At 42.9% G+C, this 71,718-nt stretch overlaps 6 protein-coding genes across 6 annotated transcripts; all 6 read left to right on the top strand.

Moving 5' to 3' along the window:
- Positions 1-164: 164 nt before the first annotated feature.
- On the top strand, positions 165-1,320 carry LOC119566703 (interferon beta-like). The gene has a single exon (XM_037903098.2). The coding sequence runs from the start codon at positions 691-693 to the stop codon at positions 1,264-1,266; it is 576 nt and encodes a 191-aa protein (XP_037759026.1). The 5' UTR covers positions 165-690; the 3' UTR covers positions 1,267-1,320.
- A 20,118-nt stretch (positions 1,321-21,438) lies between these two features.
- Positions 21,439-22,712, top strand: LOC119566702 (interferon beta-like). Its single transcript, XM_037903097.2, has 2 exons — positions 21,439-22,024; positions 22,669-22,712. The coding sequence occupies exons 1-2, from the start codon at positions 21,451-21,453 to the stop codon at positions 22,710-22,712; spliced, it is 618 nt and encodes a 205-aa protein (XP_037759025.1). The 5' UTR covers positions 21,439-21,450.
- Positions 22,713-28,566: 5,854 nt separating this feature from the next.
- On the top strand, positions 28,567-29,142 carry LOC119566701 (interferon beta-like). Its single transcript, XM_037903096.1, has one exon. The coding sequence runs from the start codon at positions 28,567-28,569 to the stop codon at positions 29,140-29,142; it is 576 nt and encodes a 191-aa protein (XP_037759024.1).
- A 12,270-nt stretch (positions 29,143-41,412) lies between these two features.
- LOC119566700 (interferon beta-like) lies at positions 41,413-42,754 on the top strand. The gene has a single exon (XM_037903095.1). It carries the CDS (start codon positions 42,179-42,181, stop codon positions 42,752-42,754), a length of 576 nt encoding a protein of 191 aa, XP_037759023.1. The 5' UTR covers positions 41,413-42,178.
- Positions 42,755-48,808: 6,054 nt separating this feature from the next.
- Positions 48,809-50,053, top strand: LOC119566699 (interferon beta-like). Its single transcript, XM_037903094.2, has 2 exons — positions 48,809-49,394; positions 50,010-50,053. The coding sequence occupies exons 1-2, from the start codon at positions 48,821-48,823 to the stop codon at positions 50,051-50,053; spliced, it is 618 nt and encodes a 205-aa protein (XP_037759022.1). The 5' UTR covers positions 48,809-48,820.
- A 20,267-nt stretch (positions 50,054-70,320) lies between these two features.
- LOC119566698 (interferon tau-like) lies at positions 70,321-70,865 on the top strand. Its single transcript, XM_037903093.1, has one exon. It carries the CDS (start codon positions 70,365-70,367, stop codon positions 70,863-70,865), a length of 501 nt encoding a protein of 166 aa, XP_037759021.1. The 5' UTR covers positions 70,321-70,364.
- Positions 70,866-71,718: the final 853 nt, after the last annotated feature.

The raw sequence follows: 71,718 nt of genomic DNA, 5'->3' as shown, positions 1-71,718 counted from the left end.
TTTTCTGGCGTCTACATATTAAGTGTGCTTTTCAGGTTGCATGACTGAAGTTGAAATTTACCATTATTTTTGGGAGGCCTAATATAGGTGCTGCCATACCCCCTGGCTTGAAGTGGTTTCCTTCATATTCACGATTTACAGTTTGGTTCAATGGCTCTCAACAGCCCCACTACACAAACTGTTCCAGCTCCCTGGAGGCCAACGCTTTCCTCCCACTTCCTCCAGGCCTCAAAACTTTAAATATACCTAAACTAGTTTTGTCTGTCAAATGCAGAAAGTGATGAATGAGAAAAGTGTAGGGTTTGATGAATTGGCAGTCTTCTCATTACCACTTCTGAAGTGTGGATGATCTTATTAAATTAGATCTTTAAATTAAGGCATCATGAAAAGCCTGTATGTATGTGGATCCAGCATAAGTGAAAGGGGTTTGGTCACTTTCACAACAATACAAAAAGGAGGAAGCGTGGTAAAAGAATCTAGAAAGCAGTGAATTATACAGAAAGAAAAAGACTGAACCCTCCAGGAGGGAAAAACCTTTAAAAAAAAAAAACAGAAAATGATGAAACAAAAATTCTGCAGCCAATTATTTAAAATCAGAGACATGAAGGAAAGACACAGCAGTCTACATAGGACCTTCAACAAACTCCAGGCTCAAGGTTCACACAAAGAAAAGAAGTGGAAGACATCGGCATGACCACCAGGTGTTTGCTGCACATTTGCCTCATACTGCTCTTCTCCACTGAAATCTCATCTCAGCTCTGTACCATGCTTCACTTCCAGCAGAACAAAGTGAACAAAGAGAGCTTGGAGCTTCTGGAGAAAGTGAGCGGAAATCTCCCCTCACAATGCATAAATGAAAGGGCAGCTTTCAAACCCACCCAGGATGTCCTCCAACTCCCAGTGTCCCAGAAGGAGAATGCCAAGGTGGCAATTCAAGAGATCCTCCAAGAGATCTTCAACATCTTTAGCAAAAACCTCACCCAAAGTGCCTGGGATGCCACTTCCATAGTCAGGTTCCAAAATGGCCTTTACCAGCAAATTCAGCGGCTGGAGGCATGTTTGAGAGCACAGATGGAGAAGGGCTTAACCAACCCAGAAAGTCAGGACCTCCAGATCACCAGTCGGAGAGTGAAAAAATACTTTCAGGAGATAGATGCTTTCCTGAAAGAAAAGCAATACAGCCTGTGTGCCTGGGAGATCATTCGCATGGAAATACCCAGATGTTTTGTGCTGGTTGAAAAAATCACTCGAAAACTTCGTAACTAAGGTACAGTACAAAACTTTTCCCTGGAGTAAATCAATTCACATTAAGGTCATTTATACAGCTGAACAGAGATAACAGATATTTTATAACTCTGCTTATATAGGGCCTGATCTTTCTTCTATAGGATCGGTGGCCAAATCGCAACTGATTTCCATGGCAGCAGCTTTAGGCTCCTCCTGTCCTGTCCTGGAAATGGATTTTCAGTGACATGGATTTATTTTTTGGTGTTTCTACTATTATTTATTTTTGCACATCTTCATAATCTCTCACATATCAGTACTGTTGTGCAGTAGGGAATTGGCAGACCACGCAACGACGTCCACATATGTGGAATTCTTCGGCACCTCACCAGCACTTTGTGGTGTGGGAGGGAAGGAAGTATTATTATCTGATGACCAAAGTACTGTGACTTTGACATACGTAGTGTGTTTCTACAATTATCAGCATGGCTATTAATTAATTTGTCCTCATGAGAACTATTTCTAGTATTCCAAGGTTTGAGAAGCTTCCTAAAGACTTTTTAAAAAAATATGAACGTACTAAAAGACTTGCGAGCTTACGTGTGGAAAAGATATTGTCATTTAATTTCTTGAGATCAATTCAATGAAGATTATATTTTTTCCCTTTGTGTTTCAACTATTTCCGATTTCATTTCAGCTCCGGATGTTGCAACTAATGAGGTGAAGACAGACAGATACAGTGGAATCCCTCCTCTCTGCAGATTCTTCCCACAGTGACATCTAACACTCCATAGTGCTTGACGTATTATGCCGTACATTCACTCTCATGAAATTCCAACTGCACAAATTTCATTTCATGTGATAATATTCTGTTCATTTACTCAGTGTTTAAAATGAAAATGAAGGATATCGATGCAAAAAAGTTACAAGACAATTAAGAATTTTAAAAGAAAGGGTTGGACCTTAAACATTGTTGACATTGTGTTTGATATATTGTTCTATTATCTCTTCTTTGATCCAATCTCACCTCTGAACTGTAACATGCAGTATAACCACAGTATAACAGCATAACACATGTGAACTGGAACAGCTTCCAAACAAGCTCCCTGAGGCGGGAGTTCCATTCAGAGATTCCAACGTAGACTCATCAGCCAGCTGGGCATCTGGAGATAGGTTTGGTTGTAATGATGGAAAGCGGGACTCTTTTACCACGAAGGAAGGAAGGACCTTCACCTCACCAGGATGAAGGTGAAGAGATACCAGTTATTTCCTCTAGCAGACAAGCAGTTCAGCATCAGCGCTGGCAAGAGAATCCAAGCGGAATTATGCAGTTTTCAACTACAGGACAAAGTTATAAAGAAGTTTAGAAATTAAAAATACCAACCTTTTTCGAAGGACTAACTGAAATCAATGAACATTTTAGACATGATTTACAATGAAATGCAGTGGAATTTTAAAAACTGTTGCGACTACTTATTCTATTTGTGCATTGTGGAAATAGTTTCAGGGCATTTTATGATATTTGTAACAGGATATTTATATCAATCTATTATTTATTGCTCTTGTTTATATTTTATCATAGATTAATTGGAATAAATTATTATTTTATACAAAATGGCAACAGAGTGGTAGTGATTTGGTCAAAAAAAATTCCAACCAAACACTCTATTATTGTTCAGCCTTAAAACCCCAAGTCCAGAAAGTACTTATGCACGTGACTTATAGTATGTGACCCATCCTACTGGTGTTCATGCTTCCAGTTGGGAACATACTTAGATACACGGATGAATCAGTGTGCAAGTTTACTGTACTTCCATAGGAAAAAAGGAGGTATGGAGTGATAATTAATCTTTCCACGGTAACAAACCACGCACCACACCTGATCTCTGCCTCTTTTTCCTCTGCTACTTTTTCCTTGGTTGTTTTCCCCGAGCAGATAACTTCTTGTTGTGGATGTTTGGTGGAGTAGATGTGCTGGAAGAGGCCAAACTACTGCCGGGAGGGGTGGGAGAGGGGAGAAGAGGGTACCAATCAAGACAGTATATACCCTCAAACACACACCAGTTAAGTTACCATTTAATTAGCTTGCTCATAACTCCATCAATCAGGTTTGTGTGCCTTCACATACCACCTCCCCACAATACATTTACAAGCATCACCCCCGCCCATTAAGTGTGGGCTTCCATGAATGCTCATCATTTGTGTGTCCCACACACACATTCGGTTCCATCATTTTTGTGTGAGCACAGCACAGACAAAATTCATTCTTGAGTGCACACCACAAACAAAATTACATGTGAGTAATGAGAGCGGGAATAGGGCACTAGAATGAGGATTATCAAAGCTTCTCTGTCACCTCTAAAATGCAGCCCCCAGTTTGGGGGTGTCAAGCTTCCTTCCCCACTCTGAACTCTAGGGTACAGATGTGGGGACCTGCATGAAAGACCCCCTAAGCTTATTCTTACCAGCTTGGGTTAAAATCTTCCTCAAGGTACAAACAGGGAAAGAGCCCACTTGGAGAGCCCTTCCCCCAAAATATCCCCCCAAGCCCTACACCCGCTTTCCTGGGGAAGGCTTGATAAAAATCCTCACCAATTTGCATAGGTGAACACAGACTCAAACCCTTGGATCTTAAGAACAATGAAAAAGCAATCAGGATCTTAAAAGAAGAATTTTAATGAAAGAAACAGTAAAAGAATCACCTCTGTAAAATCAGGATGGTAAATACCTTACAGGGTCATCAGATTCAAAACATAGAGAATCTCTCTAGGGAAAACCTTAAGTTACAAAAATATACATTCCATTCAGCACAGCTTATTTACCGGCCATTTAAACAAAAGGAAATCTAATGCATTTCTACCTAGATTGCTTCCTAACTTTTAACAGGATTTCTGAAGAGCATTCCTGATCTGTTCCCGGCAAAAGCATCACACCCACACACACACACACACACACACACACACACACACAGACAGACAGACAGACCCTTTGTTCCCCCCCCGACACTCCAGCTTTGAAAGTAACTTGTCTCCTCGTTGGTCATTTTGGTCAGGTGCCAGCAAGGTTATCCTAGCTTCTTAACCCTTTACAGGTGAAAGGGTTTTGCCTCTGGCCAGGAGGGATTTTATAGTTCTGTATACAGAAAGGTGTTACCCTTCCCTTTATATTTATGACAGGGGGAATACATCAGTCAGTTACTATCCAGGAACAATACTGAATTCTTCTGAAAAAGTCTATGCCCCAAACCTATTCTGTGCGAGAGAGCAACTATTCCCATTCATGCCAGCAGACCTTAAATTAAAAAAGGGGCCATGCTGAGTGGAGAATTCAGTTGAGCTCTTTGACAATATCACTTGTATCATAAGGAGCAGCCAATGCCTGTGGGAAAGCGCAGCTCACATTTCTTAAAAGAGAGGAAAACTGTGTAAATATCGCCCACTGAAGTTCTCCCACTTCCTTCCACTCAGGGGCAAGAAGAAGAAGGGGCGGGTTCGTCCGTAGACTTCCTCATGGAAGTGGCTGTCATTCCATCTCCACATTCAGCAGATTCTATGGTTTCTGCACTGATCAAAAAGGTCTCTCCAGACACAGATCTGCAGCATCTGTCTCAGCTCTGCTCCCATTAGATTCCCTGCCCCAGTCCTTTCAGTGCCAAAGAGTATTTTCAGAACTACGATCCACCTACACAAAACTTGGTGGAGAGGTGGACCCTCACCAGATCTGATGCCACCAGCAGGTTTATCACTATAATTTCACTCCCCCTCCAGGAAAGAGCTGAGAAAGGAAAAGGAAAAAAAATAGAAATCAGCTGTTGTCACCAGCTAAGTAAAAACCCTGTGCACAAATCTCATAAGACACCAAAAATACAGCCCTGTTCTTAAAAAAGGTAAATATTAAAAACAAAAAAGAGAGAGAGAGAGAAAGCTAATTGCGTCTTTCTAGACATTTCCTGATCTACGTAGATATCTGGGGTTTCAAATGAGTAGTTTCTAGGTATGATACTGATGATATTTCATACCTGGCCCCAGGCTTCTGACAGCAGAGCTGCTGCCTTCTCGAACTCTCCAGTTGGGAGGACAGACAGACAGAGAAAGGGAGAGTTTGTCCTCCATTTTAAGAAGTTCCAGCATGGTGAGCACTCACTTCCTTTCACTTATGCTTTGCAGAGAGACTTTTTACCCCTTTACATGTAAAGCAAGTAGAGAACAGTTGCTACAATGGATTTTACATCTAACTGGCTGTCCATAAAAGGGAGCTACCTCCCCACCTTCATTTAGCACAACAGCTTCACAAAACTTGTGGCCACCGGCCCCCCTCTGGCCTTGCGACCACCAGTTAAGCCGTAGGCTCCTCCGCCTCCTGTAATTTCACCTCTTGGAGACTCCAGCACGCCAGTCTCTCGCTAATCCCCCTTTGTTTTGCTGCTCTCCAGTCAGTTACTGCAGGATTCTCTGTCCACGTGGTGCACTTTGATTCCAGTTGTCACGGAGTCACAGGGCACATCACCTGCATGACTACACAGTCAAGTAATTGAAAACAATCACCCCACCAGATATGAAATTGTTCTTTTGTGAAAGGAGTTGTGATGAAAAGCGTTGCCACGTTGTCAGAAGTTCAGAGGAATAAAGGCCAAGATGAGCTTGTCTTTTAGCCAAAAAGCTCCCCAAGGTTGGAAAGCCCCTCAAGGGAAATTAGGATTAAAGGGGTTTATTTCATGGCCCTTACTGGTTATCTAGCACAGTTTTGGTCTAACAGGGAGATGAAGCTGTCCATAAAAGGAAAAGTACAGGCAAGCTTGACACAGACCAAGAGAGAGGAAAAGGAGGAGAAATGATGTGGGAAATATGCCATGAATTTTGTTGTGGTGCCATAATTCTTAGATGAAAAGTAGGAGTAAGGGAAATCTAGAAGATAATTATTTAGACCTGGTTGGAAGATCTGTTATTTTCTAAAAGCTATTTATGGACTGGACAGCCCAACAGCATTTGGCATTTTATAAAACCTCTAGCTTTGTGAAACAGTTTTTATGGTGGTGGCAGTGTTACCCGGGGTTCTTTCAACCCAAAGCTCTTGGTAACTTTTACTGTGTGTGAGCTGCTGTCAGGAAATAAATCAGGGGAGACACGGCTGTCCGAACGATAGATGGGCTGGCACAAACAGAACAAGACAAGAGTGCTTTCACTTAAAGCTAAACTTTACTCAGTCTCAACCAGGTTAGTAAAACACCCCCAACCCTTGATAATTATCCAAGCTGAGTGTGGCTCTCGAGTGACACAGCGGCAGCACATCTGCCGCTGGAGAACACAAAATACATCCAGAGGGAGAGTCCCGTCCTGAAGAGTCCCACTACCTCAAACTTTTCCCCCTTATTTTACACATTATAAAACAATGACATGTTCCTTAAAGAAAACTTGTTAAGCAAGCGGTTTCAGTGGTCAAGCAAGAGGTTTTCTTCTGATTATTGATTACCCAGGTGTGGGTTTTTCCCAGAGTTTGCAGCCTTGAGGTCCTATTCAACATTTCTGAGGGCACATCCTGCTCTTCTAAAATGCATGTGTCAGCAACTTCAACACGATTCTTATCAGGAAGGACACGGGGTTGAGCTGCTCTTTCTATGGCACCCAAATGCCCCACCCCTCCAGCCTTGGTCAAGCTGAGGCTGCTGCATGGCCACTTTACGGCCTGCTGACATGACACACATGCAATAAGCAATCGTGGTTTAAGGCGCTTTCCTGGTTTGCCAAAATCTCCCCATACAGCAGGACAATAAACATAACAGTGTCTAGTAGAATGGAGAAAACATCCTCCCCAAAACAAAAACGGTGGAACAGTAAACTGGGTGCCTTGTATAAATATACAGGGATGAACATGAAGAAAAAAGACACTAAAAATTGGGAAAAGAAACTACCACAGGAAAAATATCTCTCACTTTCCGTGTTTTTTTACAGGTGGGATATGAATTTGCTCCATGGTTAAGAATCAAAAACAGATCCCAAAATCAGTAGGTGTGCTTCTTCCAGGTTCAGGTGTAAAGTAGCCAAAATCTCATGAGTGGGTCTAAAAATGGGATTTTTTTTTCATGAAGAGTCGGCGCCGGCCCTGGCCTTGCTGACCTTCTTGGTTTTCTGTAGATGCCAACAGACTTGGCAACAACAGTCTATTTGGATGATCTACATCTGCTTTTTCTGTCCTAGACTTTTCCCAGTTTAGTCATTACTGACAGGGAGTTTACAGAAAGCCTCTGAAGATAGTATGTAAAAGTGAAGAGTTAAAATGGCCTGCTTGAAGAGAGGTTACATCAAGTTGCTTCGATGCTTTGGCTAGGCCAATATTTTTCTTGCCCATTCTGTCAAAGTAAAGTGTCTACACTTGATATGCTAAACTCTAGTGGTTTCATAAGAGCAATTTTCCCCCTCAACAGGTCATCCAAGTTTGGGAAATATAGAAAACCCATGATGCTACTTCTTTGTATAAAAGTGTAATATACCACCACTTTCAATTCTGTGTGGCACGTTATCAAAATGCAATAAAATATGGGATCATATCTGGGTTAGCCTCACTCCGTATCGGTTTTGCAATTTTGACATTCAACTGGTTTACCTTGGTGCTTCAGAACAGCTAGCGTGCACTCTGCTTGATCTTTGCTTTAGAGTTTGGCAAGGAAAAGTGGTCAGACAAAAGGATAAAATAAGATGGCATGGATATGGAATTGACAATTCTGCCATTAGTCAAGCAGGCATCATTTTGTTCATGACCATGCATATACATTGTACTTCTGCGCGGAAGATGACGACTATGTATTACCTTGGAATGCACTAGTTGGTGCATAGCTTTGCCCCCTTCTTAGGGAACCACATTTCCTTGGGCAATGTAGTAGCGTGGGGTACCTGGACTGCACCTTTTAACATTATCTTGAGCGCTAGATATATAACCTGTACTTGGGGAAAGGATCACTACACCTTATTCTGGCCCTGTATCTGCCTAGTCCTGAGAACTCCCAAGTTATTACTTTTTTTTTAGGTGGAGCACTTGGTTTCCATTGTTATTTGTCATTAAATTACCCTCATTTCCAAAGGATCCAGGATTGTTCATTCTAATCCAATGTGTTCAAATAAATTCAGAAAATGTGGTAGAAGGCTGTAAATAAAGATTAAGAACAAATCAATACACAGGCTTTCTCCCCCTTAAGCTTGAGGACATGCTACGCATTGTACGTTTTAAGGTCATCTACTGCTGCTTATCTACCACATGTCACCACTGCTTATGACATTAGAAACAACTCGCTAAGGAAGTTATGAGGTCACAGAAAGGGGAAGATTATGATATGCAAATATCCTTAGCAAGGAAATGAGGCAAGAAATACAGAACACATGGGGCGAAATGGTGCCACCTCTCAACAAAGCTCAAAAATCCGGGTTTGGGTGGACTATTTTGCCCCTTAGCCTGCTGGGTTGGCATGGAATAGCTGCACTCGTGCTCTAGTGGTAGAGACAAATGGGTTCCTATACACCTCATACTTTGGTTGTCACCTACTGCAGCACAGACCTGTCTAGTGGCGACACCCACAGCCCTCCATTCTGTTGCTAAGAAAAGCATGAAAGAGTCCAAGGGGCGTAGCGACCTCCCAGCACACCCTGCTCTCAGCACAGTACAGCTATTCTGCTTGTATTCTGCTTTGGACATAAACAGAGGGGAGGGTAGCACGTGTGACTTAATATAGTGGCTGATTAGTTTCTAAAATGTTTGGGAGGTTTTCTGCTCTAGGAGGTGCCGGCTTTCATTCTGTTACACAGCAAAACTGAGCAAAATGGAAGGACATGTCGTCTGACCTTATGAGATCTTGCCCAAGAAAAGCAAGTATGTCTTAGACCACTTCACCTGTTTACATTATAGAGACAGTCTCCCTTTGTACAGCTTCTAGCAGATCTATACCCTGGTCGTATACCCTGAGACGCAGGACTGAGGGCAATCGGCCTGGGACGTACGTCTGTAACCACAACACAGTTTCAGCGTGTATATTTTCCTCACATCATGTGCCTGACCCGTTTAAAGCATTTTGCTCAATTTTACATAAGGTGGTCATATTTTGACAAAAGGAAATATGCTCTGACAGTCACAATGTGGCATGTACAATATAAAGTGATGCTTCATGGCCAATGCAATGTTAGAACAAATACACACATGTGGCACTCAGTTATGGCTCTAAGAGTGGGAGGGGGAGCTGCACTGCCTGAGTGGTGGAGGCTAAAGGCATTCCTAGTCTTGGGAGCATACTCTCACAGTGCCCCTCAAGTGACAATTGCTGCATCTACAGACCAACAATAATACATGTTCTCTTTGGTGCAGGCCGACACACACTTGCCTGGAGGGTTACGGCCACCCCACCCCGCCCACCACTACTGCATGCGCATAAAAGGGGTCTGTCTATGGTCATGCTCTTCACCCACCGGCCACACATGACCCCTTTCAGCGGCTGATGGATACCAAGAGTGCCTTGCTTGCACTCAGGCCATGTCTACACCCTGGGCACTACAGCAGCATAGTTATGGTGTTGTAACTATGCTGTTGTAAGTGTGTAGTGTAGACAGACTACAGCAACAGAAGGGGTTTTCCATTGCTGTAGGAACTCCATCTCGGAGCAATGGTACTTTGGTGGACAGAAGGAGTTGTGTATACTATTGGGTGAATACATATCACAATCACAATGAGAGTCCATGAATATGTTGCATGTCTTCTGCGAGGGTTGCTCCCCAGCCAGGCTCTCCCCTATTATCAGCCCTTCAGTGGCTTGGTGTGGTGGCTGTAGATGTAGCTGGAAGAGAGAGGAAGAGCATGGCAAACATCTCTCCCTTTTATCATGTTATTTCTTCCCTCTTGGCTTTGTCCCCCGCCCACCACTTCAAAGTCAGGTGAGCATTACCCCATCGCAGTCCCAAACTGTCCACAGGAACGGGGGGCGGTGACTCACTGGAGAGTCTAACAGATTCTTTTCTTGCTACCTAGGCCAGCATCCTTTGTTCCTGTGAGGCTGGGCTGGGTTTCTCCCGTACATGCCCTGATGAGACGTGAACTGCCTCTCTGTTCTTGGAGAGTTTTTGCTTTGGCTTATTTTAAGCCATGAAGACACATTTTCAGCCTCACAACTCTAGACATGGAATTAGAACCTATAACATTACTATAACACTGCAGTAACAACAATTACTATCACATCACTATGACCACAATGCTCAGTGCATCTTGAGTCTTCCAAAGACACCCGACACAACAAACTTTGCAATCATATTATAAGGATGAAAATGGAGGTGTAGGCTGTTCCCACGAGGTATAGAACGTCTCACCATGAAACTCTTCCATTTCTTCTGGGAGGATTAGATCTTCAGTGGCTGGACACATCTTTATGAAATTTGTGGCCAAAGGTGGTGGTGGCCCTGCCCTTGCGGCCCTGCAAGTCAGTATGTACACCTTTCCTATGGGTGTCTTCTTACGGAAAGGACCCAGAATATCCACAGCTAAATGCTGAAACAGAACCTCAATTTTGGGGAGTGGCTGAAGAGGGGCCTTGACCTGGTCACATTGCACCTGGGAGCCATACAAACTCTTCTTCAAAGTCTAACTTCTTCACTACCCCTATCGTGCAGAGGAGAACTGCCTGACAATCATTCTATCACATTGTTTTGAAGCTGTGCTACGTGGAAGAAGCTTTTAATCTACTTAAGAGCCATTTAGTGTTATCCATCATCTATGACTTTAGGTAATCCTGTGGGAAAGCCAACCACAGGTGGATGAAAGGGAGAAAAACACCACCAATACATCCCCACTTAAGCTCCCCCTTTTCATTCCACTAGCAGGCAGGAGGAAATGATTTCTGTGATGAAAGCTGGGGAAACTGATGACACGATGGCTTCTGCATAGAACACAAAATCTTTCCAAACAGTGCACCTGAGTGTCTGCATCACTTTCAGGGCTTTGTCAGACCTCCCTTCCGATCCCTATCAGCGTGGTTCCATTACAGTCACCCTGTCAGGGCTGCCCCAGGCTAAAACAATGCCTGCTGGGGGTGTGTAACTTCAATAAGAGCGACCAAAAGCATGGTCTCATTCATATCCTGGGTTTGCAGTTTTGTTCATTTGCTTTCAGTACCCTGCAACATCTTCCCCTGGGATTTCACCCGGATGTGGAATACAGATGCCCAACAACCCTGGAAAGTCATGGGAGAATGGGGAGCAGAGCCCATTACAACCTGGGGGCTGCGGTAAGTCTGCTTTCTCTGCTTTGCAGGGTGTCTTTCAAAAATTTAAAGCTAAAAATCTCAAATTTCTTATAAAAGTGCAGGAAAACTTGGGAGACTCTAACTAAAATTAATATGGACAAAAATGTTTTCATGCTTTCTTCATGTGATTTTTCTTTTTTAATTTCAGTGAAAATGGTTTTCTTCTTGAATTAAAACAGATTTCCCTGCCATGATGGAGACTCCACACCAACAGTGCTAGGGCTTGAGATCCAGAAAATGAAACGTGTCCACAGGAAGTGAAGAGAATTAAACAAACAAGAAGAATTTCCCTGCCCAAGCCCAAGGGAAGGCCAATATTAAAAGAGAAGGAACCAGCAAAAATGGTGAACACTGAATTTCATTTTTTAAAAAAATATTTGAATTCTTTCATTCCAGGACACACTTGGTAAAAAACACATTATGTGACTTCTCTGCATAAGCTCCTTCTGACCACTTTCTAAATCATAGTCATCCACGTGGGTATCTCTCTAGCATGCGTTACTATAGAATCATAGAATCATAGAATATCAGGGTTGGGAGGGACCTCAGGAGGTCATCTAGTCCAACCCCCTGCTCAAAGCAGGACCAATCCCCAATTAAATCATCCCAGCCAGGGCTTTGTCAAACCTGACCTTAAAAACTTCTAAGGAAGGAGATTCTACCACCTCCCTAGGTAACGCATTCCAGTGTTTCACCACCCTCCTAGTGAAAAAGTTTTTCCTAATATCCAACCTAAACCTCCTCCACTGCAACTTGAGACCATTACTCCTTGTCCTGTCCTGTTCTACCACTGAGAATAGTCTAGAACCATCCTCTTTGGAACCACCTCTCAGCTAGTTGAAAGCAGCTATCAAATCCCCCCTCATTCTTCTCTTCTGCAGACTAAACAATCCCGGTTCCCTCAGCCTCTCCTCATAAGTCATGTGTTCCAGACCCCTAATCATTTTTGTTGACCTTCGCTGGACTCTCTCCAATTTATCCACATCCTTCTTGTAGTGCAGGGCCCAAAACTGGACACAGTACTCCAGATGAGGCCTCACCAATGTCGAATAGAGGGGAACAATCACGTCCCTCGATCTGCTGGCTATGCCCCTACTTATACATCCCAAAATGCCATTGGCCTTCTTGGCAACAAGGGCACACTGTTGACTCATATCCAGCTTCTCGTCCACTGTCACCCCAGGTCCTTTTCCACAGAACTGCTGCCTAGCCATTCGATCCCTAGTCTGTAGCGGTGCATTGGGTTCTTCCGTCCTAAGTGCAGGACCCTGCACTTATCCTTGTTGAACCTCATCAGATTTCTTTTGGTCCAATCCTCCAATTTGTCTAGGTTCCTCTGTATCCTATCCCTGCCCTCCAGCGTATCTACCACTCCTCCTAGTTTAGTATCATTTGCAAATTTGCTGAGAGTGCAATCCACACCATCCTCCAGATCATTTATGAAGATATTGAACAAAACCGGCCCCAGGACCGACCCTTAGGGCACTCCACTTGATACCGGCTGCCAACTAGACATGGAGCCATTGATCACGACCTGTTGAGCCCGACAATCTAGCCAACTTTCTACCCACCTTATAGTGCATTCATCCAGCCCATACTTCTTTAACTTGCTGACAAGAATACTGTGGGAGACCGTGTCAAAAGCTTTGCTAAAGTCAAAAAACAATACATCCACTGCGTTCCCTTCATCCACAGAACCAGTAATCTCATCATAGAAGGCGATTAGATTAGTCAGGCATGACCTTCCCTTGGTGCATCCATGCTGACTGTTCCTGATCACTTTCCTCTCGTGTAAGTGCTTCTGGATTGATTCCTTGAGGACCTGCTCCATGATTTTTCCGGGGACTGAGGTGAGGATGACTGGCCTGTAGTTCCCAGGATCTTCCTTTTCCCCTTTTTTAAAGATTGGCACTACATTAGCCTTTTTCCAGTCACCCGGGACTTCCCCCATTCACCATGAGTTTTCAAAGGTAATGGCCAATGGCTCTGCAATCACAGCCGCCAATTCCTTTAGCACTCTCGGATGCAACGCGTTTATTAATTGCTCATCCTGTTTTATGAATTCTTCTCAATTTTTTACTCCTGTCAGCTACTTGGAGTGATCAACAGGACATGATTTTCACACCTTTCAGCTTCATCTATTCCTGAGTTCCACTGTGTATATTAAGACCTGGAAATAACAATGAGTTAAGGTGTCATTTTCTCAGAGCACTCTCTCTCTTATGGTTTCACAGAAGGAAGATGCCATTAGTTTGTGCTGTCTAGATTTTAAATGTGCCTTCAAAACAGAGGAAATCATTAAAGTTGAGATTTGCCAAATATTTTTCGGAGACCTACCCCTTTCCGCCGACATTTACTTCTTCAATGCCTAGCGAACTTTAAATATTCCTAAACAATTTCTGTCTCTCAAATGAAGGAGGTAATGAATGGCAAGTGCACTGTCTGACCAATTGGAGGTCTTTTCTGTACCACTGTGGAATTGTGGCTGACCTTCTTCAATTACAGAAATTAAAATATGACAAAATGCCTGTATGTCAGGGGTGGTCACTTTCACGCACACACAAAAAGAAAGAGAGAAAGAAAGAAAGAAAGAAAGAAAGAAAGAAAGAAAGAAAGAAAGAAAGAAAGAAAGAAAGAAAGAAAGAAAAAGGAAATGTGGTAAAAGAACTAGAAAACAGCAAGAAGAACAGAAAGAAAAATTCTGAAACCTTCAAGAAGGAAAATCTTGTAAACAGAAAATGATCAAAGAAACATTCTCCAACCAAATACTTAAATTCAGAGACAAAAAGGAAAGACACAGCAGTCTACCTAGGACCCTCAACGAACTCCAGGCTCAAGGTTCCACACAAAGCAAAGGAGCGTATAGACATCATCATGACCACCAGGTTTTTGCTGCACATTTGCCTCATACTGCTCTTCTCCACTGAAATCTCATCTCGGCTCTGTACCATGCTTCACTTCCAGCAGAACAAAGTGAACAAAGAGAGCTTAGAGCTTCTGCAGAAAAGGAGCGGAAATTTCCCCTCACAATGCATAAATGAAAGGGCAGCTTTCAAGCCCACCCAGGATATTGTCCAACTTTCAGTGGCCCAGAAGGAGAATGCCAAGGTGGTAATTCAAGAGATCCTCCAAGAGATCTTCAACATCTTTAGCAAAAACCTCACCCAAAGTGCCTGGGATGCCACTTCCATAGTCAGGTTCCAAAATGGCCTTTACCAGCAAATTCAGCAGCTGGAGGCATGTTTGAGAGCATAGATGGAGAAGGAATTAACCAACTCGGAAAGTCAGGACCTCCAGATCACCAGTCGGAGTGTGAAACAATACTTTCAGGGGATAGATGCTTTCTTGAAAGAAAAGGATTACAGCCTGTGTGCCTGGGAGATCATTCGCATGGAAATACCCAGATGTTTTGTATTGATTGACAAACTCACTCGACGGCTGAGTAACTAAGGTAGAGTACAAATCTTTTCCTTGGAGTAAATGAATTAAACATTAGTGTCAATTATACAGTTGAACAGAGATAGCGGATATCTTATAACTCTGCTTAGATAGGGCCTGATCCTTCTTCTACAGGGTCAGTGGCCAAATCGCAACTGATTTCCTTGGCAGCAGCTTCAGGCTCTTCCTGTCCTGTCCTGGAAATGGATTTGCAATGACATGGATTTATTTTTTCAACTCTCATTTTGGTTTGCGATTCTTCATAATCTCCCACATATCAGGTGATCTTATGTATTGCATAATTGGCAGACCATGCAACAAAGTACATATATTTGGAATCCTTAGCCACCTCACCAGTACTTTGCTCATCAAATAATGATACCCCCAAAATACTCTGACTTCTATACATGTAGTATGTTTCTGTTATCGAGCATGGTTGCTATTTATTAATCTGTCCTCATCCTATACCACAGCTTGAGAAGTTTCCTAGAGACATTTATAAGAAATATGAACATAAAGTAAGACTCGTAAGATTATGAGGTGTAGAAAAGATTGACATTCATAAATTTTCTATTGTATTTTTTTCTTTGTGTTTCAACCAAATCTCATTTCACTCCAGCTGAGGTTGCAGCAACTACAGAGGTTAAAACAGTTGGACGAAATTGTACCGTGCGGTGGATTCCCTCCCCTCTGCTGATCCTTCCCACAGTGATGTCTAAGACTTCTAAGACTACATACTACTTGACCTTGTATTGTGCAATACGCTCACTCAAAATTAAAATTGTAAATGAAAGATATCGATGCAAAAAAGTTACAAGAAAATTAAGAAAGGGTTAGAACTTAAACATTGTTGACATTATGTGTTTGCTCTATCGTTCAACTCTTCTCTGATCAAATCTCATCTCAGAATCGTAACATGCAGCTTAACCACAGTACAACAGCATAACAAATGTGAACTGGAAAAACTTTCCAACAAAAAAGATGTGCATAATTTTCCTCTAATGTCGAAACGAAGAGAGACGTTTCAGGTGGCCCCAAGAGGTTTTCAAGCCTTGAGAGTCCCTGAAGGGGAATGCCAAGGTGCCAATCCAGAAAATCTTCCAACATATTTCCTGCCTCTTTGGCAAGAATCTCTCCGAAACAACCTGAGGTGGGAATTCCATTCAGAGATTCCAACGCAGATTCATCAGCACATTGGGCATCTGGAGACTTTTGGCTGCAGCGATGGAAAATGGGACTCTCTGACCAGGAAGAAAGGACCAACAGTTTCCCAGGATGAACGGGAAGAGATACCAATTCTTTCATAAAAGACAAGCACTTCAGCCTCTCTGCTACCAGGAGAATCCCTGTGGAATTATGGGGTTTTCTAATGTCAGACAAACTCACAAAAAAGTTTAGAAATTTAAATATCAACATTTTTAGAAGTTCTAACTGAAATCAAGTAATAATTTTTACATGATTTAAAATCTGATGCAGTGGAACTTTAAAAGGTGGTGTTACTATATCTTCTGAAAATATTTTCAGATCGGTTTAGGATATTTGTAACAGGGCATTTATGTCAATCTATTATTTATTTATGGTTCTTATTTATGTATTTATCATCGATATTTGTTACTTACCAATAAATAATTATTTTATATAAAATGGCAACCTATACCAGTAATGATTTGAATAAAATACCGATTGAACCAAAAAGAAAGAAAAGGAGAATCAAAAAACCCTGTAATTGTTCAGCCTGAAAACCCCAATTCCAGAAAGTACTTATGCATGTGCCTAACTTAAAATAGGTGAGCCATCCCACTCATGTTAGTGCTTCCAGTTGGGAACATGCTTAAATACATTGATGAATCAGTGTCCCAATTCGCACTAATTCCATTTTAAAAATAATCCTTACAGAATGATAATTAGCCTTTCCATTCAAACAGACCACAGACCACACCTGAATTCTCCCACCTTTTACCATTCTACTTTGTACCAGGTTACTTGTCCCCCCAAAAACTTGTCAATTTGGGTGTTTGGTGTAGTAGGCAGTTGTGTTGGAAGAGGCTAGATTGGTGCCCTTTCCCCCACTAAGCAAGAGTGCATGCACCCCTTAACACACACCAATTACATGTGAATAATGAGAGCAGGAATGGGGCATCCTGTATTAGAATTATCAAAGTTTCTCTTTGTCACCTCTAAAACGCATTTCCCCATTGGGTGGAATGCGTCAGTCAGTCACTGCCCACGAAAACTATGGAATTCTTCTGAAAAAGTCTAACAACCCCAAACCCATTCAGCTCTGGGGGAAAACTATTCCCCTTCATTCCATCACACCTTTAATAAAAGAAGGGGAATGCTGAACGCAATGTTCAGCTGAGCTCTGACAATATCACCCCTATCATAAGGAGCAGCCATGCCTGTGGGAAAGCCCAGCTCACACTTCTTAAAAGAGAGGAAAAAAATGTTAATATCTCTCTCTGAGATTCTCCCACAGAATTCCACTCAGGGGCAGGAAGAAGGAGGGGTGGGTTTGTCCGTAGACTTCCTCATGGAAGTGGGTGTTGTTCCATCTCCACACTCAGCAGATTCTATGGTTTCTGCACCGATCAAAAAGGTCTCTCCAGACACAGAGGTCTGCAGCATCTCTCTCAGCTCTGGTCCCATTAGATTCTCTGCCCCCGTCTTTTCAGTGCCAAGTAGTATTTCCCAGGGCTGCTCCAGGCTGCATGCAGTTGCCCCAGACAACCTTTTAAAGTGTCATTTTTGGGCAGCTGGGATTAGGGTGACCAGATGTCCCGATTTTATCGGGACAGTCCCCATATTTGGAGCTTTGTCGTATCTAATAGGTGCCTATTACCCCTCATCCCCTGCCCCGATTTTTCACACTTGCTGTCTGGTCACCCTAGCTGGGATATCAGCTGGGAAGTCTCCGATGCTTGGCTTGGGCTTCCTCAGCGAGGGGAAATATACAATCCGTGCCTGGATGGTGTGGTGCTCTGTCACCCTCTACTGGCACCTCAACCATTTAGAGATTGAGGAGTCTGCTACAACCCTGGCTTAAGACGCATTATCACATGTTCACACAGTCAAGGCTCATACACTAAGGTTCAAATGTCCAAGGTTCAATCCTGCCTGCTGACAACTTCAGCCTGTCGGCGTTACAAGTGGGGGCTCATCCAACATGTCAACTGGGTAGTCTTTGAAGCTCAGAATGTGCTTTAACATGTCCTCTCCCAGAAATATACCCAGAGGTGTTTACCTCTTCCAGGGGCCATGTAGTACGTGTAGAGTATAATACGGAGACACTTTGCACAGGATTCTAACACACTATTTCTCTTTAATTAATCACTCGGAAAATACAGAAAATGGACCAAAAATTGTCAACCCTATTCGCAGTTCCCTGCCTCAGTTTCCTCAACAGACCAGGCCATTCTGTGAGCCTTTATCAGAATCACTTGGGGTCATCCAACATCCTTCTGTTGCAATGCATCACTTATATGCACAAGAACAGAGCATTCTCCTCCAGCTCACATAACCTGGCCTTGGCCAGTTCATCCCCTTCCTTCCTCTTGCCCAAATGTCCTATGGGTCTTCCCCCTGTGATTTCTTTTAGAACCTTTTGGTTTTGTCATCTGTCTCTTTGTTGACCTTCGGTAATTTTCCACTCCTAACCCCCATTCTCCTTAACACCAACTTCACCAAACTAGTTTCCCAACTGGTTTCCCATTGTCCTCAGCCTAGTGAGTACCTTCTCGAGGTCCTGTCCAACCAGATGGATACACATAGAAAGAGGTTTCCTATGATGATGAAATTTCATGACAACAACTTCATAATATCACTTTAAAATTAACAAGTCTTACAGAGACTTCTCCCTTTCCCCCCGGCCTCCGCCTGACACACACACAAACAAATCAAGCCATATGAATCAGGCTTGTGTACACTCAAGTCAGCAATTCTATCCCCCAGTTTTCTGACCAGCTGGTGCCACCCCTCCACACCCTCCAAATCAGTAGTGTGTGCTCCTTGCCACCAACAACCAGTTTGGTGTACAGAATGGATTAAACTTTCAGTTATAACATCAACACTGCCTAAAAATTACCTAAACTCAACATTTAAAATTATAGTAATAAACCTGCCGGTGGCATCAGATGTAGTGAGGATCCTCCTCTCTACCAAGTTTGGTGTAGGTGGATAGTAGTTCTGAAGAACTATCAGTCAACAGTACCGCTGCCAACCACATAATTCAGCCACAGCCTGAACATTTGAGACTGATTAAACATTTATGAAAAATGTTTGGCCCTTTGTAAACATTTTCTGAAATATTTGTACGTGTGAGTTTTGTTGGAAAAGAATATCTCTGTAGTCAGAAAGTATAAGAAACACTCATATAAATACATATTTTAAAGAGACTTTTTCCAGAAAAGTTCCTGCAGCCATCTGGAAAGCAGTTTTGAATTTGAAGGCAACCATCCCAGGAACAGACACAATAGCATTGACTCAGGTGAATCATCACACAGAACAAGCAGCAAATTATGAACAGCAAAGGGAAAAGATGTGGTGACAAGGTCCTGAGCAATCAGAACGGAATGTGTATAAATCATTTGTCAAATCATTTAAAATAAACACATTGGCAAATTCTGAATTTCTTTGCAGATTATTTGCAAACAGGAAATTGGGCTAAACTAATCTCTTATTTCATATTCAAATTAAGCTGGCTGACACAGAAAAAAAAATTCCAATAAAATTTCCTGCTATTTTCACTGAAATTTAAATGGACAGGATTTAATCAAATTCGAGCAAATATTTCAACCAGCTCAGTCTCCATCTAACCTTTCCCAGAAAACAGGCTCATTACTGATGAAAATATGCTGAAAGACTATGTGTCTTTCCTCCCATAGCTTTCTTAATTTAACAGGAAAAGCTTAAATTCAGATTATTTAATTTCTCTCCTTCACATAACTATTATCTCCTGAAGCTTCAACTTGCCAGGAAATGCACACGCAGAACTCCCAGTGGAGTAAATGCAAAATGGGGGTGCAGCGCCTCTGGTATGATTGGGTCCCTTATGTGGTATACTTATGTACAATAAACTGCATTCTTTAAAGTGACATTTCCAAATCGTTTAGGCAAAACTCTAGATTATGATTTTAAAAAGTGCTCGAGGTGATGGGAGAGGGAGATGTAAAAGAAGTGACAGGAACAGAAATATGTTCATATTTTCTTCTTTTCCTTCTTTCAAATTAATATGAAAACATTCCTTTTCAATTTTTGGGTTGAAAACCATTCCCCTTCACTGATGGAAACTCCAACATGACAGCCTAGTGCTATGGTATGAAAAACAGAAAGTGAAACTTGCTACAGAAAGAAGGCTGCAAACTTCACTCATCAGCCCACTTGAATTTCAATGTCCAAGCTCAGTGAAATGCACATTGAAAAAAGAATAAAGCTTGAATGGTGAAAAGGCAAACACATTTGAAAGTGACATTCATTTATGTCAGTCGCTCTAGCATATTTATTACCAGCCACACAATCTTTTTGGACAACTCCCTTCCATGTCACTACACTACATCACAGGGAACTACTCAGAAGTGCCCAAGAAGACAGCATGTTCACACCCTTCAACTGTACCTGTTCCTTGGGCTTTTCACAACTGGTATCAGGTTCTTAAGTAAACCTCACAGTTTCTCAGTGCTCTCTGTCCATCCTCTGGTATTGGCCTACACACATGGTTTTTCATCTCTCATATTTCAAATGGCCAGGAAATTGCGAGAGATTAATAGAGACTTCTCTGCCCCAATCTCCCACAGGAATTCTTTCCAGGCTTATCAAATATTAAGAGGTCCCTATAGTATTACTCCCTCTCAAAGGCTGGAAGGAAGGAATGAGACAGCCAGAGCATAGCAGACTTTTCTGATTTTGAGTGCCACACCAGAAAGGGAAAGTTTTCCACCTGCTGGCAAAGTGAAGGAACAGCAGCTTTACACATCACTTCACTGCTGTTATTTGCAGAGTCTAGCAAAAAGAAGCTCTGCAGTAGTTCCCCCCATCTGCCAAAATTCATTGGTATCACTTAAAAGCATGGATAGTCTTGCTGATGTGACAGACATTCAGACCTGCCTAGCAGTGCTAACTACAGGAACTTGGGAGCAGACAGACAGGTCCCTACTCTAACCTGTAACTGGATGACACTGTTCATCATCATATTCTTCTTACTCTTTACATTTTCGTTATCTAAGAGGGCAGGGGGGACCGAAGGAAAGAAATGTTGGGGTTCAGTAATATTAAAGTAGTTACCAGCTGTGATTTGGTTCTTCTAATGCCTTGTTCGCTTCCACTAACTAAAAAGAAGGAAACCAAAAGTAAAAACCTCAAGCAGAAAAAACCTTGAAAAGTAGAAAGTGATGAAAGAAAAATCTTTTCCGACAGAATGCTTAAATTCAGAGACAGGGGTCGAAAACACAAAAGTTTACAGAAGACCTTGAACAGACACCAGTTGCTCAAGTTCTACACAAACACAGGGAATCTAAGACATCATCATGATCAGCAGGAGTTTGCTGCAATGTTGCCTCGTGCTGCTCTTCTCCAGGGAAATCTCATGTCTGGACTGTAACAGGCTGCATGTTCTACAAACCAGAATGAACAGCGAGAGTTTAGAGCGTCTGGAGAAAATGGGTGGCAACTTTCCCTTCCAATGTCTAAATGAAGGGACAGCTTTCAAGCCCAGAGATATCCTCAAGCTCCGACTGTCCCACCAAGAGAATGCCAAGGTAGCCATCCAGCAGATCCTCCAAGAGCTCTTCCATATCTTTAACAACAATCTCACCCAAGCTGCCTGGAATGGGACTTCCATAAAGGAATTCCAAAATGGACTTCACCAGCAGATTGAGAAGCTGGAGACGTGTTTGAGTGCTGAGATGGAAAAGGAGGTAACCTACCCAGGAAATGAGAACCTCCTGCTCACCAGCCTCAAACTGAAGAGATACTTCCAGACAATAGAGGATTTCCTGAAAGAAAAGCAATACAGCCGGTGTGCCTGGGAGATCATCCGTGTGGAAATATCCAGATGTTTCCTCATGCTCAACAAACTCACCAAGAGACTTGAAAATGAAGGTACCATCTTTTCTTTTTTCCTAGAAAAACTCAAATAATATTATTTGAATAAAACAGCTGGTGAAAGATGGCTGATAGGGTTATAACTCCTAATACGTCGGGCCCAATCTTTCTCCCACAGTAATTTTATGCATACAGCTATTTCAAACGCGTGCTCAAATCTTTTCACAGTAGCATATAATTTAGTGCTTCTCTACCACACACAATATTCTATATGAAAAATATACAAATATATCATAACTGCTAACTAAAGACAAAATATTGTTAAGTGATAACTAACTATGCCAAATAGATCTTTGACCAGTAAGTGTCTAAGTTGGGGAAAAGAACAGTGAGAAGCCCCCTTTCAACAACTGCCTCGTTAGACAACGTTCCAGTTAGGACACCAGAAAACGGGGGGTCTGTGTTCACACTCTTCTATCCCATCAACTCATTTTGCACTTGGGGACACCGAGGGTTCTTATTCTGCTTTTCTTTCTTTTGTTTACCCCTAACTTCAACAGCTTTAGTAACAACAAATTGTGACAAGATGACAAGTGCACTAAGGCTCAGGATTTAGGATTTGACATCTGGTTAGAAAAAGATGGCCTCTATTTGGCGTTTGAATCTCTCCATGTTTGAACCATTCCCCTTTTTCATTCCAGCACATGATGCTTCCAGTAATGATGCTATGAAAACAGCAGAATGAAACTGCACCTCCACTGGAGTCCTTCCTCTCTAAATTGATTCTCGAATCAGCAGTTTTCGAGACTCCTCTCAGTTCATCTTGAATTAAGCAAATTGCCAAACTTCAACTGCACTATTTATAGCCTCCTTGCCATTACCAAGACTGATTTATTCACATGAGAAAATGTAAAACAGAAGATTTTGCTGACAATATTGCAGAAGACAGCGTAGTATTTGAACCGAAGGAGAAAAACCTTACTATTTCTTAATCATTGATATTACGCGTTTGCTCCGAATTTTCCTTGGGCTGCTTTTAAAAATGAAATCTTATCTCTTTACTGTAACAGGCTTTGCTTCGGCATAACAAATATGAACCAGGACAATTTCCAAAAAAAATGGAAGGATAATTTTCCTGCAAAGGCAGAATGAAGAAAGACACCTAACATGGCCCCAAAATTTTCTCAAGCCCAGAGCAACCCAGAAAGAGACTGCCAAAGTGGCCATCCACGACATCCTCCAACAGATTTCCTACATCCAGGAGTGAAAGTAACTTAAAGGACTTACCGATATGACAGAGTCCTGAGCAGGGGGTAGGCCTCAACCGGAAGAGGTGTGGCCTCAACCAGAAGAGGCCCAGCCTTTAAATCCCAGGTCTTTAAATCCCGGGCTACCAGCTGCAGAGGCGGCTGGGTGTCCCGGAGATCGGGGGTGATTTAAAGGGCCTAGGGCTCCGTCCACCGCTACCGCAGTGGAGACCCGGGCCCTTTAAATCTCGGACAGAGCCCCAGGGGCTCTCGGCTGCCTCCGCTACCCCGGGGCTTAGGGCTTTGGTGGAGATTTAAAGGGCCTGGGGCTCCCTGCATCGGCTGGAGCCCCAGGCTCTTTAAATCGCTCTCCGAGCCCCCTGCCAGAGCCCCCGGTGTAGTGGCGGCAGCCAGGGGCATCGGTGGGGATTTAAAGGGCCTTTTAAATCATGGCCTGAGCTGCCTCCGCTACCCAGGGGCTCTGGCCACTGCCAGGAGCCCTAGACCCTTTAAATGGCCAGCCTCAGGAAGCCGGTCTGGTATGACATGGTGTACCGGCTCTTGCCGTTATATTGGACCGGACTGGACCGCCTTACTTTCACCTCTGCCTACATCTCATGCAAAATACCCTCACTAGCTGCCTGGAACGACAGTCGCATGGAAAGATCCTGACATGGACTCATAAGCAAGGGAAACTTCTGGAGGTGTATTTTGTGGCAAGGATAACAAAGAAAGAAGAATATCCCAGTTTCTAGGTCACTTATAATTAGGCATTCTGAAATTTTAAACTAGTGCAAATATATATTTTTTTCCTGTACTGTGAAAAGATTTTCAGATCATTTTACTGGATTTGTAAAAGTGTTTTTATGTTGATCCATTTATATTTATTCACAATATTAATGTATTGCTTTTATTTATTTTTTCAGAGGTTTTATAATATTTATAAATAAATATTTATTTCTACAAAATAACAACCTACAGCAGTAGTGATTTGTACTAATTAGATTTTTTAAAAAAACAGAGACCCAATAAAAATCTTCTCTTGTTTTCCCTTAAGACTCCAGTTCAGCAAACGACTTGTAAACATTTGCCTAACTTTAAGTACACGAGCTTTCCTTTGACATAAGTAGTTAAACTTGACAACATGCTCAAGTACATTGTGAACATAAACCCTGATTCAGCAGTGACTCCATAAGAAAAATAGCTTGGGTAATTAGTTTGACCACTCCAACAGACCACACACCACAACCTCAACTCTGCAGCTTTTGTGTTTCTGCCCATTAACAGATCATTTTCACCCACAACATTTGTAGTTGCAAGTGTTTGGAGCAGGAGCTCATTGTGATGAAATGAAAGGGAGGATGGAGACACAGGCATCCTAAGGGGAAGACTTCAGGCTGTCGTGGTACAAAGTTGCTTGTCCCCTTCCTCCCCAATGAGATGTGTGTGAACTGTCAGGTTTCCATGTGCGCAGACTCCGTATCTCCCCCACCACCACCATCAGGAAGGGTTATGTGGGTTTAATTTTCCCCCTCCACCAGTCAGGTTTGGGTACACTTGGCTCACAAACACCATCAAGCTTGTACATACCCAACCCCTCCTGTCACTCAGGCTTGTAAGCATCTGCTGCTGCTTCCCTTTGCTCTCCCCCGGGTGCTCCCAAAACAAGCGTGTGTGATTAGGGACTGCATGTTGCACCAACAACCACCAGCTGGAGGAGCACAGTGCATCAAAATTTCAGTTGAGCTGTGAATGACTAAAAATTACCTGAAAGCAAAAAACAAAAACAAAAACCATCCATTGGACCAAATCTTGTAAGGATCTCGTTGCCAAGTTTGGGTATGTAGATAGTATTTTTGAAGAGCTATTAGTCAGTCCCATCATTGTCTAGCATTAATTTAAGTCACACTCTAAATCTGGAGATTTCTTATTTAAAAGTTTTTAAAGAAGTCAAACAACCACTACATTAAATGTTCAAATAGTAAAAAAACAAAGTGTGTGTGAATTTTTACACTGATTGGGGAAAAAATGCCTTTGGGAAAAAAACCAGGAAGGTATGTCCCATTTTAAATCCCTTTTCTAACACAGTCCAAACTATGGTGTCTCTAGTAGGAGACTAAATTCTTCACAGTCAACAGATGGCAGCATTGCAGAAGCTTTTGCCCTCTGTTCTCTTTAGCTGAGGGGTTCTCAAACATTTCATTATGTGGGCCTCATCTTACAAAAATTGATCCTTTCCCCTCCCATTCAGGATCACGTAACATTTGTGTGGCAGGTACACCAAACGCTTACAAAGAAAGGTAGTACTAGAAACGCATTTATATAATTTTAGCGGTCTTTAAAGGACCGTGGGATCTGCCAGTTCTCTGAAGACCATCACCCAGTACTCCATGTACTGCCACTGATTCAGGAAACTCAGTTTGGGACCTGCTGGTTTAGAGGCATGTACAAGGAGTTAACTCTTAAAACAAATGCCTCTCCTTTCTTGTGGTGCAGTTTTTTCCAAGAGCTGTAGCCATCAGCTGTCCAAGTGCTTTCCTGCCCAAATCTTTCTCCTTTCATTCATTCCTTCATATAGTTGGAGCCAAAGGTTATATTGACAAAACACAATCATCTGAGAATAATGAGAGCAAAATTAGACTGCATGAAAAAGTCAAGGATGACAAAATCACCACCCCCATAATGTATCCCCCCCCTCTGATGGAACATGGCTGTCATATAGCAGCTGGGAGCCATATAAACTCTTCAGATTCTAACTGCTTTGTTGCTCATGGAGTGCAGTGGGGAACCTCCTGACATTCATCCCATCATATTGTTTATAAGCTGTGCTATGTGGAAAACAATCCATTCATCTATTGAAGAAGCCATTTGATGACATGTACCATCTAAGATTTCAGGCCTTCCTGTGGGAAAGCCAACCACAGGGGGATAAAAAGGGAGGAACATGCTAATAATACATCCCCACTTCAGCTCACTTTTATCCTTCCGCTGACAGGCAGGAGGGGATACTCGCAGGTTTGTCCCCAGCCTTCATCATAGAAGCAGATGAGCCTGTGGCTTCTACACAGAACACTAGGTTTTTTCACACAGAGCTACTGAGTTTCTGCATCAGTTGTTGGGACCACTCAGAGCCCCGTTCCGGTCCCTGTCAGTGAGGTTCCATTACAGCCATGAAACCAGGACTTCCTTCAGACTGCAGTTGCCTCAGACACTCTCTGTAGGTGTCCTTTTTGTGCAGCTGACATGGAGAGATGCACCCACCAGATCTGGAGTAGCACTGCCCCAGCTCAATGCGCGTCTGCTCTTTCCAGGCCCCACACATGGGTCATAACTGTGTGGAGAACACCCCGAGAGGGAACTGGGTGCAAAAGCATCTGACTCCACGGCACCTCATCTCACTCCACACACCCTTCCATGTGGCACAGGGAAGAGGCATAAGCAGAGGGCTCTACCCCTGCATGGATCCTCTGCAGCAGGCTCTGAGGCCCTTGTAACCAACTTTTCTCAAATAATAGACTGGTTCTTTGCCTACTTGCTGCAGGGAAGATGGAAGTAGGAGTGCTGGGGTTGAGCAGCATCAAGTCATATTAGCAAGTGAATACATGGTCACCATCATATACATTGTTTACAGTTTTGTTCAATGGCTTTCAGCAGCCATACAACAACAAGTATTCCAGTGCCCCTAAATTGTTGTCACTATATAGATTTACTGAAAAAGATGATTTGGCTCCCCCGCCCCACATTACCCTGCGATTATTTTGTTACCTTATCCTCTCCTAGTATTCATACTACAGTACTTATTTCCCTCTCTCCTCAACATCTTCTCTGGACTTCACCCTCATGTGGGATAAACATCCCCAACACCCATGGAAAGTAATGCGAGAATGGGGAGCGTAGTGCATGGCAATCTGGGGGCTCTGGTAAGTCTGCTTTCTCTGCACTATTCAGAAACTTTCATGTAGCTGATGCAAGACTCTGATAGTTCTTATCAAAGTGCAGGAAGCCTTGGGAGACTCTAACCAAATTAATATGCACAGAAATGTTTTCATGGTTTCTTCAGGTGATTCTTCCTTTCTAATTTCAGTGAAAAGAGTTTTCTTTTTGGATGAAAACACATTTTCCTGCCATGATGGCAAAGTCCAGCACAACAGTCTGTGCTAGGGGAAGAGAACCAGAAAATGAAATGTGACCACAGGAAACAAAGAGGCTAAAACAAAGCAGAAGAATTTCCCTGCCCACGCCAAGGGGAAAACAAAAAAGTTAAGAGAAGGAACTAGCCAAAATGGTGAACACTGATTTTGATTTTTAAAAACTTCTTTGAATGACTACAACCCAGGGACATGCTTCTTAAAAATACAAATCAGGACTTTTCTTCACAACCTCCTTTTGGTCACACTGTAAATCACAATCATCCATGTGGGTACCTCTCTAGTATGTGTAACTAATTGCTCATCCTCTTTTACGAATTACCCTCCATTTTTCACCACTCTCAGCTACTCAGAGTGACCAACAGGACAACAGGTTCACACCATCTAACTGCATCGATTGCTCAGCTACAGTATATACATTCAGATCTGGAAGTAAACATAAAATGAAAAAAGGTTCCATTCTCTCAGAGCTCACTCTCTATCTCCTGTGTTTTCCCAGAAGGAAGATACCGATATTTTCTGGTGTCTACATATTAAGTGTGCTTTTCAGGTTGCATGACTGAAGTTGAAATTTACCATTATTTTTGGGAGGCCTAATATAGGTGCTGCCATACCCCCTGGCTTGAAGTGGTTTCCTTCATATTCACGATTTACAGTTTGGTTCAATGGCTCTCAACAGCCCCACTACACAAACTGTTCCCGCTCCCTGGAGGCCAACGCTTTCCTCCCAATTCCTCCAGGCCTCAAAACTTTAAATATACCTAAACTAGTTTTGTCTGTCAAATGCAGAAAGTGATGAATGAGAAAAGTGTAGGGTGTGATGAATTGGCATTCTTCTCAGTACCACTTCTGAAGTGTGGATGATCTTATTAAATTAGATCTTTACATTAAGGCATCATGAAAAGCCTGTATGTATGTGGATCCAGCATAAGTGAAAGGGGTTTGGTCACTTTCACAACAATACAAAAAGGAGGAAGCGTGGTAAAAGAATCTAGAAAGCGGTGAATTATACAGAAAGAAAAAGACTGAAGCCTCCAGGAGGGAAAAACCTTTAAAAAAAAAACCAGAAAATGATGAAACAAAAATTCTGCAGCCAATTATTTAAAATCAGAGACATGAAGGAAAGACACAGCAGTCTACATAGGACCTTCAACAAACTCCAGGCTCAAGGTTCACACAAAGAAAAGAAGTGGAAGACATCGGCATGACCACCAGGTGTTTGCTGCACATTTCCCTCATACTGCTCTTCTCCACTGAAATCTCATCTCAGCTCTGTACCATGCTTCACTTCCAGCAAAACAAAGTGAACAAAGAGAGCTTGGAGCTTCTGGAGAAAGTGAGCGGAAATCTCCCCTCACAATGCATAAATGAAAGGGCAGCTTTCAAACCCACCCAGGATGTCCTCCAACTCCCAGTGGCCCAGAAGGAGAATGCCAAGGTGGCAATTCAAGAGATCCTCCAAGAGATCTTCAACATCTTTAGCAAAAACCTCACCCAAAGTGCCTGGGATGCCACTTCCATAGTCAGGTTCCAAAATGGCCTTTACCAGCAAATTCAGCGGCTGGAGGCATGTTTGAGAGCACAGATGGAGAAGGGCTTAACCAACCCAGAAAGTCAGGACCTCCAGATCACCAGTCGGAGGGTGAAAAAATACTTTCAGGAGATAGATGCTTTCCTGAAAGAAAAGCAATACAGCCTGTGTGCCTGGGAGATCATTCGCATGGAAATACCCAGATGTTTTGTGCTGGTTGAAAAAATCACTCGAAAACTTCGTAACTAAGGTACAGTACAAAACTTTTCCCTGGAGTAAATCAATTCACATTAAGGTCATTTATACAGCTGAACAGAGATAACGGATATTTTATAACTCTACTCATATAGGGCCTGATCTTTCTTCTATAGGATCAGTGGCCAAATCGCAACTGATTTCCATGGCAGCAGCTTCAGGCTCTTCCTGTCCTGTCCTGGAAATGGATTTTCAGTGACATGGATTTATTTTTTGGTGTTTCTACTATTATTTATTTTTGCACATCTTCATAATCTCTCACATATCAGTACTGTTGTGCAGTAGGGAATTGGCAGACCACGCAACGAAGTCCACATATGTGGAATTCTTCGGCACCTCACCAGCACTTTGTGGTGTGGGAGGGAAGGAAGTATCATTATCTGATGACCAAAGTACTCTGACTTTGACATACGTAGTGTGTTTCTACAATTATCAGCATGGCTATTAATTAATTTGTCCTCATGAGAACTATTTCTACTATTCCAAGGTTTGAGAAGCTTCCTAAAGACTTTTTAAAAAAATATGAACATACTAAAAGACTTGCGAGCTTACGTGTGGAAAAGATATTGTCATTTAATTTCTTGAGATCAATTCAATGAAGATTATATTTTTTCCCTTTGTGTTTCAACTATTTCCGATTTCATTTCAGCTCTGGATGTTGCAACTACTGAGGTGAAGACAGACAGATACAGTGGAATCCCTCCTCTCTGCAGATTCTTCCCACAGTGACATCTAACACTCCATAGTGCTTGACGTATTATGCCGTACATTCACTCTCATGAAATTCCAACTGCACAAATTTCATTTTATGTGATAATATTCTGTTCATTTACTCAGTGTTTAAAATGAAAATGAAGGATATTGATGCAAAAAAGTTACAAGACAATTAAGAATTTTAAAAGAAAGGGTTGGACCTTAAACATTGTTGACGTGTTTGATATATTGTTCTATTATCTCTTCTTTGATCCAATCTCACCTCTGAACTGTAACATGCAGTATAACCACAGTATAACAGCATAACAGCTTCCAAACAAGCTCCCTGAGGCGGGAGTTCCATTCAGAGATTCCAACGTAGACTCATCAGCCAGCTGGGCATCTGGAGACAGGTGTGGTTGTAATGATGGAAAGCGGGACTCTTTTACCACGAAGGAAGGAAGGACCTTCAGCTCACCAGGATGAAGGTGAAGAGATACCAGTTATTTCCTCTAGCAGACAAGCAGTTCAGCATCAGCGCTGGCAAGAGAATCCAAGTGGAATTATGCAGTTTTCAACTACAGGACAAAGTCATAAAGAAGTTTAGAAATTAAAAATACCAACCTTTTTCGAAGGACTAACTGAAATCAATGAACATTTTAGACATGATTTACAATGAAATGCAGTGGAATTTTAAAAACTGTTGCGACTACTTATTCTATTTGTGCATTGTGGAAATAGTTTCAGGGCATTTTATGATATTTGTAACAGGATATTTATATCAGTCTATTATTTATTGCTCTTATTTATATTTTATCGTAGATTAATTGGAATAAATTATTATTTTATACAAAATGGCAACAGAGTGGTAGTGATTTGGTCAAAAAAAAATCCAACCAAACACTCTATTATTGTTCAGACTTAAAACCCCAAGTCCAGAAAGTACTTATGCACGTGACTTATAGTATGTGACCCATCCTACTGGTGTTCATGCTTCCAGTTGGGAACATACTTAGATACATGGATGAATCAGTGTGCAAGTTTACTGTACTTCCATAGGAAAAAAGGAGGTATGGAGTGATAATTAATCTTTCCACGGTAACAAACCACGCACCACACCTGATCTCTGCCTCTTTTTCCTCTGCTACTTTTTCCTTGGTTGTTTTCCCCGAGCAGATAACTTCTTGTTGTGGATGTTTGGTGGAGTAGATGTGCTGGAAGAGGCCAAACTACTGCCGGGAGGGGTGGGAGAGGGGAGAAGAGGGTACCAATCAAGACAGTATACACCCTCAAACACACACCAGTTAAGTTACCATTTAATTAGCTTGCTCATAACTCCATCAATCAGGTTTGTGTGCCTTCACATACCACCTCCCCACAGTACATTTACAAGCATCACCCCCGCCCATTAAGTGTGGGCTTCCATGAATGCTCATCATTTGTGTGTCCCACACACACATTCGGTTCCATCATTTTTGTGTGAGCACAGCACAGACAAAATTCATTCTTGAGTGCACACCACAAACAAAATTACATGTGAGTAATGAGAGCGGGAATAGGGCATTAGAATGACGATTATCAAAGCTTCTCTGTCACCTCTAAAATGCAGCCCCCAGTTTGGGGGTGTCAAGCTTCCTTCCCCACTCTGAACTCTAGGGTACAGATGTGGGGACCTGCATGAAAGACCCCCTAAGCTTATTCTTACCAGCTTGGGTTAAAATCTTCCTCAAGGTACAAACAGGGAAAGAGCCCACTTGGAGAGCCCTTCCCCCAAAATATCCCCCCAAGCCCTACACCCGCTTTCCTGGGGAAGGCTTGATAAAAATCCTCACCAATTTGCATAGGTGAACACAGACTCAAACCCTTGGATCTTAAGAACAATGAAAAAGCAATCAGGATCTTAAAAGAAGAATTTTAATGAAAGAAACAGTAAAAGAATCACCTCTGTAAAATCAGGATGGTAAATACCTTACAGGGTCATCAGATTCAAAACATAGAGAATCTCTCTAGGCAAAACCTTAAGTTACAAAAATATACATTCCATTCAGCAGAGCTTATTTACCAGCCATTTAAACAAAAGGAAATCTAATGCATTTCTACCTAGATTGCTTCCTAACTTTTAACAGGATTTCTGAAGAGCATTCCTGATCTATTCCCGGCAAAAGCATCACACACACACACACACACACACACACAGACAGACAGACAGACAGACAGACCCTTTGTTCCCCCCCCCGACACTCCAGCTTTGAAAGTAACTTGTCTCCTCGTTGGTCATTTTGGTCAGGTGCCAGCAAGGTTATCCTAGCTTCTTAACCCTTTACAGGTGAAAGGGTTTTGCCTCTGGCCAGGAGGGATTTTATAGTTCTGTATACAGAAAGGTGTTACCCTTCCCTTTATATTTATGACAGGGGGAATACATCAGTCAGTTACTATCCAGGAACAATACTGAATTCTTCTGAAAAAGTCTATGCCCCAAACCTATTCTGTGCGAGAGAGCAACTATTCCCATTCATGCCAGCAGACCTTAAATTAAAAAAGGGGCCATGCTGAGTGGAGAATTCAGTTGAGCTCTTTGACAATATCACTTGTATCATAAGGAGCAGCCAATGCCTGTGGGAAAGCGCAGCTCGCATTTCTTAAAAGAGAGGAAAACTGTGTAAATATCGCCCACTGAAGTTCTCCCACTTCCTTCCACTCAGGGGCAAGAAGAAGAAGGGGCGGGTTCGTCCGTAGACTTCCTCATGGAAGTGGCTGTCATTCCATCTCCACATTCAGCAGATTCTATGGTTTCTGCACTGATCAAAAAGGTCTCTCCAGACACAGATCTGCAGCATCTGTCTCAGCTCTGCTCCCATTAGATTCCCTGCCCCAGTCCTTTCAGTGCCAAAGAGTATTTTCAGAACTACGATCCACCTACACAAAACTTGGTGGAGAGGTGGACCCTCACTAGATCTGATGCCACCAGCAGGTTTATCACTATAATTTCACTCCCCCTCCAGGAAAGAGCTGAGAAAGGAAAAGGAAAAAAAATAGAAATCAGCTGTTGCCACCAGCTAAGCAAAAACCATGTGCACAAATCTCATAAGACACCAAAAATACAGCCCTGTTCTTAAAAAAGGTAAATATTAAAAACAAAAAAGAGAGAGAGAGAGAAAGCTAATTGCGTCTTTCTAGACATTTCCTGATCTACGTAGATATCTGGGGTTTCAAATGAGTAGTTTCTAGGTATGATACTGATGATATTTCATACCTGGCCCCAGGCTTCTGACAGCAGAGCTGCTGCCTTCTCGAACTCTCCAGTTGGGAGGACAGACAGACAGAGAAAGGGAGAGTTTGTCCTCCATTTTAAGAAGTTCCAGCATGGTGAGCACTCACTTCCTTTCACTTATGCTTTGCAGAGAGACTTTTTACCCCTTTACATGTAAAGCAAGTAGAGAACAGTTGCTACAATGGATTTTACATCTAACTGGCTGTCCATAAAAGGGAGCTACCTCCCCACCTTCATTTAGCACAACAGCTTCACAAAACTTGCGGCCACCGGCCCCCCTCTGGCCTTGCGACCACCAGTTAAGCCGTAGGCTCCTCCGCCTCCTGTAATTTCACCTCTTGGAGACTCCAGCACGCCAGTCTCTCGCTAATCCCCCTTTGTTTTGCTGCTCTCCAGTCAGTTACTGCAGGATTCTCTGTCCACGTGGTGCACTTTGATTCCAGTTGTCGCGGAGTCACAGGCACATCACCTGCATGACTACACAGTCAAGTAATTGAAAACAATCACGCCACCAGATATGAAATTGTTCTTTTGTGAAAGGAGTTGTGATGAAAAGCGTTGCCACGTTGTCAGAAGTTCAGAGGAATAAAGGCCAAGATGAGCTTGTCTTTTAGCCAAAAAGCTCCCCAAGGTTGGAAAGCCCCTCAAGGGAAATTAGGATTAAAGGGGTTTATTTCATGGCCCTTACTGGTTATCTAGCACAGTTTTGGTCTAACAGGGAGATGAAGCTGTCCTCAAAAGGAAAAGTACAGGCAAGCTTGACACAGACCAAGAGAGAGGAAAAGGAGGAGAAACGATGTGGGAAATATGCCATGAATTTTGTTGTGGTGCCATAATTCTTAGATGAAAAGTAGGAGTAAGGGAAATCTAGAAGATAATTATTTAGACCTGGTTAGAAGATCTGTTATTTTCTAAAAGCTATTTATGGACTGGACAGCCCAACAGCATTTGGCATTTTATAAAACCTCTAGCTTTGTGAAACAGTTTTTATGGTGGTGGCAGTGTTACCCGGGGTTCTTTCAACCCAAAGCTCTTGGTAACTTTTACTGTGTGTGAGCTGCTGTCAGGAAATAAATCAGGGGAGACACGGCCGTCCGAACGATAGATGGGTTGGCACAAACAGAACAAGACAAGAGTGCTTTCACTTAAAGCTAAACTTTACTCAGTCTCAACCAGGTTAGTAAAACACCCCCAACCCTTGATAATTATCCAAGCTGAGTGTGGCTCTCGAGTGACACAGCGGCAGCACATCTGCCGCTGGAGAACACAAAATACATCCAGAGGGAGAGTCCCGTCCTGAAGAGTCCCACTACCTCAAACTTTTCCCCCTTATTTTACACATTATAAAACAATGACATGTTCCTTAAAGAAAACTTGTTAAGCAAGCGGTTTCAGGGGTCAAGCAAGAGGTTTTCTTCTGATTATTGATTACCCAGGTGTGGGTTTTTCCCAGAGTTTGCAGCCTTAAGGTCCTATTCAACATTTCTGAGGGCACATCCTGCTCTTCTAAAATGCATGTATCAGCAACTTCAACACGATTCTTATCAGGAAGGACACGGGGTTGAGCTGCTCTTTCTATGGCACCCAAATGCCCCACCCCTCCAGCCTTGGTCAAGCTGAGGCTGCTGCATGGCCACTTTACGGCCTGCTGACATGACACACATGCAATAAGCAATCGTGGTTTAAAGCGCTTTCCTGGTTTGCCAAAATCTCCCCATACAGCAGGACAATAAACATAACAGTGTCTAGCAGAATGGAGAAAACATCCTCCCCAAAACAAAAATGGTGGAACAGTAAACTGGGTGCCTTGTATAAATATACAGGGATGAACATGAAGAAAAAAGACACTAAAAATTGGGAAAAGAAACCACCACAGGAAAAATTTCTCTCGCTTTCCATGTTTTTTGACAGGTGGGATATGAATTTGCTCCATGGTTAAGAATCAAAAACAGATCCCAAAATCAGTAGGTGTGCTTCTTCCAGGTTCAGGTGTAAAGTAGCCAAAATCTCATGAGTGGGTCTAAAAATGGGATTTTTTTTTTCATGAAGAGTCGGCGCCGGCCCTGGCCTTGCTGACCTTCTTGGTTTTCTGTAGATGCCAACAGACTTGGCAACAACAGTCTATTTGGATGATCTACATCTGCTTTTTCTATCCTAGACTTTTCCCAGTTTAGTCATTACCGACGGGGAGTTTACAGAAAGCCTCTGAAGATAGTATGTAAAAGTGAAGAGTTAAAATGGCCTGCTTGAAGAGAGGTTACATCAAGTTGCTTCGATGCTTTGGCTAGGCCAATATTTTTCTTGCCCATTCTGTCAAAGTAAAGTGTCTACACTTGATATGCTAAACTCTAGTGGTTTCATAAGAGCAATTTTCCCCCTCAGCAGGTCATCCAAGTTTGGGAAATATAGAAAACCCATGATGCTACTTGTTTGTATAAAAGTGTAATATACCACCACTTTCAATTCTGTGTGGCACGTTATCAAATGCAATAAAATATGGGATCATATCTGGGTTAGCCTCACTCCGTATCGGTTTTGCAATTTTGACATTCAACTGGTTTACCTTGGTGCTTTAGAACAGCTAGCGTGCACTCTGCTTGATCTTTGCTTTAGAGTTTGGCAAGGAAAAGTGGTCAGACAAAAGGATAAAATAAGATGGCATGGATATGGAATTGACAATTCTGCCATTAGTCAAGCAAGCATCATTTTGTTCATGACCATGCATATACATTGTACTTCTGTGCGGAAGATGACGACTATGTATTATCTTGGAATGCACTAGTTGGTGCATAGCTTTGCCCCCTTCTTAGGGAACCACATTTCCTTGGGCAATGTAGTAGCGTGGGGTACCTGGACTGCACCTTTTAACATTATCTTGAGCGCTAGATATGTACCCAGACTTGAGGAAAGGATCACTACACCTTATTCTGGCCCTGTATCTGCCTAGTCCTGAGAACTCCCAAGTTATTACTTTTTTTTTAGGTGGAGCACTTGGTTTCCATTGTTATTTGTCATTAAATTACCCTCATTTCCAAAGGATCCAGGATTGTTCATTCTAATCCAATGTGTTCAAATAAATTCAGAAAATGTGGTAGAAGGCTGTAAATAAAGATTAAGAACAAATCCATACACAGGCTTTCTCCCCCTTAAGCTTGAGGACATGCTACGCATTGTACGTTTTAAGGTCATCTACTGCTGCTTATCTACCACATGTCACCACTGCTCATGACATTAGAAACAACTCGCTAAGGAAGTTATGAGGTCACAGAAAGGGGAAGATTATGATATGCAAATATCCTTAGCAAGGAAATGAGGCAAGAAATACAGAACACATGGGGCCAAATGGTGCCACCTCTCAACAAAGCTCAAAAATCTGGCTTTGGGTGGACTATTTTGCCCCTTAGCCTGCTGGGTTGGCATGGAATAGCTGCACTCGTGCTCTAGTGGTAGAGACAAATGGGTTCCTATACACCTCATACTTTGGTTGTCACCTACTGCAGCACAGACCTGTCTAGTGGCGACACCCACAGCCCTCCATTCTGTTGCTAAGAAAGGCACGACAGAGTCCAAGGGGCGTAGCGACCTCCCAGCACACCCTGCTCTCAGCACAGTACAGCTATTCTGCTTGTATTCTGCTTTGGACATAAACGGAGGGGAGGGTAGCACGTGTGACTTAATATAGTGGCTGATTAGTTTCTAAAATGCTTGGGAGGTTTTCTGCTCTAGGAGGTGCCGGCTTTCATTCTGTTACACAGCAAAACTGAGCAAAATGGAAGGACATGTCGTCTGACCTTATGAGATCTTGCCCAAGAAAAGCAAGTATGTCTTAGACCACTTCACCTGTTTACACTGTAGAGACAGTCTCCCTTTGTACAGCTTCTAGCAGATCTAGAGTGTCGTATACCCTGAGACGCAGGACTGAGGGCAATCGGCCTGGGACATACGTCTGTAACCACAACACAGTTTCAGCGTGTATATTTTCCTCACATCATGTGCCTGACCCGTTTAAAGCATTTTGCTCAATTTTACATAAGGTGGTTACATCTTGACAAAAGGAAATATACTCTGACAGTCACAATGTGGCATGTACAATATAAAGTGATGCTTCATGGCCAATGCAATGTTAGAACAAATACACACATGTGGCACTCAGTTATGGCTCTAAGAGTGGGAGGGGGAGCTGCACTGCCTGAGTGGTAGAGGCTAAAGGCATTCCTAGTCTTGGGAGCATACTCTCACAGTGCCCCTCAAGTGGCAATTGCTGCATCTACAGACCAACAATAATACATGTTCTCTTTGGTGCAGGCCGACACACACTTGCCTGGAGGGTTACGGCCACCCCACCCCGCCCACCACTACTGCATGTGCATATAAGGGGTGTGTCTATGGTCATGCTCTTCACCCACCGGCCACACATGACCCCTTTCAGCGGCTGATGGATACCAACAGTGCCTTGCTTGAACTCAGGCCATGTCTACACCCTGGGCACTATAGCAGCATAGTTATGGTGTTGTAACTATGCTGTTGTAAGTGTGTAGTGTAGACAGACTACAGCAACAGAAGGGGTTTTCCATTGCTGTAGGAACTCCATCTCGGAGCAATGGTACTTTGGTGGACAGAAGGAGTTGTGTATACTATTGGGTGAATACATATCACAATCACAATGAGAGTCCATGAACATGTTGCATGTCTTCTGCGAGGGTTGCTCCCCAGCCAGGCTCTCCCCTATTATCAGCCCTTCAGTGGCTTGGTGTGGTGGCTGTAGATGTAGCTGGAAGAGAGAGGAAGAGCATGGCAAACATCTCTCCCTTTTATCATGTTATTTCTTCCCTCTTGGCTTTGTCCCCCGCCCACCACTTCAAAGTCAGGTGAGCATTACCCCATCGCAGTCCCAAACTGTCCACAGGAACGGGGGGCGGAGACTCACTGGAGAGTCCAACAGATTCTTTTGTTGCTGTCTAGGCCAGCATCCTTTGTTCCTGTGAGGCTGGGCTGGGTTTCTCCCGTACATGCCCTGATGAGGCGTGAACTGCCTCACTGTTCTTGGAGAGTTTTAAGCCATGAAGACACATTTTCAGCCTCACAACTCTAGACATGGAATTAGAACCTATAACATTACTATAACACTGCAGTAACAACAATTACTATCACATCACTATGACCACAATGCTCAGTGCATCTTGAGTCTTCCAAAGACACCCGACACAACAAACTTTGCAATCATATTATAAGGATGAAAATGGAGGTGTAGGCTGTTCCCACGAGGTATAGAACGTCTCACCATGAAACTCTTCCATTTCTTCTGGGAGGATTAGATCTTCAGTAGCTGGACACATCTTTATGAAATTTGTGGCCAGAGGTGGTGCTGGCCCTGCCCTTGCGGCCCTGCAAGTCAGTGTGTTCACCTTTCCTCTGGGTGTCTTCTTAGGGAAAGGACCCAGAATATCCACAGCTACATGCTGAAACAGAACCTCAATTTTGGGGAGTGGCTGAAGAGGGGCCTTGACCTGGTCACATTGCACCTGGGAACCATACGAACTCTTCTTTAAAGTCTAACTTCTTCACTACCCCTATCGTGCAGAGGAGAACTGCCTGACAATCATTCTATCACATTGTTTTGAAGTTGTGCTGCGTGGAAGAAGCTTTTAATCTACTTAAGAGCCATTTAGTGTTATCCATCATCTATGACTTTAGGTCTTCCTGTGGGAAAGCCAACCACAGGTGGACAAAAGGAAGGAAAACACCACCAATACATCCCCACTTAAGCTCCCCCTTTTCATTCCACTAGCAGGCAGGAGGAAATGATTTCTGTGATGAAAGCTGGGGAAACTGATGACACGATGGCTTCTGCACAGAACACAAAATCTTTCCAAACAGAGCCCCTGAGTGTCTGCATCACTTCCAGGGCTTTGTCAGACCTCCCTTCCGGTCCCTATCAGCGTGGTTCCATTACAGTCACCCTGTCAGGGCTGCCCCAGGCTGAAACAATGCCTGCTGGGGGTGTGAAACTTCAATAAGAGCGACCAAAAGCATGGTCTCATTCATATCCTGGGTTTGCAGTTTTGGTCATTTGCTTTCAGTACCCTGCAACATCTTCCCCTGGGATTTCACCCGGATGTGGAATACAGATGCCCAACACCCCTGGAAAGTCATGGAAGAATGGGGAGCAGAGCCCATTACAACCTGGGGGCTGCGGTAAGTCTGCTTTCTCTGCTTTGCAGGGTGTCTTTCAAAAATTTAAAGCTAAAAATCTCAAATTTCTAATAAAAGTGCAGGAAGACTTGGGAGACTCTAACTAAAATTAATATGCACAAAAATGTTTTCATGCTTTCTTCATGTGATTTTTCTTTTTTAATTTCAGTGAAAATAGTTTTCTTCTTGAATTAAAACAGATTTCCCTGCCATGATGGAGACTCCACAACAACAGTGCTAGGGCTTGAGATCCAGAAAATGAAACGTGTCCACAGGAAGTGAAGAGAATTAAACAAACGAGAAGAATTTCCCTGTCCAAGCCCAAGGGAAGGCAATATTAAAAGAGAAGGAACCAGCAAAAATGGTGAACACTGAATTTCATTTTTTAAAAAAATATTTGAATTCTTTCATTCCAGGACACACTTGGTAAAAAACATATAATGTGACTTCTCTGCATAACCTCCTTCTGACCACTTTGTAAATCATAGTCATTCACGTGGGTACCTCTCTAGCATGTGTTACTATAGAATCATAGAATCATAGAATATCAGGGCTGGAAGGGACCTCAGGAGGTCATCTAGTCCAACCCCCTGCTCAAAGCAGGACCAATCCCCAATTAAATCATCCCAGCCAGGGCTTTGTCAAGCCTGACCTTAAAAACTTCTAAGGAAGGAGATTCTACCACCTCCCTAGGTAACGCATTCCAGTGTTTCACCACCCTCCTAGTGAAAAAGTTTTTCCTAATATCTAACCTAAACCTCCCCCACTGCAACTTGAGACCATTACTCCTTGTCCTGTCCTGTTCTACCACTGAGAATAGTCTAGAACCATCCTCTTTGGAACCACCTCTCAGCTAGCTGAAAGCAGCTATCAAATCCCCCCTCATTCTTCTCTTCTGCAGACTAAACAATCCCGGGTCCCTCAGCCTCTCCTCATAAGTCATGTGTTCCAGACCCCTAATCATTTTTGTTGACCTTCGCTGGACTCTCTCCAATTTATCCACATCCTTCTTGTAGTGCAGGGCCCAAAACTGGACACAGTACTCCAGATGAGGCCTCACCAATGTCGAATAGAGGGGAACAATCACGTCCCTCGATCTGCTGGCTATGCCCCTACTTATACATCCCAAAATGCCATTGGCCTTCTTGGCAACAAGGGCACACTGTTGACTCATATCCAGCTTCTCGTCCACTGTCACCCCTAGGTCCTTTTCCGCAGAACTGCTGCCTAGCCATTCGGTCCCTAGTCTGTAGCGGTGCATTGGGTTCTTCCGTCCTAAGTGCAGGACTCTGCACTTATCATTGTTGAACCTCATCAGATTTCTTTTGGCCCAATCCTCCAATTTGTCTAGGTCCCTCTGTATCCTATCCCTGCCCTCCAGCGTATCTACCATTCCTCCTAGTTTAGTATCATCTGCAAATTTGCTGAGAGTGCAATCCACACCATCCTCCAGATCATTTATGAAGATATTGAACAAAACCGGCCCCAGGACCAACCCTTGGGACACTCCACTTGATACCGGCTGCCAACTAGACATGGAGCCATTGATCACGACCTGTTGAGCCCGACAATCTAGCCAACTTTCTACCCACCTTATAGTGCATTCATCCAGCCCATACTTCTTTAACTTGCTGACAAGAATACTGTGGGAGACTGTGTCAAAAGCTTTGCTAAAGTCAAAAAACAATACATCCACTGCATTCCCTTCATCCACAGAACCAGTAATCTCATCATAGAAGGCGATTAGATTAGTCAGGCACGACCTTCCGTTGGTGAATCCATGCTGACTGTTCCTGATCACTTTCCTCTCGTGTAAGTGCTTCTGGATTGATTCCTTGAGGACCTGCTCCATGATTTTTCCAGGGACTGAGGTGAGGATGACTGGCCTGTAGTTCCCAGGATCTTCCTTTTTCCCTTTTTTAAAGATTGGCACTACATTAGCCTTTTTCCAGTCACCCTGGACTTCCCCCATTCACCACGAGTTTTCAAAGGTAATGGCCAATGGCTCTGCAATCACGGCCGCCAATTCCTTTAGCACTCTTGGATGCAATGCGTATATTAATTGCTCATCCTGTTCTATGAATTCTTTTCAATTTTTTGCTCCTGTCAGCTACTTGGAGTGATCAACAGGACATGATTTTCACACCTTTCAGCTTCATCTATTCCTCAGCTCCACTGCGTATATTAAGACCTGGATATAACAATGAGTTAAGGTGTCATTTTCTCAGAGCACTCTCTCTCTTATGGTTTCACAGAAGGAAGATGCCAATAGTTTGTGCTGTCTAGATTTTAAATGTGACTTCAAAACAGAGGAAATCATTAAAGTTGAGATTTGCCAATATTTTTGGGAGACCTAACCCTTTTCGCCGACATTTACTTCTTCAATGCCTAGCGAACTTTAAATATTCCTAAACAATTTCTGTCTCTCAAATGAAGGAGGTAATGAATGGCAAGTGCACTGTCTGACCAATTGGAGGTCTTTTCTGTACCACTGTGGAATTGTGGTTGACCTTCTTCAATTACAGAAATTAAAATATGACAAAATGCCTGTATGTCAGGGGTGGTCACTTTCACGCACACACAAAAAGAAAGAAAGAAAGAAAGAAAGAAAGAAAGAAAGAAAGAAAGAAAGAAAGAAAGAAAGAAAAAGGAAATGTGGTAAAAGAACTAGAAAACAGCAAGAAGAACAGAAAGAAAAATTCTGAAACCTTCAAGAAGGAAAATCTTGTAAACAGAAAATGATCAAAGAAACATTCTCCAACCAAATACTTAAATTCCGAGACAAAAAGGAAAGACACAGCAGTCTACCTAGGACCCTCAACGAACTCCAGGCTCAAGGTTCCACACAAAGCAAAGGAGCGTATAGACATCATCATGACCACCAGGTTTTTGCTGCACATTTGCCTCATACTGCTCTTCTCCACTGAAATCTCATCTCGGCTCTGTACCATGCTTCACTTCCAGCAGAACAAAGTGAACAAAGAGAGCTTAGAGCTTCTGCAGAAAAGCAGCGGAAATTTCCCCTCACAATGCATAAATGAAAGGGCAGCTTTCAAGCCCACCCAGGATATTGTCCAACTTTCAGTGGCCCAGAAGGAGAATGCCAAGGTGGTAATTCAAGAGATCCTCCAAGAGATCTTCAACATCTTTACCAAAAACCTCACCCAAAGTGCCTGGGATGCCACTTCCATAGTCAGGTTCCAAAATGGCCTTTACCAGCAAATTCAGCGGCTGGAGGCATGTTTGAGAGCACAGATGGAGAAGGAGTTAACCAACCCGGAAAGTCAGGACCTCCAGATCACCAGTCGGAGTGTGAAACAATACTTTCAGGGGATAGATGCTTTCCTGAAAGAAAAGCAATACAGCCTGTGTGCCTGGGAGATCATTCGCATGGAAATACCCAGATGTTTTGTACTGATTGACAAACTCACTCGACGGCTGAGTAACTAAGGTACAGTACAAATCTTTTCCTTGGAGTAAATGAATTAAACATTAGTGTCTATTATACAGGTGAACAGAGATAGCGGATATCTTATAACTCTGCTTATATAGGGCCTGATCCTTCTTCTACAGGGTCAGTGGCCAAATCACAACTGATTTCCTTGGCAGCAGCTTCAGGCTCTTCCTGTCCTGTCCTGGAAATGGATTTGCAATGACATGGATTTATTTTTTCAACTCTCATTTTGGTTTGCGATTCTTCATAATCTCCCACATATCAGGTGATCTTATGTATTGCATAATTGGCAGACCATGCAACAAAGTACATATATTTGGAATCCTTAGCCACCTCACCAGTACTTTGCTCATCAAATAATGATACCCCCAAAGTACTCTGACTTCTATACATGTAGTATGTTTCTATTATGAGCATGGCCGCTATTTATTAATCTGTCCTCATCCTATACCACAGCTTGAGAAGTTTCCTAGAGACATTTATAAGAAATATGAACATAGCGTAAGACTTGTAAGATTATGAGATGCAGAAAAGATTGACATTCATAAATTTTCTATTGTATTTTTTCCTTTGTGTTTCAACCAAATCTCATTTCACTCCAGCTGAGGTTGCAGCGACTACAGAGGTTAAAAAAGTTGGATGAAATTGTACCGTGCGGTGGATTCCCTCCTCTCTACTGATCCTTCCCACAGTGATGTCTAAGACTTCTAAGACTCCATACTACTTGACCTTGTATTGTGCAATACGCTCACTCAAAATTTAAATTGTAAACGAAGGATATCGATGCAAAAAAGTTACAAGAAAATTAAGAAAGGGTTAGACCTTAAACATTGTTGACATTATGTGTTTGCTCTATCGTTCAACTCTTCTCTGATCAAATATCATCTCTGAAACGTAACATGCAGCTTTATCACAGTACAACAGCATAACAAATGTGAACTGGAAAAACTTTCCAACAGAAAAGATGTGCATAATTTTCCTCTAATGTCGAAATGAAGAGAGACATTAGAGGAAACAGGGCATTTATGTCAATCTATAATTTATTTATTGTTCTTATTTATGTATTTATCATAGATATTTGTTACTTACCAATAAATAATTATTTTGTATAAAATGGCAACCTATACCAGTAATGATTTGAATAAAATACCGATTGAACCAAAAAGAAAGAAAAGGAGAATAAAAAAACCCCTGTAAGTGTTCAGCCTGAAAACCCCAATTCCAGAGAGTACTTACGCATGTGACTAACTTAAAGTAGGTGAGCCATCCCGCTCATGTTCGTGCTTCCAGTTGGGAACATGCTTCAATACATTGATGAATCAGTGTCCCAATTCGCACTAATTCCATTTTAAAAATAATCCTTACAGAATGATAATTAGCCTTTCGATTCAAACAGCCCACACACCACACCTGAATTCTCCCACCTTTTACCATTCTACTTTGTACCAGGTTACTTGTCCCCCCAAAAACTTGTCAATTTGGGTGTTTGGTGTAGTAGGCAGTTGTGTTGGAAGAGGCTAGATTGGTGCCCTTTCCCCCACTAAGCAAGAGTGCATGCACCCCTTAACACACACCAATTACATGTGAATAATGAGAGCAGGAATGGGGCATTCTGTATTAGAATTATCAAAGTTTCTCTTTGTCACCTCTAAAACACATTTCCCCATTGGGTGGAATGCGTCAGTCAGTTACTGCCCACGAAAACTATGGAATTCTTCTGACAAAGTCTAACAACCCCAAACCCATTCAGCTCTGGGGGAAAACTATTCCCCTTCATTCCATCACACCTTTAATAAAAGAAGGGGAATGCTGAATGCAATGTTCAGCTGAGCTCTGACAATATCACCCCTATCATAAGGAGCAGCCATGCCTGTGGGAAAGCCCAGCTCACACTTCTTAAAAGAGAGGAAAAAAATGTTATTATCTCTCTCTGAGATTCTCCTATATACTTCCACTCGGGGGCAGGAAGAAGGAGGGGTGGGTTTGTCCGTAGACTTCCTCATGGAAGTGGCTGTTGTTCCATCTCCACACTCAGCAGATTCTATGGTTTCTGCACCGATCAAAAAGGTCTCTCCAGACACAGAGATCTGCAGCATCTCTCTCAGCTCTGGTCCCATTAGATTCTCTGTCCCCATCTTTTCAGTGCTAAGTAGTATTTCCCAGGGCTGCTCCAGGCTGCATGCAGTTGCCCCAGACAACCTTTTAAAGTGTCATTTTTGGGCAGCTGGGATTAGGGTGACCAGATGTCCCGATTTTATCGGGACAGTCCCCATACTTGGAGCTTTGTCGTATCTAATAGGTGCCTATTACCCCTCATCCCCTGCCCCGATTTTTCACACTTGCTGTCTGGTCACCCTAGCTGGGATATCAGCTGGGAAGTCTCTGAAGCTTGGCTTGGGCTTCCTCAGCGAGGGGAAATATACAACCCGTGCCTGGATGGTGTGGTGCTCCGTCACCCTCTACTTACACCGGAACCATTTAGAGACTGAGGAGTCTGCTACAACCCTGGCTTAAGAGGCATTATCACATGTTCACACAGTCAAAGCTCACACACTAAGGTTCAAATGTCCAAGGTTCAATCCTGCCTGCTGACAACTTCAGCCTGACGGCGTTACAAGGCGGGGCTCATCCAACATGTCAGCTGGGAAGTCTTTGAAACTCAGAATGTGCTTTAACATGTCCTCTCCCAGAAATATACCCAGAGGTGTTTACCTCTTCCAGGGGCCATGTAGTACGTGTAGATTATAATACGGAGACACTTTGCACAGGATTCTAACACACTATTGCTCTTTAATTAATCACTCGGAAATACAGAAAATGGAACAAAAACTGTAAACCTTATCCGCAATTCCCTGTTTCAGTTTCCTAAACACACCAGACCATTCTATGAGCCTGTATCAGAATCACTTGGGGTCATCCAACATCCTTCTGTTGCAATGCATCACTTATATGCACAAGAACAGAGCATTCTCCTCCAGCTCACATAACCTGGCTTTGGCCAGTTCATCCCCTTCCTTCCACTTGCCCAAATGTCCTGTGGGTCTTCCCCCTGTGATTTCTTTTAGAACCTTTTGGTTTTGTCATCTGTTCATGTTTTCTTCTTTTCTTTCTTTAAAATTAATAAGAAAATATTCCTTTTCAATTTTTGGGTTGAAAACCATTCCCCTTCACTGATGGAAACTCCAACATGACAGCCTAGTGCTCTGGTATGAAAAACAGAAAGTGAAACTTGCGACAGGATGCAAACTTCACTCATCAGCCCACTTGAATTTCAATGCCCAAGCTCAGTGAAATGCACATTGAAAAAAAGAATAAAGCTTGAATGGTGAAAAGGGAAACACGTTTGAAAGTAACATTCATTTATGTCAGTCACTCTAGCATATTACCAACCATACAGTCTTTTCAAAAAGAAAAGCAGGTCTTGTGGCACCTTAGAGACTAACAAATTGAGCTGTAGCTCACGAAAGCTTGTGCTCAAATAAATTTGTTAGTCTCTAAGGTGCCACAAGTCCTCCTTTTCTTTTTGCAAATACAGACTAACACGGCTGCTACTCTGGAACAGTATTTTCAGTTATCAGTTTCTTAAGTAAACCTCCCAGTTTCTCAGTGCCCTATATCCATCCTCTGGTATTCCCTACACACAGGGATTTTGCTCTCTCATAAGACCGATAGTCTTGCTGATGTAACTTACTGATTTAACAGATGTTTAGTTCTGCCTAGCACTACTAACTACAGATACTTGGGAGTAGACAGACAGGTCCCTACTCTAACCTGTAACTGGATGAAACAGTTAAGCATCACTCTTCTTACCTTTAAATTTTCTTTATCTAAGAGGGTGGAGTGGGGGGCCCTAAGGAAAGAAATATAGGGATTCTTTCTTCTAAAAAAAGGTAATGACTGTGATTTTGTTCTTCCAATGACTTGTTCGCTTCCACTAAATAGAAAGGAGGAAAATGAAAGTAAAACCTCAAGCAGGCAAAAGCTTGAAAAGTAGAAAGTGATGAAAGAAAAATCTCTTCCTACAGAATCCTTAAATTCCTACTTAAATTCAGAGATGGGTCGAAAACACAAAAGTTTACAGAAGACCTTGAACAGGCACCAGTTGCTCAAGTTCTACACAAACACAGGGAATCTAAGACATCATCATGATCAGCAGGAGTTTGCCGCAATTTTGCTTCGTGCTGCTCTTCTCCAGGGAAATCTCATGTCTGGACTGTAACAGGCTGCATGTTCTACAAACCAGAATGAACAGCAAGAGTTTTGAGCGTCTGGAGAAAATGGGTGGCAACTTTCCTTCCCAATGTCTAAATGAAAGGATAGCTTTCAAGCCCAGAGATATCCTCAAGCTCCGACTGTCCCACCAAGAGAATGCCAAGGTAGCCATCCAGCAGATCCTCCAAGAGCTCTTCCATATCTTTAACAACAATCTCACCCAAGCTGCCTGGAATGGGACTTCCATAAAGGAATTCCAAAACGGACTTCACCAGCAGATTGAAGCTTCCTGAAGCTTCAGCTTGCCAGGAAATGCACACACAGAACTCCCAGTGGAGTAAATGCAAGATTGGGGTGCAGCGCCTCTGGTATGATTGGCTCCCTTATATGGTATACTTATGTACAATAAACTGCATTCTTTAAAGTGACATTTCCGAATCGTTTAGGTAAAACTCTAGGTTATGATTTTAAAAAGTGCTCAAGGTGATGGGAGAGGGAGATGTAAAAGAAGTGACAGGAAGAGAAATATGGTCATGTTTTCTTCTTTTCCTTCTTTAAATTTAATATGAAAACATTCCTTTTCAATTTTTGGGTTGAAAACCATTCCCCTTCACTGATGGAAACTCCAACATGACAGCCTAGTGCTATGGTATGAAAAACAGAAAGTGAAACTTGCGACAGGATGCAAACTTCACTCATCAGCCCACTTGAATTTCAATGTCCAAGCTCAGTGAAATGCACATTGAAAAAAGAATGAAGCTTGAATGGTGAAAAGGCAAACACATTAGAAAGTGACATTCATTTATGTCAGTCGCTCTAGCATATTTATTACCAGCCACACAATCTTTTCGGAAAACTCCCTTCCATGTCACTACACTACATCACAGGGAACTACTCAGAAGTGCCCGAGAAGACAGCATGTTCACACCCTTCAACTGTACCTGTTCCTTGGGCTTTTCACAACTGGTATCAGGTTCTTAAGTAAACCTCACAGTTTCTCAGTGCTATCTGTCCATCCTCTGGTATTGGCCTACACACATGGTTTTTCATCTCTCATATTTCAAATGGCCAGGAAATTGCAAGAGATTAATAGAGACTTCTCTGGCCCCAATCTCCCACAGGAATTCTTTCCAGGCTTATCAAATATTAAGAGGTCCCTATAGTATTACTCCCTCTCAAAGGCTGGAAGGAAGGAATGAGACAGCCAGAGCATAGCAGGCTTTTCTGATTTTGAGTGCCACACCAGAAAGGGAAAGTTTTCCACCTGCTGGCAAAGTGAAGGAACAGCAGCTTTACACATCACTTCACTGCTGTTATTTGCAGAGTCTAACAAAAAGAAGCTCTGCAGTAGTTCCCCCCATCTGCCAAAATTCATTGGTATCACTTAAAAGCATGGATAGTCTTGCTGATGTGACAGACATTCAGACCTGCCTAGCAGTGATAACTACAGGAACTTGGGAGCAGACAGACAGGTCCCTACTCTAACCTGTAACTGGATGACACTGGTCATCATCATATTCTTCTTACTCTTTACATTTTCGTTATCTAAGAGGACAGGGGGGACCGAAGGAAAGAAATGTTGGGGTTCAGTAATATTAAAGTAGTTACCAACTGTGATTTGGTTCTTCTAATGACTTGTTCGCTTCCACTAACTAAAAAGAAGGAAACCAAAAGTAAAAACCTCAAGCAGAAAAAACCTTGAAAAGTAGAAAGTGATGAAAGAAAAATCTTTTCCGACAGAATGCTTAAATTCAGAGACATGGGTCGAAAACACAAAAGTTTACAGAAGACCTTGAACAGACACCAGTTGCTCAAGTTCTACACAAACACAGGGAATCTAAGACATCATCATGATCAGCAGGTCATTGCTGCAATGTTGCCTCGTGCTGCTCTTCTCCAGTGAAATCTCATGTCTGGACTGTAACAGGCTGCATGTTCTACAAACCAGAATGAACAGTGAGAGTTTAGAGCGTCTGGAGAAAATGGGTGGCAACTTTCCCTTCCAATGTCTAAATGAAGGGACAGCTTCCAAGCCCAGAGATATCCTCAAGCTCCGACTGTCCCACCAAGAGAATGCCAAGGTAGCCATCCAGCAGATCCTTCAAGAGCTCTTCCATATCTTTAACAACAATCTCACCCAAGCTGCCTGGAATGGGACTTCCATAAAGGAATTCCAAAATGGACTTCACCAGCAGATTGAGAAGCTGGAGACGTGTTTGAGTGCTGAGATGGAAAAGGAGGTAACCTACCCAGGAAATGAGAACCTCCTGCTCACCAGCCTCAAACTGAAGAGATACTTCCAGACAATAGAGGATTTCCTGAAAGAAAAGCAATACAGCCGGTGTGCCTGGGAGATCATCCGTGTGGAAATATCCACATGTTTCCTCATGCTCAACAAACTCACCAAGAGACTTGAAAATGAAGGTACCATCTTTTCTTTTTTCCTAGAAAAACTCAAATAATATTATTTGAATAAAACAGCTGGTGAAAGATGGCTGATAGGGTTATAACTCCTAATACGTCGGGCCCAATCTTTCTCCCACAGTAATTTTATGCATACAGCTATTTCAAATGAGTGCTCAAATCTTTTCACAGTAGCATATAATTTAGTGCTTCTCTACCACACACAATATTCTATATGAAAAATATACAAATATATCATAACTGCTAACTAAAGACAAAATATTATTAAGTGATAACTAACTATGCCAAATAGAAAAGAACAGTGAGAAGCCCCCTTTCAACAACTGCCTCGTTAGACAACGTTCCAGTTAGGACACCAGAAAACGGGGGGTCTGTGTTCACACTCTTCTATCCCATCAGCTCATTTTGCACATAGGGATGGCCGAGGGTTCTTATTCTGCTTTTCTTTCTTTTGGTTACCGCTAAATTCAACAGCTTTAGTAACAACAAATTGTGATAAGATGACAAGTGCACTAAGGCTCAGGATTTAGGATTTGACATCTGGTTAGAAAAAGATGGCCTCTATTTGGCATTTGAATTTCTCCATGTTTGAACCATTCCCCTTTTTCATTCCAGCACGTGATGCTTCCAGTAATGATGCTATGAAAACAGCTGAATGAAACTTCACCTCCACTGGAGTCCTTCGTCTCTAAATTGATTCTCGAATCAGCAGCTTTCGAGACTCCTCTCAGTCCATCTTGAATTAAGCAAACTGCCAAACTTCAACTGCACTATTTATAGCCTCATTGCCATTACCAGACTGATTTATTCACATGAGAAAATGTTAAACAGAAGATTTTGCTGAAAATAGCCCAGAGAAACCCGGAAAGAGACTGCCAAAGTGGCCATCCACGAGATCCTCCAACAGATTTCCAACTTCCAGGGGTGAAAGTAACTTAAAGGACTTACCAGTATGCCACAGTCCTGAGCAGGGGATAGGGCCTCAACCGGAAGAGGTGTGGCCTCAACCAGAAGAGGCCCAGCCTTTAAATCCCACGTCTTTAAATCCCGGGTGACCAGCTGCAGAGGCGGCTGCGTGTGCCAGAGCTCGGGGTGATTTAAAGGGCCTGCGGCTCCGTCCGCTGCTACCGCAGTGGAGCCCCGGGCCCTTTAAATCGACGACAGAGCCCCAGGGGCTCTCGGCTGCCTCCGCTACTCCGGGGCTTGGGGCTCTAGTGGAGATTTAAAGGGCCTGGGGCTCCCTGCATAGGCTGGAGCCCCAGGCTCTTTAAATCGCTATCCGAGCCCCCTGCCAGAGCCCCCGGTATAGCGGCGGTGGCCAGGGGCTTCGGTGGGGATTTAAAGGGCCCTTTAAATCATGGCCTGAGCTGCCTCCGCTACCCAGCGGCTCTGGCAGCAGGGCTCTGGCGGCAATTTAAAGGGCCTTGGGCTCCGGCCGCTGCCAGGAGCCCAAGACCCTTTAAATGGCCAGCCTCAGGAAGCCGATCTGGTATGGCACCGTGTACCGGCTAGTGCCAGTATTTCGGACCGGACCGCCTTACTTTCACCTCTGCCTACATCTCATGCAAAATACCCTCACAAGCTGCCTGGAACGACAGTCGCATGGAAAGATCCTGACATGGACTCATAAGCAAGGGAAACTTCTGGAGGTGTATTTTGTGGCAAGGATAACAAAGAAAGAAGAATACCCCAGTTTCTAGGTCACTTATAATTAGGCACTCTGAAATTTTAAACTAGTGCAAATATATATTCTTTTCCTGAACTGTGAAAAGATTTTCAGATCATTTTACTGGATTTGTAAAAGTGTTTTTATGTTGATCCATTTATATTTATTCACAATATTAATGTATTGCTTTTATTTATTTTTTCAGAGGTTTTATAATATTTATAAATAAATATTTATTTCTACAAAATAGCAACCTACAGCAGTAGTGATTTGTACTAATTAGATTTTTTTAAAAAAACAGAGACCCAATAAAAATCTTCTCTTGTTTTCCCTTAAGACTCCAGTTCAGCAAAGGACTTGTAAACATTTGCCTAACTTTAAGTACAGGAGCTTTCCTTTGACATAAGTAGTTAAACTTCACAACATGCTCAAGTACATTGTGAACATAAACCCTGATTCAGCAGTGACTCCATAAGAACAATAGCTAGGGTAACTAGTTTGACCACTCCAACAGACCACACACCACAACCGCAACTCTGCAGCTTTTGTGTTTCTGCCCGTTAACAGATCATTTTCACCCACAACATTTGTAGTTGCAAGTGTTTGGAGCAGGAGCTCATTGTGATGAAATGAAAGGGAGGATGGAGACACAGGCATTCTAAGGGGAAGACTTCAGGCTGTCGTGGTACAAAGTTGCTTGTCCCCGTCCTCCCCAATGAGATGTGTGTGAACTGTCAGGTTTCCATGTGCGCAGACTCCGTATCTCCCCCACCACCACCATCAGGGAGGCTTACGTAGGTCTAATTTTCCCCCTCCACCAGTCAGTTTGGGTACACTTGGCTCACAAACACTGTCAAGCTTGTACATACCCAACCCCTCCTGTCATTCAGGCTTGTAAGCATCTGCTGCTGCTTCCCTTTGCTCTCCCCTGGGTGCTCCCAAAACAAGCATGTGTGCTTAGGGACTGCATGTTGCACCAACAACCACCAGCTGGAGGAGCACAGTGCATCAGAATTTCAGTTGAGCTGTGAATGACTAAAAATTACCCTAAACCCAATAGTTAAAAATTACCTGAAAGCAAAAAACAAAAACAAAAACCATCCATTGGACCAAATCTTGTAAGGATCTCTTTGCCAAGTTTGGGTATGTAGATAGTATTTTTGAAGAGCTATTACTCAGTCCCATCATTGTCTAGCATTACTTTAAGTCACACTCTAAATCTGGAGATTTCTTATTTAAAAATGTTTAAAGAAGTCAAACAACCACTACATTAAATGTTCAAATAGTAAAAAAACAAAGTGTGTATGAATTTTTACACTGATTGGGGAAAAACTGCCTTTGGGAAAAAAACCAGGAAAGTATGTCCCATTTTAAATCCCTTTTCTAACACAGTCCAAACTATGGTGTCTCTAATAGGAGACTAAATTCTTCACAGTCAACAGATGGCAGCATTGCAGAAGCTTTTGCCTTCTGTTCTCTTTAGCTGAGGGTTTCTCAAACATTTCATTATGTGGGCCTCATCTTACAAAAATTGATCCTTTCCCCTCCCATTCAGGATCAGGTAACATTTGTGTGGCAGGTCCACCAAATGCTTACAAAGAAAGGTAGTACTAGAAACGCATTTATATAATTTTAGCGGTCTTTAAAGGACCGTGGGATCTGCCAGTTCTCTGAAGACCATCACCCAGTACTCCATGTACTGCCACTGATTCAGGAAACTCAGTTTGGGACCTGCTGGTTTAGAGGCATGTACAAGGAGTTAACTCTTAAAACAAATGCCTCTCCTTTCTTATGGTGCAGTTTTTTCCAAGAGCTGTAGCCATCAGCTGTCCAAGTTCTTTCCTGCCCAAATATTTCTCCTTTCATTCATTCCTTCATGTAGTTGGAGCCAAAGGTTATATTGACAAAACACAATCATCTGAGAATAATGAGAGCAAAATTAGACTGCATGAAAAAGTCAAGGATGACAAAATCACCACCCCCATAATGTATCCCCTTCCCTCTGATGGAACATGGCCGTCATATAGCACCTGGGAGCCATATAAACTCTTCAGACTCTAACTGCTTTGTTGCTCATGGAGTGCAGTGGGGAACCTCCTGACATTCATCCCATCATATTGTTTATAAGCTGTGCTGTGTGGAAAACAATCCATTCATCTATTGAAGAAGCCATGTGATGACATGTATCATCTAAGATTTCAGGCCTTCCTGTGGGAAAGCCAACCACAGGGGGATAAAAAGGGAGGAATATGCTAATAATACATCCCCACTTCAGCTCACTTTTATCCTTCCGCTGGCAGGCAGGAGGGGATACTCACAGGTTTGTCCCCAGCCTTCATCATAGAAGCAGATGAGCCTGTGGCTTCTACACAGAACACTAGGTCTTTTCACACAGAGCTACTGAGTTTCTGCATCAGTTGCTGGGACCACTCAGAGCCCCGTTCCGGTCCCTGTCAGCGAGGTTCCATTACAGCCATGAAACCAGGGCTTCCTTCACACTGCAGACACTCTCTGTAGGTGTCCTTTTTGTGCAGCTGACATGGAGAGATGCACCCACCAGACCTGGAGTAGCACTGCCCCAGCTCAATGCGCGTCTGCTCTTTCCAGGCCCCACACATGGGTCATAACTGTATGGAGAACACCCCGAGAGTGATCTGGGTGCAAAAGCATCCGACTCCACGGCACCTCATCTCACTCCACACACCCTTCCATGTGGCACAGGGAAGAGGCATAAGCAGAGGGCTCTACCCCTGCATGGATCCTCTGCAGCAGGCTCTGAGGCCCTTGTAACCAACTTTTCTCAAATAATAGACTGGTTCTTTGCCTACTTGCTGCAGGGAAGATGGAAGTAGGAGTGCTGGGGTTGAGCAGCATCAAGTCATATTAGCAAGTGAATGCATGGTCTCCATCATATGCAGGGTTTACAGTTTTGTTCAATGGCTTTCAGCAGCCATACAACAACAAGTATTCCAGTGCCCCTAAATTGCTGTCACCATACAGATTTACTGAAAAAGATGATTTGGCTCCCCCGCCCCACATTACCCTGCGATTATTTTGTTACCTTATCCTCTCCTAGTATTCATACTACAGTACTTATTTCCCTCTCTCCTAAACATCTTCTCTGGACTTCACCCTCGTGTGGGATAAACATCCCCAACACCCATGGAAAGTAATGCGAGAATGGGGAGCGTAGTGCATGGCAATCTGGGGGCTCTGGTAAGTCTGCTTTCTCTGCACTATTCAGGAACTTTCATGTAGCTGATGCAAGACTCTGATAGTTCTTATCAAAGTGCAGGAAGCCTTGGGAGACTCTAACCAAATTAATATGCACAGAAATGTTTTCATGGTTTCTTCAGGTGATTCTTCCTTTCTAATTTCAGTGAAAAGAGTTTTCTTTTTGGATGAAAACACATTTTCCTGCCACGATGGCAAAATCCAGCACAACAGTCTGTGCTAGGGGAAGAGAACCAGAAAATGAAATGTGACCACAGGAAACAAAGAGGCTAAAACAAAGCAGAAGAATTTCCCTGCCCACGCCAAGGGGAAAACAAAAAAGTTAAGAGAAGGAACTAGCCAAAATGGTGAACACTGATTTTGATTTTTAAAAACTTCTTTGAATGACTACAACCCAGGGACATGCCTCTTAAAAATACAAATCCGGACTTTTCTTCATAACCTCCTTCTGGTCACACTGTAAATCACAATCATCCATGTGGGTACCTCTCTAGTATGTGTAACTAATAGGTCATCCTGTATTATGAATTACCCTCCATTTTTCACCACTGTCAGCTACTCAGAGTGACCAATAGGACAACATGTTCACACCATCTAACTGCATCGATTGCTCAGCTACAGTATATACATTCAGATCTGGAAGTAAACATAAAATGAAAAAAGGTTCCATTCTCTCAGAGCTCACTCTCTATCTCCTGTGTTTTCCTCGAAGGAAGATACCGATATTTTCTGGTGTCTACATATTAAGTGTGCTTTTCAGGTTGCATGACTGAAGTTGAAATTTACCATTATTTTTGGGAGGCCTAACATAGGTGCTGCCATACCCCCTGGCTTGAAGTGGTTTCCTTCATATTCACGGTTTACAGTTTGGTTCAATGGCTCTCAACAGCCCCACTACACAAACTGTTCCAGCTCCCCGGAGGCCAACGCTTTCCTCCCACTTCTTCCAGGCCTCAAAACTTTAAATATACCTAAACTAGTTTTGTCTGTCAAATGTAGGAAGTGATGAATGAGAAGTGTAGGGTTTGATGAATTGGCGGTCTTCTCACTACCACTTCTGATGTTTCAGAGTAACAGTCGTGTTAGTCTGTATTCGCAAAAAGAAAAGGAGTACTTGTGGCACCTTAGAGACTAACCAATTTATTTGAGCATGAGCTTTCGTGAGCTACAGCTCATCCGATGAAGTGAGCTGTAGCTCACGAAAGCTCATGCTCAAATAAATTGGTTAGTCTATAAGGTGCCACAAGTACTCCTTTTCTTTTCATTTCTGAAGTGTGGATGATCTTATTAAATTAGATCTTTAAATTAATGCATCATGAACAGCCTGTATGTATGTGGATCCAGCATAAGTGAAAGGGGTTTGGTCACTTTCACAACAATACAAAAAGGAGGAAGCATGGTAAAAGAATCTAGAAAGCAGTGAATTATTCAGAAAGAAAAAGACTGAAGCCTCCAGGAGGGAAAAACCTTTAAAAAAAACAACCAGAAAATGATGAAACAAAAATTCTGCAGCCAATTATTTAAAATCAGAGACATGAAGGAAAGACACAGCAGTCTACATAGGACCCTCAACAAACTCCAGGCTCAAAGTTCCACACAAAGAAAAGAAGTGGAAGACATCGGCATGACCACCAGGTGTTTGCTGCACATTTGCCTCATACTGCTCTTCTCCACTGAAATCTCATCTCAGCTCTGTACCATGCTTCACTTCCAGCAGAACAAAGTGAACAAAGAGAGCTTAGAGCTTCTGGAGAAAGTGAGCGGAAATCTCCCCTCACAATGCATAAATGAAAGGGCAGCTTTCAAACCCACCCAGGATGTCTTCCAACTCCCAGTGTCCCAGAAGGAGAATGCCAAGGTGGCAATTTTATAACTCTGCTTATATAGGGCCCGATCCTTTTATAACTCTGCTTATATAGGGCCTAATCCTTCTTCTATAGGATCAGTGGCCAAATCGCAACTGATTTCCATGGCAGCAGCTTTAGGCTCTTCCTGTCCTGTCCTGGAAATGGATTTTCAGTGACATGGATTTATTTTTTGGTGTTTCTACTATTATTTATTTTTGCACATCTTCATAATCTCTCACATATCAGTACTGTTGTGTAATAGGGAATTGGCAGACTATGCAACAAAGTACACATATGTGGAATCCTTCGGCACCTCACCAGCACTTTGTGGTGTGGGAGGGAAGGAAGTATCATTATCTGATGACCAAAGTACTCTGACTTCGACATACGTAGTGTGTTTCTACAATTATCAACATGGCTATTAATTAATTTGTCCTCATGAGAACTATTTCTAGTATTCCAAGGTTTGAGAAGCTTCCTAGAGACTTTTTTAAAAAATATGAACATACTAAAAGACTTGCGAGCTTACGTGTGGAAAAGATATTGTCATTTAATTTCTTGAGATCAATTCAGTGAAAAATATATTTTTTCCCTTTGTGTTTCAACTATTTCCGATTTCATTTCAGCTCCGGATGCTGCAACTACTGAGGTGAAGACAGACAGATGCAGTGGAATCCCTCCTCTCTGCAGATTCTTCCCACAGTGACGTCTAACACTCCATAGTGCTTGACGTATTATGCCGTACATTCACTCTCATGAAAGTCCAACTGCACAAATTTCATTTTATGTGATAATATTCTGTTCATTTACTCAGGTTTAAAATGCAAAATGAAGGATATCGATGCAAAAAAGTTACAAGACAATTAAGAATTTTAAAAGAAAGGGTTGGACCTTAAACATTGTTGACATTGTGTGTTTGCTCTATATTTCTATGGTTCACCTCTTCTCTGTTCCAATCTCACCTCTGAACTGTAACATGCAGTATAACCACAGTATAACAGCATAACACATGTGAACTGGAACAGCTTCCAAACAAGCTCCCTGAGGCGGGAGTTCCGTTCAGAGATTCCAACATACTCATCAGCCAGCTGGGCATCTGGAGACAGGTTTGGTTGCAATGATGGAAGGTGGGACTCTTTTACCAGGAAGGAAGGAAGGATGTTCAGCTCACCAGGATGAAGGTGAAGAGATACCAGTTATTTCCTCTAGCAGACAAGCAGTTCAGCATCAGCGCTGGCCATAGAATCCAAGTGGAATTACGCAGTTTTCAACTACAGGCCAAGTCACAAAGAAGTTTAGAAATTAAAAATACCAAGCTTTTTAGAAGGACTAACTGAAATCAATGAACATTTTAGACATGATTTACAATGAAATGCAGTGGAATTTTAAAAGCTGTTGCGACTACTTATTCTATTTGTGCATTGGGGAAATAGTTTCAGGGCATTTTATGATATTTGTAACAGGATATTTATATCAGTCTATTATTTATTGCTCTTATTTATATTTTATCGTAGACTAATTGGAATAAATTATTATTTTATACAAAATGGCAACAGAGTGGTAGTGATTTGGTTACAAAAAATCCAACCAAACACTCTATTATTGTTCAGCCTTAAAACCCCAAGTCCAGAAAGTACTTATGTAACCCTTCTGCCAGGCCAAGTTGATAGCAGCAAGGGCCGGGTTCAGTACACAGGGGTTCCCTCTCATCAAAGTAAATACAAAACTGGCTCGAGCCCCCACCCAGTGACCTGGGAAAATCTTACACACCCCCTGGGCGCCTCAATGAGGCAATACTTCCCCTCTCGCAAGCACAGAGTCTCGGTGTAGTAGAGAATCTTTAATAACATGAGGTAAACGACATCAGCGTTAAATTGGGGAAACACCACAACTAGTGTTCATTAACCAAACCATGAGCAAAGACCCACCCCAGAAAATTGGGCCACATCCTTTCCCTCAGGTTCTTGAGTCCCAGAACCCAAACGTCTCTTGAGTCCAGCAATCCTCAAATCACCCAAAGTCCAGAAAGTACTTATGCACGTGACTTATAGTATGTGACCCATCCTACTGGTGTTCATGCTTCCAGTTGGGAACATACTTAGATACACAGATGAATCAGTGTGCAAGTTCACTGTACTTCCATAGGAAAAAAGGAGGTATGGAGTGATAATTAATCTTTCCACGATAACAAACCATGTACCACACCTGATCTCTGCCTCTTTTTCCTCTGCTACTTTTTCCTTGGTTGTTTTCCCCGAGCAGATAACTTCTTGTTGTGGATGTTTGGTGGAGTAGATGTGCTGGAAGAGGCCAAACTACTGCTGGGAGCGGGTGCGGGGCGGGGGGGGCGGAGAGGAGAGGGGCGAGAAGAGGGCACCAGTCAAGACAGTATACACCTTCAAACACACACCAGTTAAGTTACCATTTAATTAGCTTGCTCATAACTCCATCAATCAGGTTTGTGTGCCTTCACATACCACCTCCCCACAATACATTTACAAGCACCACCCCCGCCCATTAAGTGTGGGCTTCCATGAATGCTCATCATTTGTGTGTCCCACACACACATTCGGTTCCATCATTTTTGTGTGAGCATTTACATGTGAGTAATGAGAGCGGGAATAGGGCGTTAGAATGAGGATTATCAAAGCTTCTCTGTCACCTCTAAAATGCAGCCCCCAGTTTGGGGGTGTCAAGCTTCCTTCCCCACTCTGAACTCTAGGGTACAGATGTGGGGACCTGCATGAAAGACCCCCTAAGCTTATTCTTACCAGCTCAGGTTAAAATCTTCCTCAAGGTACAAACAGGGAAAGAGCCCACTTGGAGAGGTCTTCCCCCCAAAATATCCCCCCAAGCCCTTCACCTGCTTTCCTGGGGAAGGCTTGATAAAAATCCTCACCAATTTGCATAGGTGAACACAGACCCAAACCCTTGGATCTTAAGAACAATGAAAAAGCAATCAGGATTTTAAAAGAACAATTTTAATGAAAGAAACAGTAAAAGAATCACCTCTGTAAAATCAGGATGGTAAATACCTTACAGGGTCATCAGATTCAAAACATAGAGAATCCCTCTAGGCAAAACCTTAAGATACAAAAAATACATTCCATTCAGCACAGCTTATTTACCAGCCATTTAAACAAAAGGAAATCTAATGCATTTCTAGCTAGATTGCTTCCTAACTTTTTACAGGAGTTCTGAAGAGCATTCCTGATCTCTACCCGGCAAAAGCATCACACAGACAGACAGACAGACCCTTTGTTCCCCCCCACTCCAGCTTTGAAAGTAACTTATCTCCTCGTTGGTCATTTTGGTCAGGTGCCAGCAAGGTTATCCTAGCTTCTTAACACTTTACAGGTGAAAGGGTTTTGCCTCTGGCCAGGAGGGATTTTATAGTTGTGTATACAGAAAGGTGTTACCCTTCCCTTTATATTTATGACAGGGGGAATACATCAGTCAGTTACTATCCAGGAACAATACTGAATTCTTCTGAAAAAGTCTAACTGCCCCAAACCTATTCTGTGCCAGAGAGAAACTATTCCCACTCATGCCAGCAGACCTTGAATTAAAAAAGGGGCCATGCTGAGTAGAGAATTCAGTTGAGCTCTTTGACAATATCACCTGTATCATAAGGAGCAGCCAATGCCCGTGGGGAATCCCAGCTCGCATTTCTTAAAAGAGAGGAAAACTGTGTAAATATCCCCCACTGAAGTTCTCCCACATCCTTCCAATGGTGGGCAGGAAGGAGGAGGAGCAGGTTGGACCCCAGCCTTCCTCATGGAAGTGGCTGTCATTCCATCTCCACACTCAGCAGATTCTATGGTTTCTGCACCGATCAAAAAGGTCTCTCCAGACACAGAGATCTGCAGCATCTGTCTCAGCTCTGGTCCCATTAGATTCCCTGCCCCAGTCCTTTCAGTGACTAAGAATATTTTCAGAACCACGATCCACCTACACAAAACTTGGTGGAGAGGTGGACCCTCACTAGATCTGATGCCACCAGCAGGTTTATCACTATAATTTCACTCCCCCTCCAGGGAAGAGCTGAGAAAGGAAAAGGAAAAAAAAATAGAAATCAGCTGTTGCCACCAGCTAAGTAAAAACCCTGTGCACAAACCTCGTAAGACACCAAAAATACAACCCTGTTCTTAAAAAAGGTAAATATTAAAAAGAGAGAGAGAGAGAGAGAGAAAGCTAATTGCGTCTTTCTAGACATTTCCTGATCTACGCAGAGATCTGGGGTTTCAAATGAGTAGTTTCTAGGTATGATACTGATGATAGTTCATACTGGGCCCCAGGCTTCTTAGAGCATAGTTGCTGCCTTCTCGAATTCTCCAGTTGGGAGGACAGACAGACAGATAAAGGGAGAGTTTTTCCTCCATTTTAAGAAGTTCCAGCATGGTGAGCACTCACTTCCTTTCCCTTTTGCTTTGCAGAGAGACTTTTTACCCTTTTACAGCTAAAGCAAGTAGAGAACAGTTGCTACAATGGATTTTACATCTAACTGGCTGTCCATATAAGGGAGCTACCTCCCCACCTTCATTTAGCACAACAGCTTCACAAAACTTGCGGCCGCCGGCCCCGCTCTGGCCTTGCGACCACCACTTAAGCCGTAGGCTCCTCCGCCTCCTGTAATTTCACCTCTTGGAGATTCCAGCATGCCTGTCTCTCGCTAATGCCCCTTTGTTTTGCTGCTCTCCAGTCAGTTACTGCAGGATTCTCTGTCCACGCGGTGCACTTTGATTCCAGTTGTCACGGAGTCACAGGGCGATGCTCTGGAACTACTCCATACGAAGCCAGTCAGGACTCTGGGGGAGCATGCCTCCTCTCTTTGAGCATACTGTTTCCAGGGCAAGAAGCTTACACAGCTTCGACCTTCCTGGGTCTGACCTTAGAGCATTCAGCATCCCCTTTTCACACTGTGCGCTTCCCACAGTGAGTCCGCACAGGCGGGTCCTGGGGAAGCGAAAGGGCCCTGTGCCCCAACTCCCTAGTCAGAGGTGACTCTTAGCCAGCGTTAACAGAAGATTTAGTCGTCAAAACTTGCGGCCACTACTCCATACGAAGCCAGTCACGACTCTGGGAGAGCATGCCTCCTCTCTTTGAGCATACTGTTTCCAGGGCAAGAAGCTTACACAGCTTCGACCTTTCTGGGTCTGACCTTGGAGTATTCATCTCTCTCTCTCTCCATATATATATGAATTTTATTGTCAGGCTCTGGCTCTGACCCTCTTACACCAATCACTGTAACTGACTTCTACTTTGGCTTATCTGTTTTCTTCTAATGATATTGGGCCAGCCAATGGTGCCAGGCTGCATTCCATGAGCTGAGGATCTGGCCCATTGGTCTCATGTTGGGCCAGATTCTGCCACCCCTAGGTTGACTAGTCCAATACCCCACAAGCAAGCCCCACTGAAATCAGTGTTAGTGGAGTGAGGTATTACTCAGTGTGAGTAGGGGTGGCAGAATCTTGCCTATTTTGTCTAACTATTCTTTCTACTCATAGCAATGTAAATTAAAGGCTGTTTTCTAAAACTACACTTTTTAAAGTAGATTTTCGCCCTGCCTAGTGCGGCTGCCATCTTGTCCTTAAGATGCAGCATGTTACAGTCACTGTGTTTTCTCTGTCATGGAAAATTTCTATTTGTTCGGTCTTTGGGCCCAATTCTGAGAAGCGCTGAGCACCCACTAGTTCACTGGGAGTTCAGGGTGCTCAGTAGGAAGCGGTTAGTGCCTGTTAGGGTAAAGCCCTTTCTGTGATGTTTTTCCTTGACCTGAAATGAAAACAAATCTAGACTGAAGAGCATGTTTTACTCTGTGAGTATGAGCATGAAAAACATCATTCCTGTGACTTGGAATCACCTTTGCCATAGCCTGTGGAGGTTCTTCACCTTGTGTAAGATTCTGTGTTTAGATAACAACTATAGCACCTCTGTCTTGTCTATTTATGTCCTTCTGCTTGTACGTCAGTCCGTGTTCTGATCCTGTGTGTCATATCAGTGCACTTACATTTTCTCAGACATTATACAAAGAAGTATCTCAGAGATGTTCAAGGAGCAGATTGATACCATACAGATTTATACATGGGGAGAATTGATGCATTCTGACTTGCATATTTAGTATATATTTTTGAAAGTCATAAAATTTCAACATAGAAGATAATTTAACATTTTATTATTTTGCTAATGTCAGTTGCATACATGCTGCAATTATCTGTGCATTTGACCATCACCCGCATGACTACACAGTCAAGTAATTGAAAACAATCAACCCACCAGATATGAAATTGTTCTTTTGTGAAAAGAGTTGTGATGAAAAGTGTTGCCACGTTGTCAGAAGTTCAGAGGAATAAAGGCCAAGATGAGCTTGTCTTTTAGCCAAAAAGCTCCCCAAGGTTGGAAAGCCCCTCAAGGGAAATTAGGATTAAAGGGGTTTATTTCATGGCCCTTTCTGATTATCTAGCACAGTTTTGGTCTAACAGGGAGATGAAGCTGTCCATAAAAGGAAACGTACGGGCAAGCTTGACACAGACCAAGAGAGAGGAAAAGGAGGAGAAATGATGTGGGAAATATGCCATGAACTTTGTTGTGGTGCCATAGTTCTTAGATGAAAAGTAGGAGTAAGGGAAATCTAGAAGATAATTATTTAGACCTGGTTGGAAGATCTGTTATTTTCTAAAAGCTATTTATGGACTGGACAGCCCAACAGCATTTGGCATTTTATAAAACCTCTAGCTTTGTGAAACAGTTTTTATGGTGGTGGCAGTGTTACCCGGGGTTCTTTCAACCCAAAGCTCTTGGTAACTTTTACTGTGTGTGAGCTGCTGTCAGGAGATAAATCAGCGGAGACACGGCCGTCCAAACGATAGATGGCTGGCACAAACAGAACAAGACAAGAGTGCTTTCACTTAAAGCTAAACTTTACTTAGTCTCAACAGGTTAGTAAAACACCCCCAACCCTTGATAATTATCCAAGCTGAGTGTGGCTCTCGAGTGACACAGCGGGCAGCCTGTCTGCCGCTGGAGAACGCAAGATACATCCAGAGAGAGAGTCCCGTCCTGAAGAGTCCCACTACCTCAAACTTTTCCCCCTTATTTTACACATTATAAAACAATGACATGTTCCTTAAAGAAAACTTGTTAAGCAAGCGGTTTCAGTGGTCAAGCAAGAGGTTTTCTTCTGATTATTGATTACCCAGGTGTGGGTTTTTCCCAGAGTTTGCAGCCTTGAGGTCCTATTCAACATTTCTGAGGGCACATCCTGCTCTTCTAAAATGCATGTGTCAGCAACTTCAACACGATTCTTATCAGGAAGGACACGGGGTTGAGCTGCTCTTTCTATGGCACCCAAATGCCCCACCCCTCCTGCCTTGGTCAAACTGAGGCGGCTGCATGGCCACTTTACGGCCTGCTGACATGACACACATGCAATAAGCAATCGTGGTTTAAGGCGCTTTCCTGGTTTGCCAAAATCTCCCCGTACAGCAGGACAATAAACATAACAGTGTCTAGTAGAATGGAGAAAACATCCTCCCCAAAACAAAAACAGTGGAACAGTAAACTGGGTGCCTTGAATAAATATACACGGATGAACATGAAGAAAAAAGACACTAAAAATTGGGAAAAGAAACCACCACAGGAAAAATTTCTCTCGCTTTCCGTGTTTTTTTACAGGTGGGATATGAATTTGCTCCATGGTTAAGAATCAAAAACAGATCCCAAAATCAGCAGATGTGCTTCTTCCAGGTCCAGGTATAAAGTAGCCAAAATCTCATGAGTGGGTCTAAAAATGGGATTTTTTTTTTTTATGAAGAGTCAGTGCCGGCCCTGGCCTTGCTGACCTTCTTGGTTTTCTGTAGATGCCAACAGACTTGGCAACAACAGTCTATTTGGATGATCTACATCTGCTTTTTCTATCCTAGACTTTTCCCAGTTTAGTCATTACTGACGGGGAGTTTACAGAAAGCCTCTGAAGATAGTATGTAAAAGTGAAGAGTTAAAATGGCCTGCTTGAAGAGAGGTTACATCAAGTTGCTTCGATGCTTTGGCTACGCCAATGTTTTTCTTGCCCATTCTGTCAAAGTAAAGTGTCTACACTTGATATGCTAAACTCTAGTGGTTTCATGAGAGCAATTTTCCCCCTCAGCAGGTCATCCAAATTTGGGAAATACAGAAAACCCATGATGCTACTTGTTTGTATTATAGGGTAATATACCACCACTTTCAATTCTGTGTGGCACGTTATCAAATGCAATAAAATATGGGATCATATCTGGGTTAGCCCCACTCCATATCGGTTTTGCAATTTTGACATTCAACTGGTTTACCTTGGTGCTTTAGAACAGCTAGCGTGCACTCTGCTTGACCTTTGCTTTAGAGTTTGGCAAGGAAAAGTGGTCAGACAAAAGGATAAAATAAGATGGCATGTCACCACTGCTCATGACATTAGAAACAACTCGCTAAGGAAGTTATGTGGTCACAGAAAGGGGAAGATTATGATATACAAATATCCTTAGCAAGGAAATGAGGCAAGAAATACAGAACACATGGGGCCAAATGGTGCCACCTCTCAACAAAGCTCAAAAATCTGGCTTTGGGTGGACTATTTTGCCCCTTAGCCTGCTGGGTTGGCATGGAATAGCTGCACTGGTGCTCTAGTGGTAGAGACAAATGGCTTCCTATACACCTCATACTTTGGTTGTCACCTACTGCAGCACAGACCTGTCTAGTGGCGACACCCACAGCCCTCCATTCTGTTGCTAAGAAAGGCACGACAGAGTCCAAGGGGCGTAGCGACCTCCCAGCACACCCTGCTCTCAGCACAGTACAGCTATTCTGCTTGTATTCTGCTTTGGACATAAACAGAGGGGAGGGTAGCACGTGTGACTTAATATAGTGGCTGATTAGTTTCTAAAATGTTTGAGAGGTTTCCTGCTCTAGGAGGTGCCGGCTTTCATTCTGTTACACAGCAAAACTGAGCAAAATGGAAGGACATGTCATCTGACCTTATGAGATCTTGCCCAAGAAAAGCAAGTATGTCTTAGACCACTTCACCTGTTTACACTGTAGAGACAGTCTCCCTTTGTACAGCTTTTAGCAGATCTAGAGTGTCGTATACCCTGAGACGCAGGACTGAGGGCAAACGGCCTGGGACATACATCTGTAACCACAACACATTTTCAGTGTGTATATTTTCCTCACATCATGTGCCTTACCCGTTTAAAGCATTTTGCTCAATTTTACATAAGGTCGTTACATTTTGACAAAAGGAAATATGATCTTACAGCCACAATGTGGCATGTACAATATAAAGTGATGCTTCATGGCCAATGCAATGTTAGAACAAATACACACATGTGGCACTCAGTTATGGCTCTAAGAGTGGGAGGGGGAGCTGCACTGCCTGAGTGGTGGAGGCTAAAGGCAGTCCTAGTCTTGGGAGCATACTCTCACAGTGCCCCTCAAGTGGCAATTGCTACATCTACAGACCAACAATAATACATGTTCTCTTTGGTGCAGGCCGAAACACACTTGCCTGGAGGGTTACGGCCACCCCACTCCTCCCACCACTACTGCATGCACATATAAGGGGTGTGTCTATGGTCATGCTCTTCACCCACCGGTCACACATGACCCCTTTGAGCGGCTGATGGATACCAACAGTGCCTTGCTTGAACTCAGGCTATGTCTACACCCTGGGCACTACAGCAGCATAGTTACGGTGTTGTAACTATGCTGTTGTAATTGTGTAGTGTAGACAGACTACAGCAACAGAAGGGGTTTTCCTTTGCTGTAGGAACTCCATCTCGGAGCAATGGTACTTTGGTGGACAGAAGGAGTTGTGTATACTATTGGGTGAAAACATATCACAATCACAATGAGACTCCATGAATATCTTACATGTCTTCTGGGAGGGTTGCTCCCCAGCCAGGCTCTCCCCTAACATCAGCCCTTCAGTGGCTTGGTGTGGTGGCTGTAGACGTAGCTGGAAGAGAGAGGAAGAGCATGGCAAACATCTCTCCCTTTTTTCATGTTATTTCTTCCCTCTTGGCTTTGTCCCCCGCCCACCACTTCAAAGTCAGGTGAGCATTACCCCATCGCAGTCCCAAACTGTCCACAGGAACGGGGGGCGGAGACTCATTGGAGAGTCCAACAGATTCTTTTGTTGCTGCCTAGGCCAGCATCCTTTATTCCTGTGAGGCTGGGCTGGGTTTCTCCCGTACATGCCCTGATGAGGCGTGAACTGCCTCTCTGCTCTCGGAGAGTTTTTGCTTTGGCTTATTTTAAGCCATGAAGACACATTTTCAGCCTCACAACTCTAGACATGGAATTAGAACCTATAACATTACTACAACACTGCAGTAACAACAATTACTATCACATCACTATGACCACAATGCTCAGTGCATCTTGAGTCTTCCAAAGACACCCGATACAACAAACTTTGCAATAGACACCACACAATCATATTATAAGGATGAAAATGGAGGTGTAGGCTGTTCCCACGAGGTGTAGAATGTCTCACTATGAAACTCTTCCATTTCTTCTGGGAGGATTAGATCTTCAGTAGCTGGACACATCTTTATGAAATTTGTGGCCAGAGGTGGTGGTGGCCCTGCCCTTGCGGCCCTGCAAGTCAGTATGTACACCTTTCCTATGGGTGTCTTCTTAGGGAAAGGACCCAGAATATCCACAGCTACATGCTGAAACAGAAACTCAATTTTGGGGAGTGGCTGAAGAGGGGCCTTGACCCGGTCACATTGCACCTGGGAGCCATACAAACTCTTCTTCAAAGTCTAACTTCTTCACTACCCATATCGTGCAGTGGAGAACTGCCTGACAATCATTCTATCACATTGTCTTGAAGCTGTGCTGCGTGGAAGAAGCTTTTAATCTACTTAAGAGCCATTTAGTGTTATCCATCATCTATGACTTTAGGTCTTCCTGTGGGAAAGCCAACCACAGGTGGACAAAAGGAAGGAAAACACCACCAATACATCCCCACTTAAGTTCCCCCTTTTCATTCCACTAGCAGGCAGGAGGAAATGATTTCTGTGATGAAAGCTGGGGAAACTGATGACACGATGGCTTCTGCACAGAACACAAAATCTTTCCAAACAGTGCGCCTGAGTGTCTGCATCACTTCCAGGGCTTTGTCAGACCTCCCTTCCGGTCCCTATCAGCGTGGTTCCATTACAGTCACCCTGTCAGGGCTGCCCCAAGCTGAAACAATGGCTGCTGGGGGTGTGAAACTTCAATAAGAGCGACCAAAAGCATGGTCTCATTCATATCCTGGGTTTGCAGTTTTGGTCATTTGCTTTCAGTACCCTGCAACATCTTCCCCTGGGATTTCACCCGGGTGCGGAATACAGATGCCCAACAACCCTGGAAAGTCATGGGAGAATGGGGAGCAGAGCCCATTACAACCTGGGGGCTGCGGTAAGTCTGCTTTCTCTGCTTTGCAGGGTGTCTTTCAAAAATTTAAAGCTAAAAATCTCAAATTTCTTATAAAAGTGCACGAAGACTTGGGAAGTGAAGAGTATTAAACAAACGAGAAGAATTTCCCTGCCGAAGCCCAAGGGAAGGCCAATATTAAAAGAGAAGGAACCAGCAAAAATGGTGAACACTGAATTTCATTTTTTAAAAAAATATTTGAATTCTTTCATTCCAGGACACAATTGGTAAAAAACATATAATGTGACTTCTCTGCATAACCTCCTTCTGACCACTTTGTAAATCATAGTCATCCACGTGGGTACCTCTCTAGCATGCGTTACTACAGAATCATAGAATCATAGAATATCAGGGTTGGAAGGGACCTCAGGAGGTCATCTAGTCCAACCCCCTGCTCAAAGCAGGACCAATCCCCAATTAAATCATCCCAGCCAGGGCTTTGTCAAGCCTGACCTTAAAAACTTCTAAGGAAGGAGATTCTACCACCTCCCTAGGTAACGCATTCCAGTGTTTCACCACCCTCCTAGTGAAAAAGTTTTTCCTAATATCCAACCTAAACCTCCCCCACTGCAACTTGAGACCATTACTCCTTGTCCTGTCCTGTTCTACCACTGAGAATAGTCTAGAACCATCCTCTTTGGAACCACCTCTCAGCTAGTTGAAAGCAGCTATCAAATCCCCCCTCATTCTTCTCTTCTGCAGACTAAACAATCCCGGTTCCCTCAACCTCGCCTCATAAGTCATGTGTTCCAGACCCCTAATCATTTTTGTTGCCCTTCGCTGGACTCTTTCCAATTTATCCACATCCTTCTTGTAGTGCAGGGCCCAAAACTGGACACAGTACTCCAGATGAGGCCTCACCAATGTCGAATAGAGGGGAACAATCACGTCCCTCGATCTGCTGGCTATGCCCCTACTTATACATCCCAAAATGCCATTGGCCTTCTTGGCAACAAGGGCACACTGTTGACTCAGATCCAGCTTCTCGTCCACTGTCACCCCTAGGTCCTTTTCCGCAGAACTGCTGCCTAGCCATTCGGTCCCTAGTCTGTAGCGGTGCATTGTGTTCTTCCGTCCTAAGTGCAGGACCCTGCACTTATCCTTGTTGAACCTCATCAGATTTCTTTTGGCCCAATCCTCCAATTTGTCTAGGGCACTCTGTATCCTATCCCTGCCCTCCAGCGTATCTACCACTCCTCCTAGTTTAGTATCATTTGCAAATTTGCTGAGAGTGCAATCCACACCATCCTCCAGATCATTTATGAAGATAGTGAACAAAACCGGCCCCAGGACCGACCCTTGGGGCACTCCACTTGATACCGGCTGCCAAGTAGACATGGAGCCATTGATCACTACCTGTTGAGCCCGACAATCTAGCCAACTTTCTACCCACCTTATAGTGCATTCATCCAGCCCATACTTCTTTAACTTGCTGACAAGAATACTGTGGGAGAACGGGTCAAAAGCTTTGCTAAAGTCAAAAAACAATACATCCACTGCGTTCCCTTCATCCACAGAACCAGTAATCTCATCATAGAAGGCGATTAGATTAGTCAGGCATGACCTTCCCTTGGTGAATCCATGCTGACTGTTCCTGATAACCTTCCTCTCGTGTAAGTGCTTCAGGATTGATTCCTTGAGGACCTGCTCCATGATTTTTCCGGGGACTGAGGTGAGGATGACTGGCCTGTAGTTCCCAGGATCCTCCTTCTTCCCTTTTTTAAAGATTGGCACTACATTAGCCTTTTTCCAGTCATCCGGGACTTCCCCCATTCGCCACGATTTTTCAAAGATAATGGCCAATGGCTCTGCAATCACAGCCGCCAATTCCTTTAGCACTCTCGGATGCAACGCGTATATTAATTGCTCATCCTGTTTTATGAATTCTTCTCAATTTTTTACTCCTGTCAGCTACTTGGAGTGATCAACAGGACATGATTTTCACACCTTTCAGCTTCATCTATTCCTCAGCTCCACTGTGTATATTAAGATCTGGAAATAACAATGAGTTAAGGTGTCATTTTCTCAGAGCACTCTCTCTCTTATGGTTTCACAGAAGGAAGATGCCAATAGTTTGTGCTGTCTAGATTTTAAATGTGCCTTCTAAACAGAGGAAATCATTAAAGTTGAGATTTGCCAATATTTTTGGGAGACCTAACCCTTTCCGCCGACATTTACTTCTACAATGCCTAGCGAACTTTAAATATTCCTAAACAATTTCTGTCTCTCAAATGAAGGAGGTAATGAATGGCAAGTGCACTGTCTGACCAATTGGAGGTCTTTTCTGTACCACTGTGGAATTGTGGCTGACCTTCTTCAATTAGAGAAATTAAAATATAACAAAATGCCTGTATGTCAGGGGTGGTCACTTTCACACACACAAAAAGAAAGAAAGGAAGAAAGAAAGAAAGAAAGAAAGAAAGAAAGAAAGAAAGAAAGAAAGAAAGAAAGAAAGAAAGAAAGAAAGAAAGAAATGTGGTAAAAGAACTAGAAAACAGCAAGAAAAACAGAAAGAAAAATTCTGAAACCTTCAAGAAGGAAAATCTTGTAAACACAAAATGATCAAAGAAACATTCTCCAACCAAATACTTAAATTCCGAGACAAAAAGGAAAGACACAGCAGTCTACGTAGGACCCTCAACGAACTCCAGGCTCAAGGTTCCACACAAAGCAAAGGAGCGAAAAGACATCATCATGAGCACCAGGTTTTTGCTGCACGTTTGCCTCATACTGCTCTTCTCCACTGAAATCTCATCTCGGCTCTGTACCATGCTTCACTTCCAGCAGAACAAAGTGAACAAAGAGAGCTTAGAGCTTCTGCAGAAAAGGAGCGGAAATTTCCCCTCACAATGCATAAATGAAAGGGCAGCTTTCAAGCCCACCCAGGATATTGTCCAACTTTCAGTGGCCCAGAAGGAGAATGCCAAGGTGGTAATTCAAGAGATCCTCCAAGAGATCTTCAACATCTTTAGCAAAAACCTCACCCAAAGTGCCTGGGATGCCACTTCCATAGTCAGGTTCCAAAATGGCCTTTACCAGCAAATTCAGCGGCTGGAGGCATGTTTGAGAGCACAGATGGAGAAGGAATTAACCAACTCGGAAAGTCAGGACCTCCAGATCACCAGTCGGAGTGTGAAACAATACTTTCAGGGGATAGATGCTTTCCTGAAAGAAAAGCAATACAGCCTGTGTGCCTGGGAGATCATTCACATGGAAATACCCAGATGTTTTGTACTGATTGACAAACTCACTCGACGGCTCAGTAACTAAGGTACAGTACAAAACTTTTCCTTGGAGTAAATGAATTAAACATTAGTATCAATTATACAGTTGAACAGAGATAGCGGATATCTTATAACTCTGCTTAGATAGGGCCTGATCCTTCTTCTACAAGGTCAGTGGCCAAATCTCAACTGATTTCCTTGGCAGCAGCTTCAGGCTCTTCCTGTCCTGTCCTGGAAATGGATTTGCAATTACATGGATTTATTTTTTCAACTCTCATTTTGGTTTGCGATTCTTCATAATCTCCCACATATCAGGTGATGTTATCTATTGCATAATTGGCAGACCATGCAACAAAGTACATATATTTGGAATCCTTAGCCACCTCACCAGTACTTTGCTCATCAAATAACGATACCCCCAAAATACTCTGACTTCTATACATGTAGTATATTTCTATTATCGAGCATGGTTGCTATTTATTAATCTGTCCTCATCCTATACCACAGCTTGAGAAGTTTCCCAGAGACATTTATAAGAAATATGAACATAGCGTAAGACTCGTAAGATGATGAGGTGCAGAAAAGATTGACATTCATAAATTTTCTATTGTATTTTTTTCTTTGTGTTTCAACCAAATCTCATTTCACTCCAGCTGAGATTGCAGCGACTACAGAGGTTAAAACAGTTGGACGAAATTGTACCGTGCGGTGGATTCCCTCCCCTCTGCTGATCCTTCCCACAGTGATGTCTAAGACTTCTAAGACTCCATACTACTTGACCTTGTATTGTGCAATACACTCACTCAAAATTTAAATTGTAAATGAAGGATATCGATGCAAAACAGTTACAAGAAAATTAAGAAAGGGTTAGACCTTAAACATTGTTGACATTATGTGTT

This window comes from Chelonia mydas, chromosome 5 (assembly GCF_015237465.2).
Source record: "Chelonia mydas isolate rCheMyd1 chromosome 5, rCheMyd1.pri.v2, whole genome shotgun sequence".
NCBI lineage: Eukaryota > Metazoa > Chordata > Testudines > Cheloniidae > Chelonia > Chelonia mydas.
The sequence above is the reverse complement of the archived record's forward strand: the minus strand, read 5'-3'. Positions and strand labels throughout refer to the sequence as shown.

Bases quoted from the DNA above. Each gene is read 5' to 3' on its own strand.
- LOC119566701 (XM_037903096.1), top strand. From the start codon at position 28,567: ATGACCACCAGGTGTTTGCTGCACATTTCCCTCATACTGCTCTTCTCC.
- LOC119566698 (XM_037903093.1), top strand. From the start codon at position 70,365: ATGCTTCACTTCCAGCAGAACAAAGTGAACAAAGAGAGCTTAGAGCTT.
- LOC119566700 (XM_037903095.1), top strand. From the start codon at position 42,179: ATGACCACCAGGTTTTTGCTGCACATTTGCCTCATACTGCTCTTCTCC.
- LOC119566699 (XM_037903094.2), top strand. From the start codon at position 48,821: ATGATCAGCAGGTCATTGCTGCAATGTTGCCTCGTGCTGCTCTTCTCC. The intron at 49,395-50,009 runs GTACCATCTTTT...TTTTCATTCCAG, and splicing joins CAAGAGACTTGAAAATGAAG to CACGTGATGCTTCCAGTAAT.
- LOC119566703 (XM_037903098.2), top strand. From the start codon at position 691: ATGACCACCAGGTGTTTGCTGCACATTTGCCTCATACTGCTCTTCTCC.
- LOC119566702 (XM_037903097.2), top strand. From the start codon at position 21,451: ATGATCAGCAGGAGTTTGCTGCAATGTTGCCTCGTGCTGCTCTTCTCC. The intron at 22,025-22,668 runs GTACCATCTTTT...TTTTCATTCCAG, and splicing joins CAAGAGACTTGAAAATGAAG to CACATGATGCTTCCAGTAAT.